This window comes from Capricornis sumatraensis, chromosome 10, assembly GCF_032405125.1.
Source record: "Capricornis sumatraensis isolate serow.1 chromosome 10, serow.2, whole genome shotgun sequence".
NCBI lineage: Eukaryota > Metazoa > Chordata > Mammalia > Artiodactyla > Bovidae > Capricornis > Capricornis sumatraensis.
Window position 1 is genome coordinate 105,855,858 of NC_091078.1, and position 51,787 is coordinate 105,907,644.

Consider the following 51,787-nt stretch of genomic DNA (forward strand, 5'->3'; position numbering starts at 1 on the left):
AAACATCAATTCTTCAGTGCTCAGCTTTCTTTATGGTCCAACTCTCACATCCATACATGATTACTGGAAAAACCATAGCTTTCACTAGATGGACCTTTGTTGGCAAAGCAATGTCTCTGCTTTTTAATAAACTGCCTAGGTTAGTTTCCAAGGAGCAAGCATTTTTTAATTTCATGGCTGCAGTCACCATCTGCGGTGATTTTGGAGCCAAGAAAATAAAGTCTCCGTTGGCCACCTACTAAGATGTGGGCTCCAGCTAGTCATGACTTGTGTGGGCCTCAGGTTCCTTGTCTGTGAAAGCGGGGGTAACCCAGGTAGCTCAGACAATCGGAAGCAGTTGTGGGGTTTCAACGGGTCAGTATAGGCCAAGCCCAGCACACTTTTTATCCGTCCTTCCTGACGAGCCTTCTGGCGCAGGACTCGGTAATTTGAGATCATCGGGGCGCCTCCCCCGGGCCCGCTGCTCCGCGGAACCCTCCAGGGTTCACACAGCGAGCTCTTAACTTGTTTTCTCGGTGAAGTCGAGACAGGTTCGACCTGTTTAAGAGCAGAAGCGGGCGTCGCTGAGCGGGGAGACATCCTGCGGAAGCCCGGCCCCCGCGGTCCCGGGGCGCCCAGGGGCGCCGGCGCTGGCGGCGGGGACGCACCTGCGCCCAGGTGGCTGGAGAGGACGCGCCGCCCGCTGCCCGCTTCCTGGGCGGCCACTGCCGCCTGGCGGCCGGTCGGCTCCAGTCCCCGCTCGCTCCAGCGTCTGAGCCGAGCCCTTCCCGGCCCGGTTGTCCGAGAACCCCCGGGGCTGCGCGTCTCCCCGCGGGGGCCCGGGGTTGGCCGCTGTACCGGCCGCCCCGCAGCGGACTTCGCCCCCCCCCGCAGCGGACTTCGCCCCCCCCGCAGCGGACTTCGCCCCCCCAGCAGCGGACTTCGCCCTCCCCGCGGAGTCACCCCCAGGCCGGGCCGGAGGCCACGTGCTCTCGGCGGGAGGCTCTGCAGCCGGCAGATGAAAGGGGACCCCGGAGCCGCCCCCTGCCCCCTTTCCTGGCGAGCTCGTGGCCCCGTGCAGATGCGCCACCGTGCCCTCCCTGGCTCTGTTTATTAAGGCCTCTAAGGCAGGGCTTCCCGGCCACCCTAGTGGTAAAGAACCCACCCGCCAAGGCAGGAGACATCAGAATCGTGGGTTTGACTGGGTCGGGAAGATCCCCTGGAGGAGGGAATGGCAACCCACTCCAGTATTCCTGCTTGGAGAATCCCATAGACAGAGGAGCCTGGCGGGCTGCAGTCCATTGCGTCGCAAAGAGTCAGACACGACTGAAGCGACTTAGCACACAGCACTTCATCAGTTCAGTTCAGTTCAGTCCAGTCAGTTGTGTCCCACTTTTTGCAACCCCATGGATTGCAGCACGCCAGGCCTCCCTGTCCATCACCAACTCCCGGAGTTTACTCAAACTCACGTCCATCGAGCCGGTGATGCCGTGCAGCCATCTCATCCTCTGTCGTCCCCTTCTCCTCCTGCCCCCAATCCCTCCCAGCATCAGGGTCTTTTCCAATGAGTCAGCTCTTCGCATGAGGTGGCCAAAGTATTGGAGTTTCAGCTTTAGCATCCGTTCTTCCAATGAACACCCAGGACTGATCTCTAGGATGAACTGGTTGGATCTCCTTGCAGTCCAAAGGACTCTCAAGAGTCTTCTCCAACACAGTTCAAAAGCATCAATTCTTCGGCGCTCAGCTTTCTTCACAGTCCAGCTCTCACATCCATACATGACCACAGGAAAAACCATAGCCTTGACTAGACGGACCTTTGTTGGCAAAGTGATGTCTCTGCTTTTTAATACGCTATCTCAGCACATCATACTTACATATAATATTTATATAGACATACATATAGTATTTGTATATATGCAACACTTTTATTATTTATATATATGCAATGATTTTATACATAAATGAGTTTTGACAACAGTATATGTCAAACTTCTAAGCATTCTTTCTAGTTCTCTGGTTTCCTGTTTTATTTATTCCCATCTTATTTAACAGCTTAAGATATGATGCATATGCCGTGCGATGTACCCATTTAAAGCAGACACTCACAGGCTTTCAGGACATTTACGGAGCTACGCATCCATCCACGGATCTGTTTGCTTGTGGCTGCGCTGGCTCATCCCTACTGGACGGCTTTTCTGCTCGTGTGCACAGGCTTCCTTTGCGGGGCTGTGCCTGTTGCCGACCAGGGGCTCCGTTGCTCTGTGGCCTGTGGGATCTTCCCGGATCGGGGATCAAACCCGCGTCCTCTGCACTGGCAGGCAGATTCTTAACCGTTGCGCCAGCAGGGAAGTCCCACCATCACCACGATTTTAGAACATTTTTATTCTCAAAAAAGATCCTCCAACCCTTAGCTCTCACTCCTCGAGCCTCCCTTTCTTCTCCCCTACTGCCCAGCCCGGGGCAACCACTAATCTGCTCTCTGTATCAATACCTTCTTGTCTCTATCATCTGATTCCTTGACTCTGACTTCAATTAATTAAGAGCTCACAAGGGATAGGAGATAATTAATCACGCTATTTCCTGCCCAAGGAGACAAATATGGAACAAAAAGATAGATATATGTTGAAGATAAAGGATAGAAAAGGGTATGTATATAGATACTGGCAAAAGAAAGTAGATTTGGCCACAGTCATCTTTGGATGAATAGAATTTAAGGACTGAAGAGTTAACAAGGACAAAGGAGGGTACTTTATAATAATATATATACACATATATATACTCCATTTGCAAAAGGTCAGTTTTCATTCCAATCCCTAAGAAAGGCAATGCCAAAGAATGCTCAAACTACCTCACAATTGCACTCATCTCACACGCTAGTAAAGTAATGCTCAAAATTCTCCAAGCCAGGCTTCAGCAATACGCGAACTGTGAACTCCCTGATGGTCAAGCTGGTTTTAGAAAAGGCAGAGGAACCAGAGATCAAATTGCCAACATCTGCTGGATCATGGAAAAAGCAAGAGAGTTCCAGAAAAACATCTATTTCTGCTTTCTTGACTATGCCAAAGCCTTTGACTGTGTGGATCACAATAAGCCATGGAAAATCTGAAAGAGATGGGAATACCAGACCACCTAACCTGCCTCTTGAGAAGTCTGTATGCAGGTCAGGAAGCAACAGTTAGAACTGGACATGGAACAACAGACTGGTTCCAAATAGGAAAAGGAGTAAGTCAAGGCTGGATATTGTCACCCTGCTTATTTAACTTATATGCAGAGTACATCATGAGAAACGCTGGACTGGAAGAAACACAAGCTGGAATCAAGATTGCTGGGAGAAATATCAATAACCTCAGATATGCAGATGACACCACCCTTATGGCAGAAAGTGAAGAGGAACTAAAAACCCTCTTGATGAAAGTGAAAGAGGAGAGCGAAAAAGTTGGCTTAAAGCTCAACATTCAGAAAACAAAGATCATGGCATCTGGTCCCATCACTTCAAGGGAAATAGATGGGGAAACAGTGGAAACAGTGTCAGACTTTATTTTTTTGGGCTCCAAAATCACCGCAGATGGTGACTGCAGCCATGAAATTAAAAGACACTTACTCCTTGGAAGAAAAGTTATGATCAACCTAGATAGTATATTCAAAAGCAGAGACATTACTTTGCCGACTAAGGTCCGTCTAGTCAAGGCTATGGTTTTTCCTGTGGTCATGTATGGATGTGAGACTTGGACTGTGAAGAAGGCTGAGCGCCGGAGAATTGATGCTTTTGAACTGTGGTGTTGGAGAAGACTCTTGAGAGTCCCTTGGACTGCAAGGAGATCCAACCAGTCCATTCTAGAGGAGATCAGCCCTGGGATTTCTTTGGAAGAAATGATGCTAAAGCTGAAACTCCAGTACTTTGGCCACCTCATGCGAAGAGTTGACTCATTGGAAAAGACTCTGATGCTGGGAGGGATTGGGGGCAGGAGGAAAAGGGGACGACAGAGGATGAGATGGCTGGATGGCATCACTGACACGATGGTCATGAGTCTGAGTGAACTCCGGAAGTTGGTGATGGACAGGGAGGCCTGGCGTGCTGCGATTCATGGGGTCGCAAAGAGTGGGACACGACTCAGTGACTGAACTGAACTGAATTGATATACTCATTAAGAAATTGTGAGTCATGAATTTTTCTGCACCTAACATCATATCCCTTAAATAGTTTTAGTTGTTAACATGCTCTTTATTGTAAGTAACAGAAACCACAACTTCAGCTGGCTTTCGTAGTAAAAGGAATTGAAGGGAACTGCGGTGCTGATTCTAGCAAGAGACGACCGGGAACAGAGTCTCACCAGCCTCCCCACATCCACGCGACTCTGGGAAGAGTCTGTGTCACCAGCCTCCCCACATCCACGAGACTCTGGGAAGAGTCTGTTCCTTCTCCGTTGTTAGTTATCTCGCCTGTTGGAGACAACACCCTCTCCTTTCTGGGGCTGCTGGGAGGAGTGAATAATGAGATGTCACACACGGTGCCGGTTGTGTGCTGACCGTCTACCAGGTGCCGTCCTAAGCACTTTGCGTGTATTTTTTGTTTAGTTGCTAAGTCGTGTCCAACTCTTTGGCGACCCCATGGACTGTAGCCCACCAAGCTCCTCTGTCCAAGGAATGTTCCGGGCAACAATACTGGACTGTTTCTTCTCCAGGGGATCTTCCCGACACAGGGATTGAACCTGCATCTCCTGCATTGGAGAAGGAAATGGCAACCCACTCCAATATTCTTGCCTGTAAAATCCCAAGGACAGAGAAGCCTGGCAGGCTACAGTCCACGGGGTCGCAGAGTCAGACACCACTGAGCGACTTCACTTCACTCTCCTGCATTGGCAGTTGGTGAATTCCCTGAGCCATCAGAGTACTGACTCACTTAAATTCACAACGGCCCTTTGAGGCAGGAGCTGACGTTAGTCTCCGCCTATGACTGTTGTCTCAGACTACCACCTAGGAAGGAATGGGGCTGAGATTCAGAGCTAAGCTGTCTGTGCTTTTCCGACCTTAATTGAAATACAGTTTCCTGAAAATGGTGTCACAGTTCTGAAAGGCCCACCAGTGAAGCTCTGATGGGTCAGCTAGTCGTCAGGCCAGGGGCAGAGGGAAACACAGGCTACCCTTATCCTTTCTGTCAGCGATTCGCCCTCTGGCCCAGGAGAAGCTGAGGCTGAGGACAGGAAGGGACACGGCAGCAAGCCCATCCCAGCCACAAGGTCTATCATAAAAAACCCTCACTGTGGAAGTCTTAAATCTTGAAAACCAAGGTTAGTGGGAAGCCTGGCGTGCTGCAGTCCACGGGGTCGCAAACAGTCGAACACGACTTAGCGACTGAACTGAAAGTTGGAGGCGTCCTCAGGGGCAAGGAGGTAACTCCCTCGGCACAAGGTATAGTAGGCCTAGGCTGAAGCCGTGGGCACCCTTCCTCCTTCTTAGCATCGTAGTTGTCAGCACAAAGCCAATTCCACAGCCAGGAGGGAGACACTTAGAAGGGAACTGCAAGGGGCAGTGAGCGAAGGGTCGGCAGGGGAGCGGCCCTGACCTTGGCCTGCCTGAGAGAGGACCTCAGGCGCCTGCCTCTCGTACCATCCCCCAGAGAAAGTTAGATTTGCTGGATGAGGAGGAACATCGAGGCTGAGTAAACAGAAAATGCACAGACCCTAAGGCAGGACTGTGTTTGGCACGCAAGGGGAAGGCAGTGGCTGAAGCACGGTGAGCCAGGTGTCAGGAGATGACCCCTGAGAGGGGCCAGGCACGCCTGCTGGTCTCGTGGATGAATGTCTCTATTCGGGTTTAACACGCTCACCCCACAGCCGCGGGGGCCTGTAAGTCGTGGTGAGCAAGTTAGCCCCAAATCCCTCCACCCATCCACCCAAATGGTGCATGTAGGATTCCCATTCTGGTACAGATGACTTCAGTTCAGTTCAGTGGCTCAGTTGTGTCCGACTCTTTGCGACCCCATGGACTGCAGGACGCCAGGCTTCCCTGTCCTTCACCAACTCTGGGAGTTTACTCAAACTCATGTCCATCGAGTGGGTGATGCCATCCAACCATCTCATCCTCTGTTGTCCCCTTCTCCTCCTGCCTTCAATCTTTCCCAGCATCAGGGTTTTTTTAAAATGAGTCAGCTCTTCACATCAGGTGGCCAAAGTATTGGAGTTTCAGCTTCAACATCAGTCCTTCCAATGAATATTCAGGACTGATTTCCTTTAGGATAGACTGGTTGGATCTTCTTGCCATCCAAGAGACTCTCAAGAGTCTTCTCCAACACCATAGTTCAAAAGCATCAATTCTTCAGCACTCAGCTTTCTTTATTGTCCAACTCTCATATCCATACATGCCTGCTGAAAAAACCATAACTTTGACTAGACAGACCTTTGTTGGCAAAGTCACGTCTCTGCTTTTTAGTATGCTGTCTAGATTTCTCATAGCTTTTCTTCCAAGGAGCAAGTGTCTTTTCATTTCATGGCTGCAGTCACCATCTGCAGTGATTTTGGAGCCCAAGAAACTCAGGGTCCCTGTATTAGAAATGCCTCCAATTAGCCTCCAATTAAAATAAATAAATTTATAGTAAAAAAAATAATAATGACAATCATTCAAAAAACATAAAATAAAAAAAGTACCAAAGATTTAAAATCTAAAAATAAATAAATAAATAAATGCCTCCAGAATTCCATGCAGTAGGGACTGAGGGGTAGCAGCCTAGGAAATTCATTTTAAAATGTCGTAGCTATATGAGGTATCTAACAGAAACCCAGTTGTTGCTGTTTAGTTGCTAAGTCGTGTTCGACTCTTTGTGATCTCATTGACTGCGGCATGCCAGGCTTCCCTGTCCTTCACTAACCCCCAGAGTTTGCTCAAACTCATGTCCGTTGAGTCAGTAATGTCATCCAACCATCTCATTCTCTGTTGTCCTCTTCTCCCGCCTTCAATCTTTCCCAGTATCAGGGTCTTTTCCAATGAGTCAGTTCTTTGCATCAGGTGGCCAAAGTATTGGAGTTTCAGCTTCAGCATCAGTCCTTCCAGTGAATATTCAGAGTTGATATCCTTTAGGACTGACTGGTTTGATCGATCTCCTTGCAGTCCAAGGGACTCTCAAGAGTCTACTCCAGCACCTCAATTGGAAAACACCAGTTCTTTAGTGCTCGACCTTCTTTATAGGCCAACTCTCACATTCATACATGACTACTGGAAAAACCATAGCTTTGACTATGGGCCTTCGTTGGCAAGGTGATGTCTCTGCTTTTTAATACGCTGTCTAGGTTTTGCTAGTAGTATTTTTATTTACTTTGTGGGATATAAGCGTTAAGAAAATAGCCATTTTTTGTAAAGATGGTTTTTATTTATCCACTCCTTCCAAAAGGTTGAGACATCCAACCTCACTGAAGACCGTGTCTCTAAAGGAGGCCTGAGGGGGCTGGTGGAATGGAAGTAGGAGTGGAAGTAAGCTCTTCCCGGGGGGCGCCCCTGGGGCCCATACGGAAACCCGGCGACCCCGCGGTGCGCGCACCACATCGAGCTAACGAGGCCTTGAAGCCTGACACCCGCCACCTTACGAAGACTGGGCGAGTCCAGCACCGCGGTGTATCAGTGGTTTACTTCGCAAGAGCCGAGGGTGGGGCGGGGCTGGGGCGGGGCGTATCCGGGATTGGGCGGAGCCGGGGACGGGGCGGAGCCGGGGCGGGGCAGAGCCGGGAGAGGGGCGAGCGGTCCGGCCTTCACTCCCACTCGGCGCCTCAGCTGGGTGTCTGGTTTCTGGGCAGGTCCTGCCGGTGCGGGAGCGACACCGCGGTCCTGGCGCAGCCGCCGCCGCCGCCGCCGCCCTCGCGGGCACAGACGCTTTCCCCGCCAGGGAGGGGCTCGTCCCCCAGCCGCCGACTGGGCAATGTCCGCGGCGCGGCCGGGCCGTCGTCGCCGCCCGGGCGCCGGGCCTGCCCGCCGGCTCTCGGGGCCAGCCGCTTGTCCCGCGCGGCCCGCGAGGAGCTGCGGCGCCGCCTGCTGGGCCTCATTGAGGGCCACCGCGTGGTCATCTTCAGCAAGACCTACTGCCCGCACAGCACGCGGGTAGGCGGCCAGGGCCCCGGGCCCCAACGGCGCCCCGCCCCAGCCTCGGTCCGGGCTCGTCCGATCCGCCCTCGGCTGGGCCGCGCGGTCCCGCCTGCGGCCTCCGACGGGCCGGCGGCCGAGCCGCGGTCCTGCGCCGGCCGAAAGCCTGCTGGACGTGGGCGCCTGAGGGGACAGGTCCCCCGGGTCCCGTCCTGGGGGACGACGGCGGCGGGCGGCGGGGCTGCTGCGGACCCCACCGCGTGCCCCGGGCCGGCCGGGCGGCCGTTTAGGCCGGACTGCACGCGGGGCACGCGCGGGAGCTGAGAGTCGAGCAGTGATGCTCTGGAGGACGAACCCGTGTGTAGGATGGGGCTTGGCGTCTTTGAAGGCTGCTTCCACGTCTGAGAGTTGAAGCAACGCATAGGGGAGGCACAAGCCTAAATTGTCGGGTTAGAGTCGTGAGATTAGGGTCTTCAGGCTGACTGTCAGGTGGACACTGATTTGCACGTTTTCCAGACGAGTGTGCGCGTCACACGTGCCCCTTGCATTTCTCTAGCAGACCACACTCCAGCAGGGGCCTCCTGGTTCATCCTCTCCACTCCAGGGCAACCACTGGCCAGAACCACTTGCTTTTCCTTAACAGTTTTGTTGCCAAACGTATGTATCCCTAAACAATACTTGGCTCCTTTTGCTTGTATTGGTACTTTGTGTAAGTGGAGTCATGGGTTTTTATATTCTGCGTGTTTTTCCCAGCAGTTATATTTTAGAGATTGCTGGATGTTAGTATCTGTAAGTGTGGTTTCTTAATTTTCATTGCTGTGTTGTTCCTGAGGGTGACTCATAAGCACAGTTATCAGGCTTGATGTTTCTAGTATTTTGCTGTCAAATGCAGTATAGCCATGCCTGTTCTTGCCACATCTCCCAGCGCACACATACAAGAGCTGCTTGAGAGGAGATGTCTTGAAGCTGAATTGCTAAGCCACAGAGAAGGCACAATTTTTTCCTTAGGTGACACCAAAATGTTTTCCACACGGTCCTACCGCTTGCCCTCTCTCTGGTGTATTACCAGTTCCCACTGCCCTACATACTTGCCAACAGTTGATACGTTTAATTCTTGCCATTCTGGTGTTTATGAGATGGTATTTCATTGTAGCCTTAGTTTTGCATTTTCTTGATGAACTTAACATCTTTACCTGTGTTAATGGGTCATTTGAGTTTCCTCTTCTGGGAAACATTCAGGCATTTTGCTTATTTCTCTATTAGGTTATTTTTTATACTAATTTTATAGACATTCTTTATACACTGTGGATTCTAGTCCTTCGGTTCTATGTATTGGAAAATCTCCCGGATTGGGTCTTTCTTTTTACTCTCTTTATGTGATGTTTGGTTTAACTGAGTGTGGAAGTTTAACATAGTGAATCTGTCACTTTCTCCTTTCTGGTTTGTGCCTTTTTTAAGAAGTCTTTCTACTCTGAGGTCATAAAGACATCCTCCTGTGTGGGCTGCTGGAAGTTTCTGGTGTGCTTTTCACACCCCTCTTCTCTGTCCCACCTGAACTTGAAGCCAAGGACGTGTGCGGATCCAGTTCCTTTTTCCCTTTATAACTTATCAGTCCCTCTTCTTTTTCAGAGAGTCCATTCTTTCCACTGTGCTTTGAATGCTCACCAATCACCTGTCTGATTCTCACATACGTGTTGGTTTATTTCCAACCTCTTGACTTCTTTCTCTGCTTATTGAAGTTGTTCTTTGAAGCTTATAAAAGAGCCAAGCCATCAGAACTGTGTGTGGCCACTGCTATGTTGCTGGGGCCTAGAACAGTGTGAGGCGGGTAAATGGGTTGAAAGAATAAACGGCTTTACATCATTCTGGCGAAACCTTTGCTGACACGGAGCACCTTAGGACAGATGGTTCTCTGTTCTGTGTGCTTCTAACAACATCGCCACCACTTGGAGTCCTGTTACATAACTGGACAGCTTTGCTTACTAGACCTTTTCTCAGTTCAGTTCAGTCTCTCAGTCGTGTCCTACTCTTCGCGACCCCAGGGACTGCAGCACGCCAGGCCTCCCTGTCCATCACCAACTCTGGGAGTTTGCTCAAACTCACATCCATTGAGTTGGTGATGCCATCCAGCCATCTCATCCTCCGTCGTCCCTTTCTCCTCCCACCTTCAATCAAAACTTTTTAAATGGAGCCCAAATCTGTCCGTCTGAAACATTTTGGCGGTGCCTGTCACTCCAGTGCACAGAATTAGGAATCTGGCTTCCAGTGAATTAGGAATCTGGCTTCCAGTGAATTAGGAATCTGGCTTCCAGTGAATTAGGAATCTGGCTTCCAGTGCATTAGGGATCTGGCTTCCAGTGAATTAGGGATCTGGCTTCCAGTGAATTAGGGATCTGGCTTCCAGTGAATTAGGGATCTGGCTTCCAGTGATTAGGGATCTGGCTTCCAGTGAATTAGGGATCTGGCTTCCAGTGAATTAGGGATCTGGCTTCCAGTGAATTAGGGATCTGGCTTCCAGTGATTAGGGATCTGGCTTCCAGTGAATTAGGGATCTGGCTTCCAGTGAATTAGGGATCTGGCTTCCAGTGAATTAGGGATCTGGCTTCCAGTGATTAGGGATCTGGCTTCCAGTGAATTAGGGATCTGGCTTCCAGTGAATTAGGGATCTGGCTTCCAGTGAATTAGGGATCTGGCTTCCAGTGATTAGGGATCTGGCTTCCAGTGCATTAGGAATCTGGCTTCCAGTGAATTAGGAATCTGGCTTCCAGTGCATTAGGGATCTGGCTTCCAGTGCATTAGGGATCTGGCTTCCAGTGAATTAGGGATCTGGCTTCCAGTGATTAGGGATCTGGCTTCCAGTGCATTAGGGATCTGGCTTCCAGTGCATTAGGGATCTGGCTTCCAGTGAATTAGGGATCTGGCTTCCAGTGATTAGGGATCTGGCTTCCAGTGAATTAGGGATCTGGCTTCCAGTGAATTAGGGATCTGGCTTCCAGTGAATTAGGGATCTGGCTTCCAGTGATTAGGGATCTGGCTTCCAGTGAATTAGGGATCTGGCTTCCAGTGAATTAGGGATCTGGCTTCCAGTGAATTAGGGATCTGGCTTCCAGTGATTAGGGATCTGGCTTCCAGTGAATTAGGGATCTGGCTTCCAGTGAATTAGGGATCTGGCTTCCAGTGCATTAGGGATCTGGCTTCCAGTGCATTAGGGATCTGGCTTCAGGTGCATTAGGGATCTGGCTTCCAGTTGGATGACAGATCTTCCGGTACTTTCCCTGAGCGCTTTTCTTTCCTGGCCAAGCTTTCTATGCATTATCTGTCTTTACACATGACCCCTCCCTAAACAGGTTGTGCGGTAATTTGACCATGCATCACCCAAACTGGGCACCGTATCCCACATCCCTACCTGTGGCCTTGCCTTTCAAGAACGCATGGCCTAAAGCAGCTGTAATCAGCCTGTTGTCACGTACTGAAAGACGCGTGTGTGTGAGGCAGGTGCTGTGGGAATGAGAGGTAAAACAGTTGCTTCTGTGGGGGTCAGAGGAATTGAAGATGTGATGTTCAAGCTGGTCCTGGAGAGAGAAGTTGGATGTAGGCAAGGTAGAGCATCAGTAGCTGAGGAATTCGTGTGAGCAAAGGCAGGAGGTGATGACATGAAAATACTGGGCTGAACGCAGGGTGTAGGAAGAGAACCAGGAGAGGGGTGTGGGAACGGGCTGGCCTTCAGCTTCTCAGTGGTACTGAGGTCTGAGCGTGTGCCGCTGAGTGTGGACCTGATGGCGTCAGGCTGGAGGAGAGTGATAGGGTCTGCCCTGGGACTGGAGTCCCACCTGGGAGGAGTGTGCTGAACTCGGAGGCAGCTGACCAGGCAGGAAGCTCCTGTGAGTCAGGCGACCTCATGGCCCAAACTAAAGAGTGAAAAACGTGTCCTGATTTTTTTTAATCCCTTCCCCAAATTATTTTTCAAGCCATGTTTTCCCTAATCCTCAATTCACACTTTTGTGGATTGAAAACATGCTTGCATTGGTTAGCTTTTTTTTCCCCGTAATAAAATATGCATAATATCGTTTACTGTTTTAACCATCTTAGGTTTCATGGCATTAAGACCGTTCCTGTTTTGTGCCGCCATCACCATCCTCCACCCACAGAGCTTTTTTCATCTTCCCCAACTGACACTCTGACCTCATTGAACAGTAACTCTCCATCCCCACCCCCAGCCGCTGGCAGCCGCCATCTGCTTTCTGCCCTGTGAGTCTGAAAGTATGTGTTGTTTTCTGATTGGCTTATTTCAGCCTGATGTCCTCAGAGTTCATCTATCTGTAGCATGGGTCAGGATTCCTTTCCTTTTTTTTAATTAATTAAATTTTTTTTGAAGGATGATTGCTTTACAGAATTCTGTTCTTTTCTGTCAAACCTCAACCTGAATCAGCCATAGGTCTACATACGTCCCTTCTCTTTTGAACCTGCCTCCCATCTCCCGCCCCATCCTACCCTCCAGGTTGATACAGAGCCCCTGTTTGAGTTCCCTGAGACATACAGCAAATTCCCATTGGCTATCTATTTTACACATGGTAATGTAAGTTGCCACGTTGCTCTTTCCATGCATCTCACCCTCTCCTCCCCTCTCCCCACGTCCATAAGTGTATTCTCCATGTCTGTTTCTCCACTGCTGTTCTGGAATAAATTCTTCAGGACCATTTTTCTGGATTTCGTATATATGCATTAGAACACGACATTTATCTTTCCCTTTCTGACGCACTTCACTCTGTATAATAGGTTCTAGGTGCATCCATCTCATTAGAACTGACTCAAACGCACTCCTCTCTGTGACTGAGTAATATTCCATCGTGTATCTGCACCACAACTTCTCTATCCATTCATCTGTCGACGGGCATCTAGGTGCCTCTGTGTTCTCGCTGCTGTGAATGGTGCAGCAATGAACAGCACTATTTTTCCATGCGTCTTTTTCAATTTTGGTTTCCTCAGGGTATATGCCTAGGAGTGGGACTGCTGGGTCATATGGTGGTTTTATTCCTAGTTTTTAAGGAATCTCCATACCATCTTCCACAGTGGTTTGCATTCCCACCAACGGTGCAAGAGCACGCCCTCTCCAGTGTCTATTGTTTGTAGACTTTTTGATGGCGGCCATTCTGGCTGGTGTGAGGTGACATCTCGCTATGGTTCTGATTTCCATTTCCCTAATAAGGAGCGATGGTAAGCGTCTTTCATGTGTTTGCTAGCCATCTGTATCTCTTTTTTGGAGAAATGTCTGCTGGGGCCTTTTTCCCGCTCTTCGGTTGGGCTGTTTGTTTTCCTGGCGTTGAGCCGTATGAGCTGCTTGTATGTCTTAGAAATCAACCCTCTGCCAGTCGCTTTACTTGCTGCTATTTTCTCCCATTTCTGAGGGGTGTCTTTTCACCTTACTTACAGTTTCCTTTGCTGAGCTAAAGCTTTTAAGTTTAATCAGGTCCCACTTGTTTCCTTTTGTTTTTATTTCCGTTGCTTCAGGAGGCGGGTCATAGAGGGTCTTGCTTTATGTCGTCGAGTGTTCTGCCCGTTTTCCTCCAAGAGTTTTATACTTTCTGGTCTTACATTTCGGTCTTTAATCCATTTTGAGTTTATCTTTGTGTATGGTGTTAGGAAGTGTTCTAATTGCACTCTTTTAATGTAGCTGTATAGTTTTCTCACCACTATTAAAGAGGCTGTCTTTGCCCCATTGTATATTCTTGCCTCCTTTGTCAAAAATCAGGTACCCATAGGTGCACGGGTTTACTTCTGGGCTCTCTATCTCGTTCCGTTGGTCTGTATTTCTGTTTATGTGCCAGTACCATTCTGTCTTGATGACTGTAGCTTTGTAGTATAGTCTGAAGTCAGGAAGCTTGCTTCCTCCAGCTCCAGTCTTCTTTTCAAAACTGCTTTGGCTATTAGCAGTCTTTTGTCTTTCCATAGGAATTATGAATTTTTTGGTTCTAGTTCTGTGAAAAATGTCATTGGTAATTTGATAGGGATCACATTGAATCTGTAGATTGCATTTGGTAGTAAAGTCGTTTTCCCAATATTGATTCTTCCTACCCAGGAACATGGAGTATCTCTCCATCTGCTCATGTCATCTTTGGTTTCCTTCAGTGGTGCCTTATAATTTTCTGTGTACAGTTCTTTGGTCTCCTTAGGTAAGTTTATTCCTGATATTGAATTCTTTTGGTTGCCACGGTGAATGGAATTGATTCCTTATTTTTCTCTTTCTGATTTTTCACTGTTAGTGTGTAGAAATGCAAGTGATTTCTGTGTATTGATTTTGTATCCTGTAACTTGGCTAAATTCACTGGTTCAGTTCAGTCATTCAGTCGTGTCCGACTCTTTGTGACCCCATGGAATGTAGCACGCCAGGCCTCCCTGTCCCTCAGTACCTTCCAGAGCTTGCTCAAACTCATGTCCAATGAATCACTGATGCCATCCAACTGTTTCATCCTTTGTCGTCCCCTTCTCCCGCCGTCAGTCTTTCCCACCAGCAGGGTCTCTTCAGATGCGTCAGTTCTTTGCATCAGGTGGCCAAAGTATTGGAGTTTCAGCTTCAACATCAGTCCTTCCAAAGAATATTCAGGACTGATTTCCTTTAGGATGGATTGGTTGGATCTCCTTGCAGTCCAAGGGACTCTCAAGAGTCTTCTCCATTATTTTGCTTCTTAGATATTTGGATTACTGTTTTTCATCAAGTCTCGGCTATTTGGGGGCATCTCTTCAAATATTATTCTCGTGCTTTATTTCCCCTGTCTCTTGCTGGTGTTCATGCCACGTGTGTGTTGTGCTTCGTGCTGGCCCGTTTTCCCCTAGGCTTCTGTCCCTCGTCTTTTCCCTCCACGGCGTGAGGCTGCACCCTCTCCACTCACGTCCTCAGCTCTGCGAGCCCTGCCAGCTTGAGTCTGCTGTTGAGACGCCATAGTGGAATCTTGACTGTGGGTATTGCACATTCCCGCAATTGCTTAATACCCAGTTGGTTCCTGTCTATAATTCCTGTCTTTTTATTAGTGTTCCCACTGGGTGAGACGTTGCCATCATGCTTCTCCGTACCTCCTGAAGCATAGTTTTCTCAAGCTCCTTGAACGCATTTACGCGGGTGACTGAGCCTCTTCGTCACACGGTCTGGGCCTCTCAGAGGTGGCTTCTCTTGCCTGCTTTCTTCTTGCGTGTGGACCCTCTGTCCTGTTTGTCTGTGTGTCTGGTCTCTTTTTTGTTGAAACTTGGGCGTTTCCGATAACGCGTTATAGCCACTCTAGACACTGCAGCCGTCCTTCTCTGTGGCCGGTTTCTGCTTGTGTGTCTCTTATGGATTATTTTCAGGAAGTCTGTTTCCACTCCTCAGAGGTGCGGCCTTGGGTCTGTGCAGCCACCCTGGGGTGACGGGTTCACCGGCTGTCTGTGTTACACTGTCTGACCCTCTCAGCATCGTGCCCGGGTGTTACGCTCCTCTGATTGCGGGTCGGATGCTCTGCTTTCCTGACGGTGCCCTGGGGTGTAAATTGTTCTGTGTTGTTGTTTGGTTGCTCTGACTCTGACCCACGGGCTGCAGCTCGCCAGGCTTCCCTGTCCTTCACCATCTCCCAGAGCTTGCTCAAACTCACGTTCGTTGAGTCAGTGATGCCGTCTGACCATCTCGTCCTCCGCGGTCCCCTTCTCCTCCTGCCCTCATCTTCCAGTGAGTCAGTTATTTATGCCAGGCAGCCGCCAGGTGGGGCCCTCTGCAGCGGTCGTCACTGAGCAGATTTGCAGTTTTTCCTTACCCTGGCAGGGCCGTTCTCCAGTGTCTCCTCCTGGCTCTCTGCTGACCGGTGGCTCACAGTTTAGCCTGCTGCCAGGAGGAGCCACCGGCATCCTCTGACTCGGCCGCCGCCGTCTCCACTGTCTCAGCTGTGCCTGAGTGTGAACCGCCCCACAGTCCGTGCCAGAGGGTCAGTTTCTTAGGGTGGAGCTCGGCGCTCTCTAAGCTTGCGGTTTCCCCCTTGCCCCGAGCGGCCTCGGAGACCTCGATCCGGAGCTGGGGTGCAGACCCGCTTCCCTTGGGACAGCCTGCTTTATGAGCAGCTCTGGTAGGGCGTAGCCTCTGGCCTCCTTGGCTTGCCTCTCCCAGCCCGGAGCCCTGCCCTGCAGGTGGGCTGGGCAGCGTGATCAGGGCCCTGCTGTTTTCGCCTGGCACAGACACTCTGATCTGTGATTGAGGTGGTGCAGGATGGGAGCTTTCCCTTGCTGCCGCACTCACCAGTAACACAGCCTCTGCCTCTCAGACCTGAGCGATAGGAATGGCAGCCTCGGGGCGGCTGGGACCCCGGAGAGCAGGGCGCCTCGTCTCCGCGGCCACAGCCACCTGCAGCGGCGCCCCTGTCACGCTCGGGGGCGGAAGACGGGTCCCTGAGGCTCCCCGCTCTTACTGACGTCTAGTGGATTCTCTTGAATACGCGTTGCCTCATTTGCTGTGTGCCCTCAACTTCCAGAGACTTCAGTGGCCCTTTTTAATCACCTTTCACCAGCTGTGGACATCTGCCAGGGGCAGACGGGCCAAGACCCTCGTGCCTCTGTCCTGGAGCCGGAGCCCCTCGGCTTCCCCTCGAGGGCTGAGGTCGCCGAAGGGCCAGAGTCCTGCTGACGGTGGGCTCTGATTGACCTCGGTGGCGGCAGTTGGAGAACTCCCAGGAGGTGACGGAGAACTTCCCCTGGAAGGCCTTGCCGGCTCAGGAGATCAGCTGAGGGGGATGGAAAGAGGAGCCCGCTCCATGCAGAGCGCTGTGGAGGCTTAGCGGCTAACCGGGTGGGTGGGGAGTAGGTGTGGGGCAGGAAGAGCCTGCAGGAGGGGCCCGACATGCTCCACAGTCACGGACAAGCTCCTGGGGACACCCACTGCTGGCCCCCTGTCCGCGTGGCGGGGCCCAGGGCTTTGCGTGCAGGCAGCTGGCGAACGGTGGCAGTGGGGGCGTCTGCCTCCCCGCCCGGCGGGCAGGGGGGTGTCCTGCTCACCGCTGCATGTTGCGTTTGGGGAACAGTGGATGAGCCATCCTAGGTGTGTAACAGGTAAATGGTTTAATGACTGTCAAGAGAAAACAGGGGAGAGGGCTTGTGGACACAGGAGGGTTGATGTGGGGCGCGCTCCGCGCGAGGCGTTCCAAGACCACGCAGCTGGAGAAATGCTGCTTATGTTGAGTTCCGAAACAGAGGTTTGAGTGAAAGGTACAGATTCAGAAGTGAGACAGCAGGTTGTAAAAGAAGCGAAGAGGCGGGTGGAGGTCGTCCTGGGAAGGCTCTCCGAGAGCAGGGAGAGAACGTGGCCTGGGGCGCGCATTCCTGAAGGGCATGTTTGAGCGTCCCCAGTGCTTTGCCCACACTCCATAGCTGCGTCTGGTCTGTGCGAGAGGAGAATGCAGGTGCATTTTCATTGCAGGTTAAAGAACTCTTTTCTTCTCTGGGAGTTGACTGTAACATCTTGGAACTTGATCAAGTTGGTGAGTAGAATGGCTCGTACCTGTTGTTTGCAATCACCGTCCACAAGACTGGCTTCTTTCCTTGCATTGCCTCATTCAGTTCAGTTTACTCGCGTGTCTGGGTTCAATGAGCTGATTTCACCTACCTCCAACCCCGCAGAAGATGAACCTGTATGTGGAGACACTTTGCGTGGATTTTTTGCATACATTGTCTGCATTTGAGGGGGGCTTGGAAGGCAGCCATGTCAGGCAGCGCTGGTGGTCCTCAGGCGTGTCCGCCCGCTGTCCGGCGGCCTAGAGGAGGCTGTACCAGGACGGGGCGGGTCTGCCCATCTCCGAGCACAGCCCCAGGGGGGCCGGCGCCAGTGTTCCCGCATTCCTGCTCCTGAGTCCCATGCGCTTCCCACGGGTGCGCTCGGACAACAGGAAGCCCAGTCTCTGCCTTCACGAGACTTCATCCCTCTCTTTAGCCAGGTTGATTTAATAAGTGAAATGCTCTTGAATCTTTGAGACTTTCCTGAAGAGTTTACCACATGGGGAGCCTGAAGGACCGAGGGCCCAGCTCAGTTTTTAGGAGTGGAGGGCATGTTTTGGACTGTGAGCATAAAGATTTTTTCAAATGTAATTGTTGGATATATTTTCTGTATTAGAGCACATATTATGTTTGTTCTTTAAAGACGATTCTTATCAGTCTCTACCTAGCCAGTGGATTATAGATCAGAATCTAATTTGAAAGTGTTCATTTTAAAAGCAGTCAGGAGTCTGCTCTTTATTCTGTAAGGCTTCCTCTGAACCCGAGTCGTCGCTTTGTGAAGTTGATAACGTGCACGTGGGCATCAGAGTGTCACAGCCCTTCAGCTCAGCTCGCAGAGCCTCGGAACCTTTGCAGGGTCTTACGTCTTTGATCTTTTATTGCTCAGATGAGGGGGCCAGTGTCCAGGAGGTTCTATCGGAGATGACCAACCAGAGGACTGTGCCCAGTATCTTTGTGAATAAAGTGCACGTGGGTGGTTGTGACCACACTTTCCAGGTAAATAGTACCGTGTGTTTCTGAAGGCTGTCTGTCCAAATTTGGTTTTTAAGAAAATATTTAAAAGAGGTGGAAATGGTTTTTACAAATCTGTTCATTTGTGTCTTTTGGAGCTTGTAAAATCGAAAGCTTCCCTGGTGGCTCACGTGATGAAGAATCTGCCTGCAATGTGGAAGATCCGAGTTTGATCCCTGGCTTGGGAAGATCCCCTGGAGGAGGAAATGGCAGCCCACTCCAGTGTTCTGTCCTGGGAAATCCCATGGACAGAGGAGCCTGGTGGGCTGCAGGGCACGGGGTCCCAAAGAGTTGGACACGACTGAGCGACGAGGCAGTATAGGGTGATTATCAGATAATCATGATTACGTTAGGAGGAATTAAGTTTTTACCCATTCAAGCTTTGAACGCTGAGAAGCAGAAAGTTTCGAGTGAGGTTGGAGGACAGAAGGGTGCGCTGCCCTGCTCTCTCCCTCCAGATGGGGACAGACGAGGCCTCCTTCCACCTCGAGGTTTAGGGAAATGAGATCAGCACTGGCAGTCCAGCCCAACACACGCAACTCTCCTGCCGAGGCCACTGGCCCTGTGAGCTTTGAGAAGCTCTGTTTGGTTGCTGCTGCTGCTGCTGCTGAGTCGCTCCAGTCGTGTCCGACTCTGCGCGACCCCACAGACGGCAGCCCACCAGGCTCCCCCGTCCCTGGGATTCTCCAGGCAAGAACACTGGAGTGGGTTGCCATTTCCTTCTCCGTTTGCTTCCCAGGATGCGGAAATGAACAGGAATCATTTGGTTACGTAGAGACAGATAACAATTGACCTCTAATAATGAGGACCTTAATGTAACTGTCTGTTCGCTTTCATTAGACCTCTGCTCTTAGACCCTCTACATGCGTGGGCATCAGTGGGGATGGATTGGATTCTTAGGTTTAGATTCAATTAAGATTACATTTTTGGGGCTTCACCAGTGGTACTTTGGATAAGAACCTGCCTGCCAATGCAGGGGACACAGGTTTGATCCCTGGTCCAGGAAGATCCCACATGCCGCAGAGCAACCAAGCCTGTGAGCTGCAACTACTGGGCCCCAGCACCCAGAGCCCGTGCTTCCCGACAGGAGAAGCCCCCTGAGATGCACGCGCACCGCAGCTGGAGCTGCCCTGGTCACTGCAGCTGGAAGGAGCCCACACAGCAGGGACCCGCGCAGAGACCCGCGCAGCCAAGGAGAAATGCAGTGGTTTATTAAAAGCTTCATACATTTTAAAAAGAAAGAATCACACTTTTGTGGGGAGAAAAGGCACATTAATATGGGATCAGCATCAGTTTCCAGTAACTGCCTGCTTCATCTGTCCTGGAAGCAGGTGCCATTGTTGTAGCCTCCGACACCTTCGGAGGCACTGGTCTTGGCAGTGCCCGCTGGGAAAGTGCATCACGGGGTGGGGGGGGCGGTGCTTCGGGCTGCAGAGATGCCAGTCTCCTCGGAGGCTGAAACCCCTGCCCTGGGCGGCAGCTCTGTGCGAGGTGGACCCCCTAAGAGCACCTGAGGGTAGGAGGCTGCCAGCCGGGGCCGTGCGCCTCGCCGGGCCTGTGGTCCTGCAGCACTCGTGAGGCACTCGCGGGATGAGCCGGCTCGGGGCCCAGCGTGATGACTGAGCAGCCGACGTCGCACAGACAGAACTGCTGTCCAGCCTCACGTGGAGCCTCCGGCCTTGTCCACGCTGCTTCTGGCCACAGGGAGGGCCACGTGGACGTCAGGTTGTGCCTCCGGGTGAGCCCTGACCTTTCTCGACGGACGGAGCAGAAGGCTCGCGTTGCACTTACGGAAAATCAGGAGAAAACCCACAGTGCATGCCCGCCGATGATGCGTGAGCGCTGTTTTCAGAGAAGACCAGCGCGGGTGGACGCAAGCAGAAGATGCCGCTCCTGGTCTTACGTCAGGCGCGTGTGCTCACCCTCACCAGCCATCCTCGGAGCCAAGTGCTGGTCGAAAGGAAGGTCGCTTCAAGCAGAAAAGCCGGCATCTGGGGAGAAGGGGACCCACGTCCCAGAACCAGCTTGCAGGATTCTGCTTGGCCATGAACGTTTTTAAAGGGAAAAGAGGGAATCAGTTCATTGCTAAGGTGGGAGGTCAGCTTCTCCGTCGTCTTCCACCGTGTGCAGACCTGCTGGTACCTCCAGCCCTACTTGGCACTCCCTCGTGCCCTCTCGGTCCACCTGCACACTTGCTGAGGGGAGAGTGTGCTCGAGAGTCACTCACTTTTTAACTATTCAGTTCTCCATGCTCGCTTACACCTTTTAACCCAGGAGGGGAGTCCGCCGCTTAGCTAGGCGTGTGTGCCTCCATTAGAGCAGAAGGCAGGGGCAGGTCAAGTGCCACCCGGCGAGCTCATCTTGATGCTAAGGCCTGAGGAGAACAGAGGTGAGCCGGCGGGAAGGGCCCAGAGAGCTGCTCGTGGAGAGAGCTTGTCTGACGTAGGATGAGGCCCGACCTCCCTGCCATCTGACATGTGCCTCGCGCTTGGGTGATGACCAGTGCGTTTATCTGCTGTGGCCTCGGTCTGACTAGTTGGGCCCAACCGAGCACCCTCCAGAGAAGGTCACAGCCCGCTTACCTCCGCTGCAGCTTGCCCGTCCCTGAGGTTTTCTAGAAGCCGTGTGTGCTGAGTCAGCTCGGTTGTGCCGTGTTCTGTCCTTTGATTCCCCCCAGGCACATCAGAGTGGTTTATTACAGCAGCTCCTCCAGCAGGACCCGGCGTACGACTACGACCTCATCGTCATCGGCGGGGGCTCTGGGGGCCTCTCGTGCGCTCAGGTGAGAAGCAGCAGCCCCCGTGGATGGTCCTCCCGGCGGTGGCCCTAAGCCTCCCTTCCGCCATCGATGCTTAGGCCGTTCCAGTCTGCACTGCTGTCGCGGCACGGCTGGGCTAACAGAGAGGAGAGACTGTGTCGTCACACACAGACACGGTCTCATCCTTCAGGGCAAGGTCGGGGAAATGACGAGGTCTCCGTGTGTCTTGTTCGCAGGAAGCCGCCGTCCTGGGGAGGAAGGTCATGGTGCTGGACTTCGTGGTCCCATCCCCCCGCGGCACGGCCTGGGGTGAGCGGCAATCCTGCTGTCTCGGGGGGCTTGCTCTCTGTGGTTCTCATCGGTCTGCCTCGGCCCTCACCACAGCCCCAGAGGGTAACCCGCCTGCCTCGGGCTGAGGACACCGTCCCCGGTCCGGTGTTAGTAAGAGACAGCAGAAAGATAACACGAAAGTGATTGAGGAGGGTTTTGCACGGGGAAATTCCAGGCCCCGAGTGTCCCACCGTGTCTGCCAGGATAACTTTGCACCCGCCCGGGGGTGTTCCACAGGGTCGTGGTATCAGAGCAGGGCGCACCCCATCATGCTTGCCTAGGTTGGCCGTGACGCTTTCCTGTGTCTCTGTGTCGATTTTATAACTGACACCCTGGCTGCAGGAAGGTCAGCCGAGTATACTTATCCTCCTCCCTTGCCGCCTCCCCGTCCCGGGCACAGCCCTGCCTCCTGGTACCAGGGGGACACGCTCTCGGAGGACACCGATGTGAGTGTCTGTCTCACCCCGTGTTGGTGAGAGTCCAGGCAGCTGGTGGCTGGTGGTACCAGCCCAGAGGAGTCAGGGTTGCCCAGGGAAAGGCTGGAGGCTGGCCCTGCCTGGCCTCAGGGCAGCGTGTGCCCAGTTAGTCTGACCCAGTTCTGACCACCTTGTGGTTGGGACTCAGGTGGAAGTCTTGGATTCTGTACCCAGGGAACTGTGCAAATGCGCGTCGGAATTTGCTCATTCCTGGGCCTCCAGCAGGGACCCTCGGTCACCGTGACGCAGACCGTTCTGTGTGACGGTGCGGCTGCTGCCCCGCAGTCGTCAAGCCTGTTGTTTCTACGTCTTCAGAGCACCCACTCTGCCTGTGTGCAAGCCACGTGAATGCACACGCGTGCACACACAGCATCACAGCTGCGGCTCTCTCGCTCAGGTCTCGGTGGCACGTGTGTGAATGTTGGCTGTATCCCGAAGAAGCTGATGCACCAGGCCGCGCTGCTGGGCCAGGCGCTGACCGACTCCAGGAAGTTCGGCTGGGAGTACAGTCAGCAAGGTGGGTGATGCATGAAACCGTCCAGACTAGGAGGGAAGAGGAAGAATAGGTTTCTTAGAAATGCTTGCCTTTCTGTTTCTGTAGTTGACTTTTACGTTAGTTTAATAAGCACTCGTTAGGAGCTCACATGTGCCAGCTGGAGCCAGGACTCAGGACGGTCAGTGCAGACCTGCTGTCAGGGGCCTTAGGGCTGGGGAAGGGCTGTTGCAGCTCCGGCCGTCCCAGACGCATAGCCGCATAGCCGAGTGTGTGGGAGCTTTCAGGGCAGGAGCTGGAGCTTGAGGCTAAGGAGAGGCTGACTGGGGTGGAGCGCCGCGGGCAGGCTGGATGGAGCAGGGTGGAGTGATGTTCACGTTGGCCTGGAGGTGGTCTGGGGGCCTCTGAGCACGCGTGAGAAGGCGGAGGAGTGTGGCAGGCCTGGAACACACAGAGCAGTGAGTGGGGGCGTGAGAGCAATGAGGCTGGAAAGCTGTTGAGGAAGAGTGTGCGGGGCCTCTGTACCAGCAGCAGTCGCTCACAGGAGGAGGAATGATGGAAACCGCAGCAAGCGTGACGCAGGGACTTGGGAGACACCCCACTGGGGGTGTGCAAAACACGCAAGGAGGTGTGCGCGCGCGACAAGCCAGGCTCTGGTTTCCGAGGGAACGTCTGCTTATCGGGGAGACATTATCTCAGAGTTATTCGTAAAGTTTATTGAAAGTCCAAGGAAAATGTCAGAATGCTTTTTCCTCTTTGGAACTGGACGGATTATTCTCACGTTCATATTGAGAAGTGAACGTGTGAGGCTAGCTGTGCCGCCTTTGGGGGACCAGGGGACCGACTCTCCATCAGAATTGAAGACGCCGCTGCTGCTCGCCACACGACCGAGCGGATGGGTGGCGCAGCAGAGCAGGCCCTCCGTGGGCCTGCCACGTCAGGGCCCGGGGGGCCTTCTAGGTGCCGGCCTCCGTGCTCCTGCTCCTGACTGCAGGTCGGGGGAGGGTCCCCAGGAGCCGTGTTCAGCCCGCTTCTAGGGGTGCTGACATGCAGGCCTGCTGTGGACCTTCTGAGAGTGTCTTTTACACAAACCAGAAGCAGAGGTCCCCGGGGCCATGAGACGCACGGTTCTCGGAGGCCTGGGAGCCTGGCCTGTCTGGAGAGAGGGGCCGACAGAGGACGTGAGCCTGGCGGAGAGCTATTCAGGGGTGGTCATAACCCCAGGGTCAGGGGCGTGGGGTCGGGGAACATAGTCATCAGACTGACCGTCTGGACCACACGGTCTTAGACCTGTGGTCCTGTTGCTGAGGTTGTAGGAAGCGTGACGTGACGTCTGGGCCATAATCGCTGATGCCGCCCAAGTCCCCACGTGCAGTGACCTCTGTCCTCCCCTGTGCTCGGGAGTCCCTCAGCCTGGTGGGCGGGTCCCTGAGCACGCTGGAGGGTCAGGGTCCAAATGGGACCGAGGGTGAACCCCCAGTCAGCTGGGTTTGTGTTTGGGAGTCTCACCCAGCTTGGCAGGACCCTGGACCAGTGTTTCCCTGGGGAGCATCAGCAGATGGGGTGGATGCAGGAAGTGAGCCCCACCTGGCAGGCCCAGGAGTAAGGAGTAAGGAGGAGCCTTGATTCCACCAGCCTCGCCCTGGCTTCAGCAGGAAGTGGGTGAGCTCTCAGCTGAGCTCTGGTGCTCAATGTCACGGCCCTGCCTGCGGGGGACCCGTGTCCCACCTGTAGATCCGGGGGCCGGCCGTGGGAGGGCAGTTTCCCACCCTGCTCCATGGATTTTCGTCACGTTCAGAACTCTGCTTACTACCTGTTTGTAATATGAAAGAAGCTGTGTGCATTAGTTGCTCAGTCGTGTCTGACTCTTTGCAACCCCGTGGACTGTAGCCTGCCAGGCTCCTCTGTCTATGGGATTCTCCAGGCAAGAACACTGGAGTGGGCTGCCATTTCCATCTCCAGGCGATCTTCCCGACCCAGGGATCGAACCCGGGTCTCCTGCACTGCAGGTGGGTGCTCTCCTTCCTGAGCCACCAGGGAAGCCGTGGGGGCTGGAACTGCCGTAAGACGACTGCTTGTTAATAATCTTCTGTTCACGCCTGGGTCCTTAAAGCGATGGACGCGCGTGCCGTGTGTGACTCCACGGTGGCCGCGCAGCCCCTCACTCCCGCCTGCCCCGGTCTCTCCCCCAGTGAGGCACAGCTGGGCCACCATGACGGAGGCCATCCAGAGCCACGTCGGCTCGCTGAGCTGGGGCCGCCGGCTGGCCCTGCGGGAGAACGCAGTGACCTACGTCAACTCCTACGGGGAGTTTGTTGAGCACCACAAAGTCAAGGTCAGTCGGGCCTTTGGCCCCGTCGGTTGCCCCCTTACTTGTGCCTGCGCCCGCGTGAACCGGGGCTCCGTGGCCTGTGTTGAGGGCTGCGACCAGTGTGTGAGCGTCCTGGTGTCCGTTCAGTCTGGTACTGAAGGGAAAGTGAAGTTTGCTTTGCTTTTTTCAAGGCCACCAATGAAAGAGGACAGGAGGCGCTTTACACTGCTGCGAAGTTTGTCATCGCGACAGGAGAGAGGCCGCGCTACTTGGGGATCCCGGGAGACAGAGAGCACTGTATCACCAGGTGGGGACGACCGGGCCGGCTGCCCGTATGTTGCGTCACGTTTGCGTCTCCAGAGTATTCCTCCCTGCCTCCTTTCACAAGAGGTTTGCATTGACGACAAGCGGAAGGGCACGCAAGGCAGAGCTGAGAGCACAGACGCACACAGTGTGTCTCCAGGCCTCCAGGCGGGAGAGTGAGTCTGGGCCTTGGTCCACGCTTGCTGGAGCCCAGAGCAAAGCAGCAAACGCTGCTTCAGGGTTTCGTGTCTGTGTGATAGTGATGGGCCGGGTGACCAGGAGAACTCGCTGTCCCGATGCTGGGATCTAACGGAGTTCCCAGTGGACAGTTGTCAAGAGGACCTGTGGCCTCAGTGTATGAAGTAGGCTGACGACTTGCACACGTCCTCGACCAGATGCACTTTAAGAAACGCGGTCTTCACTGTGTGGCTGTTCAGGTGAACACCCAGCACAGGCTTTGCCCGTGGCCCACTGTGATTCCCACTGGCTGGCGTCCTCCTCCGAGGTGGACACACCTGCGATCCCCGAGGGCCACTCCCCCCAGCGCCGTTTGCTCTGGCCCCTGGCACCGTCCCACGTGGAGCCCCTTCTCTCTGCAGCGACGACCTGTTCTCGCTGCCCTACTGCCCGGGCACGACCCTGGTGGTGGGCGCGTCCTACGTGGCGCTGGAGTGTGCGGGCTTCCTGGCCGGCCTGGGCCTGGAGGTCACGGTCATGGTGCGCTCGGTGCTCCTGCGGGGCTTCGACCAGGAGATGGCCGAGAAGGTGGGCGCCTCCATGCAGCAGCTCGGCGTGCGCTTCCTGCGCAAGTTCGTGCCCGTGGAGGTGAGTCCCGGCTCCGGACCACTTCGGCCATCACCCTGCCGGTCCAGCTCCACAAGCTTCCCATCTGTTTGATTTTTTAAGAAGTCCTGAGGCGTTCGGGATGTCAGTTCCTGGACCAGAGATCAAACCTGTGCCCCCTGCCGCGGGGGTGTCGAGTCCTAACCTCTGGACCACCATCTCCAGGAGGGAGAGGCTCCTCCTGGGGCTGCTCACGTTACCCTTGTTCACACTGCTCCCCAGGGACCCTGAGGATGGGGTGCCCCCAGGCCTCAGCGCCCAGCTGTGCCCCTCCCATCCCCTGCCTGCCCCCCCTCTGCCCACAAGTCACGCCTCAGTGCTGACGGCTCTCCTAGCGTCTGCCTCACTCCACACCCGTTCATACAGCTGCCTGCTGGGCGTCTCTGCGTGAATGCCTCTCAACATCTTAAATGCAACAGGACAAAATAAAGCTCCTGACTTCCCGCCCGGTGTCCTCCCGCTGCCGTCCTGGCCTGTCTGCCTCCTTGGGAGGTGGTCGCCCGGTGCACACGGACCCCCGGCGGCTCCCTGTCCACTCTTCCCGCTCACCCAGGGCCTTGTCTGTCCCTTGACCACCCTCGGGCTGGTCCGCCGTCCTCCGCCCCTGCTCCGTGCAGATGGAGCGCACCCTCCTGTACACACGCCCTGCGCCCCGCCCCCCGCGCTGTGCCACCTGCGGAGAGAATCTCTGCACTGTCCATCCCTGCCAGGTCCAGCAGCTGGAGAAGGGCCTGCCCGGGAGGCTGAAGGTCGTGGCTAAATCCACGGAAGGGACAGAGACAATGGAGGGCGTTTACAACACGGTGAGCGTCTGCCGGGCGAGCAGGGGGTGGATGGACACGCCAGTGAATTGGCGCAAATGAAACACATGGGGAGATGATACCAGGGTTGACTTTTTGACTCTCTGTGAGACTCTAGTACAGATGGAACGTGTTGATATTTGATGGGTTTTGGTGGCACACGAAGAATACGGTGCTGAAATACATGGGTGTGTGTAACCGCAGGGAACAAAATCTGGAAGCAGGTGTGGATGGAAGTCGCTCAGTCACGCCCGACTGTTTGCGACCCTGTGGACGGTACAGTCCAGGGATTGTTCAGGCCAGAACACTGGAGTGGTTAGCCGCTCCCTTCTCCGGGGGATCTTCCCAGCCCAGGGATCAAACCAGGTCTCCTGCCTTGCAGACGGATTCTTAACCAAACTACATGGGAAGCCTGGAAGCAGGTGTGCCTGCCTGCTTTTAGCGCTCACTTTCTGGGGAGTTAGATGTCTTACACATTTCTGCATTTGACTATTTTTGCAATAAGCATTGATTATATTTTATAATCAAAAGCAACAAAAACAAGCTATGTCAAATCTCCAAACAGTGTGAGTAGTCCGTGGACCCTTGGGTGGCAGTCATTATAACTTAAACTCATGCAAGTCAGACACCAGCATTTCTTGTGTAAACTGTAGTTTATCACTAGCCTGGATCAAACTCTTCATGTATGTTTCATATACTGTGACCGTGATTCTTTTCAGCTAAAAGTGAATGATGTTGGGAGGATGACCGGAGCCAAAGACAGGTGTAGGGAAAGCAAACGTAAGAGCCAGCCCCTGTCGGGGTTTTGATCAGGGCTGTGATGCGTGTGTAACCAGCTGGAAGCACTCGATTCAGCCGCACCCAGGCTTCCGGTTCATGATACGTCTGCCCTTTGACCTAGGCCGTCTGTAATAGCCCCCAGCAAAGTTAGCACATTTCTCTGTAGACATCAAGAGCATCTTCTGTGAGATTTATTCCTAGGCATTCACGTATTTCTGTATAGTTACAAATGGTGTTTCTGGAAAAGTGCCATTGTCTCTCTCAGTCTGTTGCTGATAGAAAGGCTGCTCGATGGCGTGAGTGTGCGGTGGTGTGATCCGATCCAGCACTCAGTAATCTTGCTGAGCCCGTTTGATCGCGTGTCCTTAACGGTTTGTGCTCTTCTTCGTTATGCGTGTGTAGCAAGGCCTTGCTTCCTTCCGCTGACTCCTCCTTTTCTGCGGGCGCAGCCAGGACCCCGCCCCACCCCCGCCCCCCGCCACCGCCCCGAGGCTCTGGGGTCGGGAGGGGAGTTTTCAGTGTTTCCTGGCTGAAGAGTAAGGTTTTCCATAGGGGTTTGGTAAATATTCTTAATCACGGCGGATATTCTTAATCACGGCGGATATTAATCACGGCGGATATTCTTAATCACGATGGATATTCTTAATCATGGCGGATATTAATCACGGCGGATATTCTTAATCACGGCAGATATCCTTAATCATGGCGGATATTCTTAATCACAGCGGATATTCTTAATCACGGCGGATATTAATCACGGCGGATATTCTTAATCACGACGGATATTCTTCATCACGGCGGATATTCTTAATCACGGCGGATATTAATCATGGCGGATATTCTTAATCACGATGGATATTCTTAATCACGACGGATATTCTTCATCACGGCGGATATTCTTAATCATGGTGGATATTAATCACGGCGGATATTCTTAATCACGGCAGATATTCTTAATCACGGCGGATATTCTTAATCACGGCGGATATTCTTAATCACGGCGGATATTCTTAATCATGGCAGATATTAATCACGGCAGATGTTCTTAATCACGGTGGATATTAATCATGGCAGATATTCTTAATCATGGCGGATATTCTTAATCACGGCGGATATTCTTAATCACGGCGGATATTCTTAATCATGGTGGATATTAATCATGGCAGATATTCTTAATCACGGCGGATATTCTTAATCATGGCAGATATTCTTAATCATGGCGGATATTCTTAATCATGGCGGATATTCTTAATCACGGCGGATATTAATCATGGCGGATATTCTTAATCATGGCGGATATTCTTAATCACGGCGGATATTAATCGGCGGATATTCTTAATCATGGCGGATATTCTTAATCATGGTGGAGAAACCATCTTCTGTTTCTGTTTGCTAAGTCGTTTTTGTTGCTGTTATTTTGGTTTTTGGTTGTTAAAGGTCAGAAGCAGGAATGCAGCTGTGAGAATGCTCCTTTGTGGCTGTTAATGATTATTTTTTTTCTTTAATCTGTCAGTGTGTTGCCTTATGTTGGTTTACAGCCAGCTTTGTATTACTGGTGTAAATCCAACTGGATAATGAATGGTTCTTTTTATATATTTTTAGATTTGGCTATTTAAAATTTTTGTATCTCTATTCATGAATTATATTGGCTTATAATTTTCATTTCACATATTGAACTTCCCAGATTTTGATATCAAAGTCTTCTAGCTCATGAAAGAAGTCTGGAATATGTTCCTTCTTCTTCTATTCTCTAGAAGCGTTTATGCACTACTAGAATTGTTGCTTTTATTCAGTCGCTAAATTGTGTCTGACTCTTTGGGACCCCAGGGACTGCAGCTTGCCAGGCTTCCCTGTCCATCACCAACTCCTGGAGCTTGCTCAAACTCACGTCCATTGAATCAGTGTTGCCATCCAGCCATCTCATCCTCTGTCATCCCCTTCCCCTCCTGCCTTCAATCTTTCCAGGCATCAAGGTCTTTTCCAAAGAGTCAGTTCTTTGCATCAGGTGTCCAAAGTGTTGGAGTTTCAGCTTCAGCATCAATCCTTCCAGTGAATATTCAGGGTTAATTTCCTTTAGGATGGACTGGTTGGATCTTCTTGCAGTCCAAGGGACTCTCAAGAGTCTTCTCCAACACCACAGTTCAAAAGCATCAGTTCTCCGGTGCTCAGCCTTCTTGATGGCCTAGCTTTCCCATCTGTACATGGCGCACAGCTTTGACTACACAAACCTTTGTTGGCAACGTGATGTCTCAGCTTTTTAATGTGCTGTCTAGGTTGGTCATAGCTTTCCTTCCAAGGAGCAAGCATCTTTCAATTTCATGGCTGCAGTCACCATCTGCAGTGATTTTGGAGCTCAAGAAAACAAAACCTGTCACTGTTTTCAGTGTTTCCCCATCTATTTGCTATGAAGTGATGGGACCGGATGCCATGATCTTAGTTTTTTGAATGTTGAGCTTTAAGCCAACTTTTTCACTCTCCTCTTTCACTTTCACCAAGAGGCTCTTTAGTTCTTCTTAACTTTCTGCCATAAGAGTGGTGTCATCTGCATATCTGAGGTTATTGATATTTCTCCTGGCAATCTTGATTCCAGCTTGTGCTTCATCCAGTCCAGCGTTTCTCATGATGTACTCTGCATAGAAGTTGCATAGCGGAGTGACAATATACAGCATTGCATGTTTGATAGAGTGGGCCTAGAATGTTCAGTGAAGATATGTTCAATTTTGTTTAACAGTCAAAGGGCTGTTTCTTTCTGCCAGCTTTTCCTGTTGGGTCATGGCTGATCTGCAGCTGTGCCGTCCACACCCCTCGGGGTCCGGCTGTGTGGTGTGTGCTGGTGGCTGCTTCTTATACACCTGTTCGTCTCCAGATTCTCTTTCGAATCACAGGTTATTACAAGGTACTGAATAGTTTCCTGTGCTGTGCAGTAGGCCCTTGTTAACTCTCTGTTTATATATAGTCCCGTGTATCTGCTAACCCCAAGCTTCTAGGTTATGCCTTCCTCCCTTTCCCCTCTGGTAACCTTAAGTCTGTTTTCTGTGTCTGGCAGTCTGCTTCCGCTTTTTGAAGAAGTTCCTCTGTATCATTTCTTTAAGGTTCTCCATGTGAGCGACACCAGGCGACATTTGCCTCGGTCTGATTCACTTCACTTGGTGTGATAATCTCTGTGTCCGTCCGTGCTGCTCCAGTGGCGCGATGTCTTTTTATGGCTGCGTAGTATCCCACTGTATGTGTTCACCACATCTTTAGCCATTCGTCTGTCCATGGACACTTAGGGGACTTCCTCCACATAAATTTAAAACCAGCTTTCCAATTTTGAAGAAGCCTGCTGGGATTTTGACTGAGACTGTATTGCTTATGTAGATGGGTTTGGTAAAACTGACGCCTTAAATCAGCAGCACTGATTTTTCCTGTACACGAACCTCTGTGTTTTTCCGTTTATTATGCTTGCAAGTTCTTTAGTTTCTCTCAGCAACATTTTATCAGTTTTCTCTGGAGGCCTTTCAGGATTCTGTTAAATGTATCTCTAAGTGCTTCATATTTCTAACCTCCTGCAGATGATAGTTTAAATTTGTAAATGTTGTACATAGAAATACAGATGGCTTTTCTGTATTGACCTTCTCAGGGTTTGTTCTGCATGAAACAGTGGTTTTGTTTTTTCTTCCCAGTCTGTGTGCATTTCATTTCCTTTCATTTTCCTTTCCTCCACGTGGTACTGAATGGAGACTGTGAGGGTCTCCCGTCTCGGGCGAGTGAGGCGGCCTCTCTCCGCTGCGAGCGTGTACACCCTCAGGGTTCTGCAGACCCTTCTGTCAGGCTGGGGACGCATGCTTCTAGTCCTAGAGCACCGAGGATTTTATTGAAATCCTCAAGGGTGCTTAGTTTTGTCAAATGCTGTCCCAGCTTCTGTTGGGATTAGTTTCTGTTCAAATGATGAATTCCATTGATTGGTTTCTGTATGTTAAACCAGATTTGTATTTTGTGACAACAACTACTTGGTCACGATCAATTATCCTTTATTTATGCTGCCCTATTTTATTTGCTGGCCTCCGTTAAACATCTGGCGTCTGCGTTCGTGGGGAGTGCTGGCTTCCGATTTTCTATGGTTTTAGGTTACTGATGCTTCGCCGCACTGGGTCTCCGTTGCAGTGTGCGGGCTTTCTCTAGTCGCAGCGAGTGGGGGCTGTCTTCCTCGCCGTGTGTGGGCTTCTCACTGCAGCGGCCTTTCTTGTTGCTGCGCGTGGGCTCTGGAGCATCCAGACTCAGTAGCTGTGGCCCAGGGGTTTAGTTGTCCCTCAGCACGCAGGCTTTTCCCAGACCAGGAATCGAACCCATGTCCCCCGCGTTGGCAGGTGGATTCTTAACCACTGGGCCACCAGGGGTGTCCTCTTGAGCTTTCTCTCTTTTTACTGCCCTTGTCTGACCTTGTGTCAGATGTTTACGCCTCTCAAGCAGGCCTTGGGGTGCTGTCCCTCTTTCTCGTCCTGGAGGCTTTGTGTGTCGCCGGTGTTTTTCTTAAGTGTCGGATACGCTTTACTAACAAGATCACCTGGCTCTAGAGGTAACTCATGGAGACGTTTACACACCGTGGATTTGGTCTCGGTGAGCGTGACGCTGTCAGTCTGCTTGAGCTGCCATGGCATCGGGGGTCCATCACATGGGGCCGCAGGGAGAGCGTGACCACCTGCGCCCCGAGGAGAGAGGCCTCAGGGGAGATGGACCCGCGGACTCGCGGTCTCAGGAGTCTGACCTCCAGAACTGAGAGGAACCTCACCCGGGGTACTTTGTTATGTTCTGAACTAGGACCGCTCTTCCCTGGTAGAAAAGCCCGCCTCCCACTGCAGGAGACAAGGGTTCAGTCCCCTGGAGAAGGGCGTGGCTCCCCGTTCTTTCCAGTATTCTTGCCTGGAGAATTCCATAGAGGAGTCTGGCGGGCTACAAGGTCATGCGGTCACACAGAGTCGGACAAGACTTCTTGACTGACCAATGGCCTTGTTGTACCTTAACCAACTCTGTAATGGCCCATCTCCAAATACAGTCGCATTCCGAGGTCCTGGGGGTCAGTGCCTCAGCGTGAATTAGGGGAGGGGGCATGGTGTGGCCTGTGCCGTGGGGTCACGGAGTCCTGTGGGTGCGGGTTGGGTGCAGTCTGTCTTTGCAGGCATCTGTTCCGTCCAAACTGTCAAGTTCACTGGCATAGGCTGGAGATGACATCCTGCTGCTCTCCTGTCAGCGTCTGAAGGATTCCTTGTGGCGCTCTTGTCCCGCTCCTGGCGTTGACGGCCTGTGTCTCTGCCGTGTCTCTCTGAGCAGGTTTTGCTAGCGATTGGCCGTGACTCCTGCACGAAGACGTTGGGGCTGGAGAAGATCGGTGTGAACATCAGTGAGAAGTGAGTGCCCTGGTGTTAGCGCCCAGCCCTGCTCAAAGCTCGGTGTTTCCGCAGATCGCCCCTGGGAAATTCTGGTTTAATTACTGACGTGCTCTGAATTTATTTTGTAATAAGTAATCTGTCAGCTCTGTATTATCAGTTATTTCATTAATCAGTTGATAACTCTTAATGTTTTCCTTAAATATTTCATGCATTAAGCAGTTACTTGTAAAAAATAATTGTGGAAATGTATGCATCTACTTTCTGTTTAGAAGAATTTGTCTGTCCTTGATCAGGCAAAGAGGAAAGTTCCAAAGCAGTATGTTCAACTCTTGGAGAAGGCAATGGCAACCCACTCCAGTACTCTTGCCTGGAAAATCCCATGGGCGGAGGAGCCTGGTGGGCTGCAGTCCGTGGGGTCGCAAAGAGTCGGACACGACTGAGTGACTTCACTTTCACTTTTCACTTTCACGCATTGGAGAAGGAAATGACAACCCACTCCAGTGATCTTGCCTGGAGAATCCCAGGGACGGGGGAGCCTGGTGGGCTGCCATCTGTGGGGTCGCACAGAGTCGGACACGACTGAAGCGACTCAGCAGCAGCAGCAGCAGCAGCAGTGTGTTCCGCTCTGGCACTGTTCTCAGCGCTCAGAAGGCAGGCAGTGGCTTGTCCGAGATGTGGCTCCAGGGACACTTGGTGGAAGAGCGTCTGCTTCAGCAGTGCAGTCAGTTGTAATATTTTTTCTTCCCCGAACACAACAGGACGGGCAAGATCCCAGTAAACGGCGAGGAGCAGACCAGTGTGCCCTATGTCTACGCTGTCGGGGACGTCCTGGAGGGCAAGCCGCAGCTCACCCCGGTCGCCATGCGGGCGGGCAAGCTGCTGGCGCGAAGGCTTTTTGGGGGCCGATCAGAGAAGGTAAGTTTCTCACTGCTGTCTTTGGGACAACGTCTGAGTCACAGTCACGATGAGAGGAAACTCAGTGTGTGCACTGCGTGCTCGCTTTGCTGGGAAGGCGCCCCCGTGTCGTGTGCAGTTCCCTACCGTTTGCTGATGGTTTTGAGTCAATGCTTTATGAGCGTCTTACGTGCAGAGTGTTGTCCTGGGTGACACGGGGGCACCCAGGTGGGGCCATCTTGTCTTCTTACCGGAGGGGTCAGGGTACGTGTCCTGGGTGGGTTGCTGCTCCAGCACCGGGGGCAGGGCCACGCAGCTCGGGATCAGATGGGCTCAGCGTGTGGCCGTCTCCCCTGGGCAGGCCAGCCTGTGGCCCTGCCCGATGTGGCGGAAGGGCCTCCTGCTCATCCTCGCAGGGGTGTGGTCCTGTGCGTGGCTGGGGGTCCCGGTCTCACTGAAGCGGCCAGAGTCGGGGCTCCCCGTCGGCTTTGTGACTCGGTTCCCCGAACCGTGGTGGCTGGTGGTCACCTGCACTGGGCTGTGCTTGTCTGTCTTCTGTTTATAAATGTACGTCGTGCAGATTTTCACTGTAAAAAACAGGACAAAACGAGACACGAGCATTCTGTCTTGCAGTGTGACTACGTCAACGTCCCCACCGTGGTGTTCACGCCCTTGGAGTACGGCTGCTGTGGGTACTCAGAGGAGAAGGCTGGTGAGGTGTGCCAGGCGGAGAATCTGGATGTAAGCTGTGCGGCCGGTGCATTCTCAGACCTTGCCCCTAAGCCACGGCTTCCCCCGTCGGGCACTTCTTATTCTGTACTTCTGCAAGTTCCTATAATGGCTGCATTGTCAGAAATTATATTCCTGCTTTGGGAAAGTTGGAAAGTAAATCATGTAAGCCCTGCCTCTAGCAGAGTGTGACCGTCGCACAGCTGGGAAGAAGGACGCCGACTGTGCACACAGGGATCTGCGCAGGCAGCATCTGCGGCGGGAGGCCTCTAGGGGAGTGCGCCGTATCCCGGGTGGCGGGCACCAGGGGCTGCGGTTCACGGCAGCTCCTCCTCTCCTGCTGGGGTTCACGTGTGCGTGTGTGTGTGCGCGCACATGTGTACGTCTATGTGTACATGTGTATGCGTGTGTGTACGTGCGTGTGTGTGCATGTGCGTGCACATGTGTACGTCCAGGTGTACATGTGTGTGCACACGCGTATGTGTACGTGCGTGTGCATGCATGTGTGTACGTCCAGGTGTACATGTGTGCGTGTGTGCATGTGTGCACACGCGCACACGTGTATGTCCATGTGTACGTGTGTGTGTGCATGCCCATGTGTGCACACGTGTGCATGTGTCTGTGCGTGTGTGTACGTGCACGTGTACATGTGTGCGTGAGTGCATGTACGTGTGTGTGCGTGTGTGTGCATGCATGTGTGTCTGTGCGTGTGCGTGCATGTGTCCGTGCGTGTGCGTGCACCTGTGTATGTCCAGGTGTGCATGTGTGCATGTGTGTGCGTGTGCACGTGCGTATATGTACGTGTGTGTGCGTGTGCATCCACGTATGTACGTGCATGTGCGTGTGTGTACGTGCATGTGTACGTGCGCGTGTGCACACACACTCTCGCAGGTCACACTTATGTTCCTGCAGAAACAGACGCCCGTGGCAGCCACATGCACGTGGCCTCCGCCCACTGCAAGCTCACTGCCCGCCCCGGCCTTTGGAGGAGCCGACTCTCCCAGTGTTTGTCAGTCGCACATCGTGGGGACGTTTGCTGGCCTGAGCTGGCTCTGTCCACCTTCCCCACGTGGCGCGGCGGGGCCAGGCTCAAGAAGTAGTTCTGGGAGCCCTCGCCCTGTCTGCAGGCTCGGGAGGGGCGGTTCCAGGGCTGCGGGGCTGCGGGGTTGTGGGCCAGACTGACGCCCCCAGAGCTGCTCTCTGCTCCGCTCCACCCTTGCCCGTCTGGTCACGCCGCCTCACGGTGTGTTCTCACTGTGATGTGGTGGGTGGTCCGAGTAGCTTTCTCCTGCCCTTCTCCCCACGTGGGAGGGTTGGGGGGATGAAGGGGGTCAGAGGGTTAGGACCACCGCGTTTTCGGGGGCTGTTGTTTAGGTGGTGTTTTCAGTGAGACGTTTCCATTTCAGAGGACATAATTTGATCGGTGTTTATAATTAACTCCTGGGAATAATGAACCACCTGTGTGAGTGGTGAGGTTTCACTCGGGTCTCTGACAAGTGGCGGTAGCCATCGTGGAGTTGACATTTAGTTACAAAGGCACGTGAGAGGGAGGGTGCAGGAGGTTGCGGCCCAGACAGAGGGCTGTGTCTATAGGAGGAGCCCCCGTCTCGGGGTCGCTCTCGGGCCTCTCCTAAGGCCCCCTGCACATCAGCGCACCTAGTCTAGGCTTTCACTTCTGCATTTTGCAGGACTGAAAATTTGATCTATTAGTATTTTTGATATTCCTATTATAAAGAGACTTGAGGAAACCTCACATAAATCCACATATTGTATCTTTTCAAGTGAGGAAATTAAGGAGAAAAGGTGAGGGTAGCCGCAGTTCAGTTCAGTTCAGTTCAGTCGCTCAGTTGTGTCTGACTCTTTGCGACCCCATGAATCACAGCACACCAGGCCTCCCTGTCCATCACCAACTCCCGGAGTTCACTCAGACTCACTTCCATCAAGTCCGTGATGCCATCCAGCCATCTCATCCTCTGTCGTCCCCTTCTCCTCCTGCCCCCATCCCTCCCAGCATCAGAGTCTTTTCCAATGAGTCAACTCTTCGCATGAGGTGGCCAGAGTACTGGAGCTTCAGCTTCAGCATCAGTCCTTCCAAAGAAACCCCAGGGTTGATCTCCTTCAGAATGGACTGGTTGGATCTCCTTGCAGTCCAAGGGACTCTCAAGAGTCTTCTCCAACACCACAGTTCAAAAGCATCAATTCTCCAGCGCTCAGCCTTCTTCACAGTCCAACTCTCACATCCATACATGACCACAGGAAAAACCATAGCCTTGACTAGGCAGACCTTAGTCGGCAAAGTAACGTCTCTGCTTTTGAATATGCTATCTAGGTTGGTAATAACTTTTCTTCCAAGGAGTAAGTGTCTTTTAAGTTTATGGCTGCAATCACCGTCTGCAGTGATTTTGGAGCCCAAAAAAATAAAGTCTGACACTGTTTCCACTGTTTCCCCATCTATTTCCCATGAAGTGATGGGACCGGATGCCATGATCTTTGTTTTCTGAATGTTGAGCTTTAAGCCAACTTTTTCACTCTTCTCTTTCACTTTCATCAAGAGGCTTTTTAGTTCCTCTTCACTTTCTGCCATAAGGGTGGTGTCATCTGCATATCTGAGGTTATTGATATTTCTCCCTGCAATCTTGATTCCAGCTTGTGTTTCTTCCAGCCCAGCGTTTCTCATGATGTACTCTGCATATAAGTTAAATAAGCAGGGTGACAATATACAGCCTTGACATACTCCTTTTCCTATTTGGAACCAGTCTGTCGTTCCATGTCCAGTTCTAACTGTTGCTTCCTGACCTGCATACAGATTTCTCAAGAGGCAGGTTAGGTGGTCTGGTATTCCCATCTCTTTCAGTAAGACGAGATAAGAAAATGGAATTCATTCACAAAACTCATGCCATGAAGTCCTCTGGACTTTGATCTGTGATAAGAACTTGTATGTATAATATCAAAGAACTCTTACAACAATAAAAACCAAACAACCTGGCTTTTAAAAGAGCAAAGGGTATTTCCCCAAAGAGCGTGCACAGGTGACCAACAGACACGTGGGAAGAGTCTCGGCGTCACTGTCACCAGGGAACCACAGCGCAAGCTCCGTGAGAGGCCGTGGGCTGATTTGTGAAAGTTTTCACCGTTTCTGTGGGTCCTGTGTTCACTCTCCTGATGGTGTCCTTTGAAGCACAAACCTCTTTCCCTTTGGTGCAGCCCCCCCCCCGCCCCCGCCGCCGTGTGCCTTGTTTTCTTCTGTTGCCACGTGCACTTTGATGGACTTCTGACAAATCATTGTCTGACCCACAGTCATGATGATTGACGCCTGTGTTTTCTTCCTAGAGTGTTGGGGCTTTCAGCTCTGACGTGTGGGCCTCTGATCCATTCTGAGAACTTTCTGTACACGTGTGAGGTCGGGGTCCAGCCTCATCCCCCCACACGTGAGAGCCCATTTCTCCTTGAAGAGCTTCCTCCTAGTGAGGAAACACGGGCACTGATGTAGCTTACAGATTTCAGTGTAATTGGGAGGGTGGATAGGAGGGCAGAGAGCAGGGAAGAGAGAGTGAAGCCTTCTGAACAGGAGGGCAGGCCAGGAAGGAGAGCCCGCCCAGGAGCAGGCAACCGCAGCAAAAGTGTGCTATTTAGAAGCGTGCAGGCTGATGACAACCAGGAGGAAAGGCACTTGTGTCTGATTGAAAAGGGCACTGGGCGGCAGAGGCGGCCGGTCACAGACCAGAGCTTTTAAATTTGCACTTCTTGTACATAAGTTGATTTAACAGTTAAAACTCTTTACAAAGGCAATAATAGGGAGATCATTTTGGGGGGTGGGCTGTGCCACTGAGCTTGTTAGATCTTCATTCCCCAACCAGGGATTGAACTCGCGGCCCCACACACAGAAAGCACAGAGTCCTAACGACTGGACCCCTCGGGAACTCCGAAGGGAGGGTCTGGACAGGAGGGCACTGGGCAGAGGAGGCCGCCAGCCCTGTTGGACGGTAGTGTGTCCTGAGGGCACGGGCACTAAAACTGTGCTGAGCGGCACACGGGCGACAGAAAGACCCGCAGGACAGAAGCTGAAGCCCAGACTGATGCAGGTGCTTAGGAGAATTGTGATAAAGGCGGTGTTTTAAATTTATGGCAAAAGATGTTCATTAAGGGTGTTGGAGTAAGTGGACAGCATTTAGGAAAAATGTGAAGTTGGGTCCACACTTCACGCCCACTTTGAACCAGGAGGATCAAATACTTAAATGAAACAGAATCTTCCAAGTGCTGGGAGGAAAAGCAGAGCTAACACGTTGGTGTGACGAGCCAACTCACTGGAAAAGACCCTGATGCTGGGAAAGATTGAGGGCAAGAGAAGGGGACGACAGAGGATGAGATGGCTGGATGGCATCACCGACTCCATGGACGTGAGTTTGAGCATGCTCCGGGAAATAGTGAAGGACCGGGGAGCCTGGCGTGCTGCAGCCTCTGGGGTCGCAGAGAGTCAGACACGACTGAGCGACTGAAGAGACAATGCACGTGAGGAAGGGGGTGGAGGGGCACAGGGGAGGGTTCCGCGCGGGACTCGGGGCGCGTCGGAGCCAGGGCTTTCTGCTTCAGAAGTCCTGTCTATCCTCTCAGGAGTTGGCGCCATCTCTTTTCTTAACGTTCGGGGCATGCTTTAGGGAGGATCCCTCGGGGTGAGGAAGCATCTGCCTCATGCTCCTCACAGCCGGAGATTAGAAAGCTCGCGATAAGACGTGCAGCAGAGCTCATTTCCGTCAGACGCGGAAGCTGGGGTCACGCGCGTTTCAGTTTCTGAGAGCTGGCGGACAAACTGCCATCTCTGTGTGATCAAGGAGCCCTGCAGGTGTCTCCGTGGACGCTGACCTCTGCCTCTCTTGCAGGTCTACCACACTCTGTTCTGGCCTCTCGAGTGGACAGTGGCCTGCAGAGACAGCAACACTTGCTACGAGAAGATAATCTGCAATAAACTGGACAACGTACGTCATGTGGTTGGAAGCGGGCATGCTTTGATTTTAAAATTTCGCTTTTAGTCTCGTATCTGGGTTTTTATAATCTCCTTAAAGATAGCTCTCGAGGCTAGGCAGAAGTCCTTCAGACTGCCGCCCAAGTGCTGTGCTTGCAGAGGACGGACACAGGCCTCCCTTTCTCTGTGTGATCGTGTCTCTCAGGGGTGCCCTGACTGGCAGTGTGGAGCCTCAGGCTCTGCTGCAGTCTGGGCCGTCAACGACACAGCATAGGCGCGTCCGTCTGCATCTGGAGACACAGGCGTGCTTTGAAGACAGTACGGGGCTTGGTTCCAGACCTGGCAATACCTCGTGCAGGCCCCGGTTTTGTTTGGTTTCCCTGCGTGTGTGAGGTCACATTTACACCAGACTACAGTCTTTATCAGTCACATTCTGTCTAAAAAATTCAACATACAACCTTAATTTAAAAATACTCTATGCTTAAGCGCTCTAACCATCAGCTGTGCCCTCAGCAGATTGTACCCTTCTTGCTGGTGGAGGCTCTGGCCTCAGTGCTGGGGCTGCCGACTGATCAGGGCGGAGGTGGCTGAAGGCTGGGGTGGCTGCCGCTGTTCCTCAAAGCAAGATGTCCAGGGCGCTGGCTGCTTGGAAGGGCCCTTCTGTCATGAGTGGTCCCCAGAGCAGGCAGTGCTGCCTGAAAGCGCCTCGCGCACAGTGGCACTGCCACCCTGCCGTCCTTTATCCACCAAGCGTGAGTCGTGTCCCGAGTCCTGGTTGTCATCGTGGCTGCGGTCACGGCCTCTCGCAGGAGTGGCTCCATCTCGGGAACCGCTGTTGGTGCTTGTCCGTTGGGAGCAGCTCCTCCTGCGATTGGTTCATCCTCAGGTGGCGGCAGCTCAGCCCCGTCTTCAGGACCCACTTCTGAGCCCCGTCCTCCTGTGGCTTCTACCATGTCCCCCGTCCTTCCTCTAGGAAGTCCCGGGGCCCTCACTGTCATCCACAGAGGCTGGAGTCAGGTTCTTCCAAACGCCTCTCGGGTTTCTGTTCTGACCTCATCCCACGAGCCGCGACGCTCTTATGGCATCTGGGACTGGACTCCTCTCCAGAGGCCTTCGGTCCACGCTGCCCGGACCCGCCAGAGGACTCACTGTCTGTGTGGCAGCTGCAGCCTGGCAGAATGGATTTGTCCAATAATGAGACTTGGAAGTCAAGATTGCTTCTTGGCTGCTGGACAACAGAGGGTGTTGTGTTAGCTGATGTGAGAGCAACATCCGTCACGTTGTACGTCTCCAGCAGAGCTCTGGGGTGGTCAGGGGCATGTCATTTGGAAAGGGCACTCTTATTTGGAAAGGAATCTTTTCTTCTGAGCAGTCAGTCTCAACAGTAGGCTTAAAATATTCCGTAAACCATGTTGTAAGCAGATGCCATCCAGGCTTTGTTGAGTACAAAGCAGAGTCGATTCAGCTTAATTCTTGAAGGCCCTGGGGTTTGGGGGATGGCAGGTCAGCACCAGGTCCACTGTGTCAGCGCCCAACATGAGAGCAGCCTGTCCTTTGAGGCTGTGAAGCCAGGCTCTGACTTCTCTCTCGCTGTGAAAGGACTGCGTGCGCGCGCAGCCGCTTCAGTCGCGTCCGACTCTTTGTGACCCCATAGACTGCAGCCCACCAGGCTCCTCTGTCCATGGGACTCTCCAGGCCAGACAGCTGGAGGGGGTTGCCATGCCCGCCTCCAGGGCCTCTTCCCCACCAGGGATGGAACCCGGGTCTCACGTCTCTGGCATTGGCAGGCAGGCTCTTTACCGCTAGCGCCACCTGGAAGCCCATGAACGCCCCAGATGCATCCTTCCATCCACACGGAAAACCGCTAAGTGCTGGAGCTTCTGGGGAGGTCAGGTCTTCTGGGTAAAGGGCTACAGCCTCTGCGTGGGCGCTTGCTGCTGCCCCGGCCCTGCCGTGCTGCCTCTGTGAAACGATTCCTTCCTGAGTCTCTGTGAGCCTGCTCCGCCAGTTCCCGCCGCCCTGCAGCCTCGCCGCTGCTCCTTCACGGAACCAGAGGGGATCACGGCTGTGCTCCGGAGGCTTTGATCAGAGGGCGTGGCGGCTGGTGTGGTCTACCCAGACGCCAGAGCTGCCTCCCCCAACGCCAGCAGGCAGGCTGCTTCTCTCCCCTCGCTCCTCTGCTCACTGGGGCAGCGCTCTCTGTTTCCTTGGAGAGCTGTCCCTCCGCATCCTCAGCCTGGCTGACTGTCTGGCTCAGGAGGCCCAGCTCTTGGCCTGTCCTGGCTCTCCACCCAGCCTCCCCATTTCCAGCTTCTGATGTCAAGGAGAGGCGTGCGCCTCTTCCATTGAATGTTCAGAGACCGTTGAGATTATTGGCCTAATTTCAGTGTGTTCCTGTCCCAGGGCAGAGGGAGGCGGAGGAGGGGGAGACTGGCTGGGGGCTGGAGCCAGTCGGTGGGGCTGTGAGCGAAGGTCCCGTATCACATGGACCTGGTTCGCGGTACCCAGAAGAGTCACAGGAGTGAGGTTGCAATCCCTGATCATGGGTACAATGATAAGGAAGAAGCTTGAAATGGTGTGAGGCTTACCAGAGTGTGGCGCAGAGCTACCAGGTGACCGGTTGCTGCTGGAAAGACGCTGCCAGGAGACGTGCTCCACACAGGGCTGGCACAGACCTTCCGTCGGCAAGGAGCAGGGCTGTGGTGTGTGACACAGTGTGTCTGCCCGTAGGTGGGCCGCGTCGCAGGCAGTTAGGAGATGCCTCCATGCACTGAAAGCCTGGTTAGAATTACTCAAATTCTAATGGAGGCGCTCACAGCAGCGGGTGAGAGGGCCCCCTGTGGAGCACGAGGGAAGCCTGAGAGCCCCTCACTGCTCCGTGGGGACAGCAGGGCCTCTCGAGGCCGGTGAGGAGTGTGCGAGGCTGTGCCAGCCCGGGGCGCCTCCCTCCTCAGAGTCTGAGATTCTTTCTGGGGAGGTCGGATGTGAAGTTGCCGGTGATGTGCCCTCATGCAGCCCTCCGAGGGTCCCTCCTGTGGGGGCCGGAGATTCTGGGCATCACCCACGGCCCCCAGGGAGTGCCAGTCACTGTGGGGTGTCCTTCCACAGGCCTGCTGTGGGGTCCAGCAGTGTGGGGCACAGGCCTCTCCTGGTCCACTGTTGGTCCTGAAGCTCTAGATGCGGGGAGAGAGAGGAGAGCTGTGGACGGGGAGGCTGAGTGCTGGATACCCGGGGTGCCCGGGATGAATTCACTGCCCCCGGTGTGTGAGCGTGGGGGGCAAGGGGAGAGGGCCCCCCCTCAGTGTCTGTGCCCCAGCCCGGGAGTGGGGCCCCTGCTCAGAGGGCACGCACCCCAGCGTGGCCGTTAGACCCGACTCGCCGGACTGTCATCCAGCTCTCTCGGGGTCACTGGAAGTGTCCACCGTGCTGGGAACCCCTCTGGGCAGTGGGTGACACACGTCCTGATGGGTCGGGGCTCACGGTGCCTCGGGGCGTGCGCCCAGGCCTCTCCCCACAGAGTCTCAAGGACACGGGTTCCTGGTGGTGCTCTGGGCTCAGGGCGGCGTTAGAGGCACTTTTCTAGGGGAGATGCTGTAAGTTTCAACTGTGAACTTGGGATGACGAGGCTCCTACTCAGGGCGTTAACCTACTGGCTTCCTTTCGGAAGGATCGGGTGATAGGATTTCACGTCCTCGGACCGAACGCCGGGGAGATCACTCAGGGGTTTGCCGCCGCCATGAAGTGTGGGCTCACGAAGCAGCTGCTGGACGCCACCATCGGGATCCACCCCACGTGTGGAGAGGTGCGCCCGCCGGGGCTCCCGGGATGGGGACGGGCCCCATGTGCTCTCGAGGGCGGCGTCAGCGCTGCGTCGGACGCGCCCGAAAACTGGCGTCCGCACAGCTGCGTGTGAGTCGCTGTCTTCCCTCCGCTGGGCAGGTGTTCACCACCTTGGAGACCACCAAGGCGTCGGGACTGGACGTCACGCAGAAGGGCTGCTGAGGCTAGGCCCCGCCGCCCCGTCCCGTCCCGCCCCGCGACGGTGAGGCGGCGTGTGCGGCTCAGCCCGCGCTGCCCGGGGACAGGAGGCGGGGCGGCGCGGGGGCCCACTCCCCGGCTGGGCTGTCGGGAGGGCAGACTCGCTGCCTCCTTGACGTCTTCGCTCAGAGCCGCCAGGTGAGCCAAGACTGACCTCTGCCCGCCAGCTCCTCCGCGAGGCCTCTTTCGACTGACTCATCCAGGCTGGCGCCCGCGCTTGCTGCGGTTTGAGCCCCTCCCTGTTGCTTCCACGGAAACAGTCTCTGTTATGAAACTGACTCCAGTGGGCGTGCTCAGCGTGGTGATCTTCAGGGTAATATTAAAATGTTCTCAGTACTGTATTATGTGAAATCCAATTTAAAGTTATTTAAAGCAGTTCTGTTCACAGTCTGTTCACTCACAGCCTGGTTCAGCAAATGACCAGGTAATGTTAGGGCCTTTCCTTGGGGTGTTCACACCTGTCGGCATCTAAAACGGCTGGAGGCGGGCAGCCTTCCCTGGGGCGGAGCCTGTTTCCTCCCAAGCAGACCTCCCAGCCCCAAGTCCAGGGTTCCAGACGGTGGTGCGGTCCTGGGCTGGCCTCCTCCCTCTGGCCCACTGGTCCTTTGGTCAGAACTTATTTTTAAAAGAAACTTTAGGTCAGTAAGCAGGTCGGGGTCACCGTCTGTGGACGGGGTGTTTGCTGCCCTCCCCGGAGGCGGCAGGGGGCGGGGTGCCCAGCTTGCCAGCCTCAGGGTCCAGTTACTGAGGAGCCACGAGCCGGCGAGGCGGGGGAGTGGTCGCCGTGGGGGCAGCCCGGCGGCCCGCCCGAGGCGCTGTTGGCTCCTGCTCGTGGGCAGCCGGCAGTCGGGCAGGGGGTGGCACGGGCGGAGTGGCTTCTCTCACTCACTGGCTTTCTGTTAACGGCTGCGTTAGCGTCTTGGCCAGGTAACACTGCTGTCTGTGTTGTCTCGGCCTTGGCATCTAGTCACCATCTCTTCTCCTTCAGGTAGATTTTCTCCTAGGATTGCACCGTGTAACCAGCTGAGATCTGTGTCTGGAATGCCAGAATGGCTCACCACGCAGAATCCAGTCAGCGTAGTAACCCTCGTCGGCAGAATGAAGGGAAGAGAGTCACATGATGGTATCAGTTGATGCTGAAAGAGCATTTGACTAAATTCAACACACTGTCCTGATTGGAAAGTGCTCAACGAACTAGGGATAGAAGGAAACTACCTCTACGTAACAAAAGCCGCATGTGGAGGCCCCACAGTGATCAGCTAACAGGACAAGGCCGTCCCCTTCTGCCACTTCCGCTCAACAGAATCCTTATTGAAAGTTCTATGCAGAGCAATTAGGCAAGAAAAAGAAGTAAAATCATCTCCACTCACAGATGATGGGGTTGTAGCTATAGAAAATACTGAAGAGGCCTCACGCCCACAGAAGCTGCTGGACCTGGTGAATGAGCTCAGCAGGTTGCGGGATGTGAAATCGACTCCAGGAAGTCCGGCGAAAGTCTGCACACCACCTGTGATCCATGTCGAAATGAAGAAAGCGATTCCACTTATAGTAGCCCCCAGAAGAAGAAGGTTCATAGGGGCTGAATTAACCAAGGAGATGGAACCGCTGTACAGTGAAGACTGCAACCTGTTGAGAAAAGCAGACAAATAAGTGGAAAGACAGCCTGTGCTCATGGATTAGGAACCTTAATACTGTTAAAACGTCAGCTGTGCCTGAAGCAACCTACGCATTCACGTTCTGTCAAAAACTCAGCAGTGACTTTTGCAGAAATGAAAGAACCCGTCCTGAAATTCCCGTAGAACCTGAAGGGGATTCTGAACGTTCAGAACAACCTTGAAAAAGCACAGAGTTAGAGATCACACACTTGCTGTTTCAGGGTTTACTGCAGATCCTCAGCTGTGAGAACGGCGTGTCCCAGCACAGAGTGGGGCACGCGGAGAACAGCGAAGTCAGGCCTCATGTGTCAGGTCAGGGGACGGTGGAAACACCGCTGAGACCCTTTCATAGGAAAGCGTCCACTTTCTCCCGCTGGCGCTGGGAAACCACGCCAAAGGGCAACGTCAGATCTCTGCTCACATCGGGTACAGACGTCAGCTGAAAGTGGGCCAGAGACCTGAACATAGCAGCAGAAGCCGCAGAACTCAAGAAAACCCAGGGCGGAGGCTCCGCGACACCGGGCTGGCAGAGACTCTCCCGTGTGACAGGGGCACAGGAAGCGAAGTAAAGGGCGGACTGGACCTCAGGGGGTTAGGGCCTGGGGCGGTCAAGGGCGCCAGGGCACTGTGCAGAGTGAAGGCAGAGCCCAGAGGAGAGGGGAGATGTCCGGGCCTCATATCTGAGAAGAGATATGCTCCAGAACGCAATATCTGGAATATATTGAGAGACTTCCAAACCCAGGAACATAGAAACAAACACCCAGGTTGAAAATGGGCAAAGGACTTCAGCAGACATGCACCACGGAAGGTGCGCAGATGGCCGGCACGTCACCAGAGGCGCGGAGATGGAAGCTCCCTGAGCCGCCGCCCCACGCCCACCAGGGTCGCTGTTCAGCTGCTCAGCCGCGTCTGACTCTTCGTGGCCCGTGGACCACAGCACACCAGGCTTCCCTGGCCTTCACTGTCTCCCAGAGTTCCCTCACACGCATGCCCATCCAGTCGGTGATGCCGTCCAGCCATCGCATCCTCTGTCGCCCCCTTCTCCTCCCGCCTTCAGTCTTTCCCAGCATCAGGGTCTTTTCCAGTGAGTCAGTTCTTCGCATCAGGTGGCCAAAGTACTGGAGCTTCAGCTTCAGCATCAGTCCTTCCAGTGAATGTTCGGGGTTTGTTTCCTTTAGGATGGACTGGTTTGGAGCTGAACCATACACTTTAAAATGGTGAAGATGGCTGCTTCTTTATGTATTTTATCACAATTTTTAAACTGCATTTAATTGTGTCTCAGTTATGCCTTAATAAAGTTGATCTAAAAAAACAAACCAACAGCTTTAAAAAAAAGCCCAGGGCCAGATGGTGTAATTCTGTGAAACATAAAGAAGTATTAACAGCAGTTTCCCTCAGAATCTTCCAGAAAGCTGAAGAAGAGAGACCACTTCCTCAGCCATTCTGGGCAGCACCATCACCGGCTCCCAAGGCCGGATGGAGACGAAACCAGCAGACCCCAGGCCAGCGCCCCGGTGACCGCAGGTGCCAGGCCCTCGGCAGGATGGTCGCACCCAGCCAGAGCCAGCAGCTCTCTGAAGGACTGCGTGGGAGGCGAGTTTATTCCCAGGGTGCGAGGGAGTCTCACAGCAAGGAACTCAGTCGATGAGACACAGCACGTCAATAGATGACAGGCAGGGACCACGTGACCGTCTCAGTTGGTGCAGAAAAAGCGTCTGGCAAAATCCCAGGCGATAAAGCCCCATGTGAAACCCCACAGATCACGCTGTCCTCAGTATTGAGACGAGACCGAAAGGTTTTTTCCTCTAAGATCAGGAACAAGATAAAGATGCCTGCTTTGCCTGCTGTCCATTCAACTCGCCCTGGCGTTCTAGAGAGAGTGCTCAGACAGGAAGAGGAGCGAAAGGCGTCGCACCGGAAAGGAGGAGGCAGACCTGGGTCTGTGCACCGACGACACGAGGCCGGCTTTGGCGGCCCCCTCGCTGCGTCTTCTCTGTCTGGGGGCCTGTCTGGTCGTGGGCGTTTTAGAATAAATGTTCAGTTGATCGTAGCCCATCAGAGCCTCCTAGCCCAAGGCCCGAGGCCCTCTTTGCTGTGCGCGCTCTGCCCGGGACGTGTCTCTCAGTTCCTGCTGACGTCCCAGCGGCCCGCAGCCCCGTCCAAGGCCAGGCGTCACGCACCTGGACTGCAGACCCAGACGTGTGCCTGCCCACGTTGGGGCAGGGCCCCGCAGAAGGGCAGAGCCGCTGACCGGGACGGGACTCGTGCCCTCGGTGCACACAGCGTGTGGCTTTCGCCTGTGTCCCTCGGGCCCGCCCCGTTAGCCACCGCCTCCCTCCAGGGACCACGTCTCTCCTTTCGTGAGCTCTGCTGGCTGCTGGGTCCACCCCGGGGCTCCCGGTCCACTCGCCGCCTCCTCCGCCCGGATGCCTGGTGCTTCCACGCCCGCCTGGTCGCAGCTGTCCTCACTGAGCACCCGGAGCAGCTGCGGCGCCCCGGCCTGCTATCCCAGCGGAGGCCTCCTCTCAGCGCTGCTGTTAGACTGTCAGGCTGCCGCGGAGGGGACGAGGCAGAAGCAGCCAGGAGCATGGAGCCCCACCTGCCCACAGGCCTGCCGTCACCTGGGCCAGAGCCCCGGGCCCCTGGGCACTGTGACCTCACCAGTGTGACAGGGCCCCTGGGAGTCCCTCCCGCCCAGCCACACACGGGGCTCTCCAGGAGGGTCGCGAGTGCCGGGCCCCGGCAGGGCAGGTGGGGGTCTCACCTGGTGCCCCTCACAGCCGCAACCCCGGGCAGGCGGTCCTCGGCCCTCCCTGGTGGATGCTGTCCTGCCTGCGCTCCTCAGGACGGGCCCAGCCCCCCGGAACCTCCAGATGCTCGGCCCTGCACAGCCGTGGCCCTCCAAGCCCAAGTGAGCTGCCTGGGGGCCCCGCTGCAGGCCTCCTTCCCCGTCTTGCTCGCTCTGCCCCTCGGTTCGTTTCCAACTTCAGTGACCACGGGCTTGGCCCTGTGCACACCTCTGGACCCCAGCAGGCTGCTGCCCTCAGCCCACTGCTGCGGGGCTGACTCTTCACTACTGACCCAGCGACGGGATGCCTCCCAGCCCCACCTGGAGGGGCTGCCCTGCCTCAGGGCAGGAAGTGCTGAGGGAAGGGGGTCCCCACCTCACGGCAGGGATGGCAAAGGGGCGGGGGGACCGGGAAGAGCGGTCCCCACGGGGCTCCCTTCGGGCCTCATCCGGCATCGCGCCCCCAGCAAGCCCCTGGACAGGAGCCCCACGTCGGGGCTGCCCTGAGAACCTCCGGGTCAAGGCCAAGGACGTGAGGGCAGAGGCAGGCCCTGCCATCTGCACCGTCCGCTCCCCTCCCACCCCGGTCCTCATGCTGAGCTGGGGTCCCGGCCCGGTCGATCCCCAGCCCGGTGGGGTCTCCGTGGGGCAGCAGACCCCAGAGCTGCACCCTTATGCCCGCCCTCCTCAGCCCGGCCACTCCTGGGCCGCAGCCAGGGCTCAGGTCAAGGTCAGCCAGGGAAGGAGCTTCTCTTTACTATTTGTCCGCATCGCTTGGCACCTGGCCTCTTAGTTCCCAGCCAGGGATGGAGCCTGTGCCCCCTGCATTCAGGCAGTGGCGCCTTAGCCACCGGACACCAGGGAGGCCCCAAAGAAGGAGCTCTATTTCCGCCAGGTGGGTCGTTCGCTGCCCGCAGGCCTCGCGTGTGCTCTGCTCCCACGCGTGTGGCTGTGGGTGCCCCCACGCAGGGTCCTCGGAGACGGGGTGCCCACCAGCCCCGCTCCACACAGCCCCTCCCCGGCCCCTCCCCGGCCAGGGGTCCCCGACTGTGCCCTCGGGCGAGGCTGCGGGCCTGGCCCCGCGTCCTGGGCCCAGAGCCTGGTGGCGCGTGGCAGCCAGGACCGTGCCCAGCGTTCGCCTCGCCGGGCCCATCACACAGGGCGGCCGCGAGTGCCTGGGCCCGGGGCCTGCTCACCCCCACCTTTCTGGCTGCAGGGGGCCCAGCCCTCACATCAGCATCCCCCCGGGCCGGGTCACTGCTGGGCGCTCTGACCCACACGCGACAGCATCTTGGCTGGGATGGGGGTGGCAGCCTGGACCCACGAGGCCCCCTGCCTGTGGAAGTGGGCTCCCTGCAGTACACAGGCCCAGGCCCATGACCGAGAGGGTCCCCAGGCGACCCGGGTGGGGTGTGGGGGCCCCTGTCTGCCCCCTCCAGGCCCTGGGTTCCCGCGGCAGGGCCATATCGTCTGCGATCACTGCTGGGGTGCCCTCTGTCGCCCAGCTGCCCCAGGACTGTGGGAGCCGTGTGGCCTGGACGCCACCTCTTCCCCCACACGCTGCGGGGTGGGAGGGCAGAGATGCAGGCAGGGCAGTTCCCCCAGAGCCTCGGTCTCCTCACCTGGAGAGGGCAGGGGTGGCCTGTCTGCCATCAGGTGGGGAAGTAAAGCAGGGCCCGCAGAGCGGCACAGACACCCCACCGGCCCACCCCGTCCTGGGCCTGGGCCCCCTGCCTGCTCCCTGCGTCCCGGCCTGGCACCCCGGGAGGGGCTGAAAGCCTTGCCCTTGTACCAGCCCAGGTCCCTCGCCCGAGGCCTGCCCTGGTGCAGAGGGCTGCCCCGTCCCCAGGGGACCAAGGCTCCTGGGGACCAAGCCCCCACCCGGGAAAGAAGTGCTTGTTTCTCCGAGGCTTCTCTCCGGATTTCAGGAGATCCGACAGCAAAGTGTGGTCACAGGAACACAGCTGCTGCGACTCAAACTCAGAGCAGCAGGGGGCAGCGCCCGACCCCCCAGAGGGTGGACGGGCGACGATGCAGGCCAGAGGGCCCTGGGAGCTGCGTGCGTGCGTGTGCGTGCGTGCGTGCGTGCGTGCGTGTGCGTGCGTGTGTGTGTGCGTGTGCGTGCGTGTGTGTGTGTGCGTGCGTGCATGTGCTCAGACAAGTGCTGGGGGCCTTCGTGGCCTTCGCCCTCAGGGCCTGTGGCTCAGTGGCTTCCACGCTGGGGATGGGGGGATAGGCCCCCACTGCTGTGAGACGCCGTGTTTGGGAGCCGCTCCCTTGGCTCCGCGGGGCTTGGGGTGAGAAGGTGGGAAAGAGGCCTGCCGTGCTCGTCCCCTGGGCCCCCAGGCCCTCCAGGGGCAGCGCGGTGGGGAGCAGGCCTCACAGCTGTCCCGGCCGCCTCATCCCTGAGTCGCCAGTGGGGCCGCTTCAAGGGCGCCAGCTCCCGGGGAACCTGTCGCCCGCTGCGGTTGGTCCCGCCCATGTCTTCACAGCCCCCCGCCTGGAACCAGGGCCCCCCACACCAGGAGGTGTCGCAGGCGGCTGGCCTCAGCTCGCAAAGGGCAGGCGGACAGTGATGTGGCTGCATGAGCGCTGCCACTGGGGCGAGGGGCACACGAGCCCGCGGTCAGGCCTCATGCCCAGTCCTCCTTCCCAAGGCGGGTCGTCCTTACTCTTGTCTTATCCTGTGAAAGAGAACTACCCGTGACTGTGGGGCAGGGAAAATGGCCCAGCTGCTCGAAAGCTGTGGGCAGAGCTCTTTAAAACTGAACCAGCGGGCTTCCGGCAGCCCGGCGACTGCACTCCCAGCGCGTGCAACAGAGAAATAGGGACACGTGTTTGTGCAGAAACCTGTGCGTGAACATCCACGGCAGCTTTATTCATGAGGACCCAGCCTGGGGGCTCCCGGGCCCCGGGGGAGACGGTTAGTCCAGGCCAGCCCCAGGCAGCAGCTCCTGCAGACCCGGCCCGGAGATGGCACGGGGCGGCCCGCCTCCTGAGGGTGCCGGCTGCGCCTTTCTGCCTGTGCAGCCCTGTGCAGCCACGGCCCTACATGGCCCGGAGAGCCGAGGTGGCCCCGGGCGGGCCGCACGGGGTGGATGCTGCTGCGGGGCAGCACCTGGCACCTGCAGGGCCAGTCAGCCGAGGGCCCCTCTGACTGTGGGGGCCACTCAGAGCTGCTAATGGTGTAGAGCTGCACACACGCACACACACACGTACACACACATTGTAGGGGCGGCTCACAGATGGGCATGGTGTAGAGCTGTACACACGTGTCCACACACACACATGCACACACGTGCACACATGTGCACACAGATTATGGGGGGCGACAGAGCTACTAATGGTGTAGAGCTGCACACGCACATACATGTACACACACGTGCACACACATTGTATGGGTGGCTCAGACGGGCATGGTGTAGAGCTGTACACGTGCATGCACACACGTGCACACACACGTGCACACAGATTATGGGGGGCGACAGAGCTGCTAATGTTGTAGAGCTGCACACACGCACACACACATGTACACACACGTGTACACACACATTTTAGGGGCGGCTCACAGACGGGCATTGTGTAGAGCTGTACACACGCACATGCACACACACGTGCACACACACGTGCACACAGATTATGGGGGGCGACAGAGCTGCTAATGTAGAGCTGCACACACGCACACACATGTACACACACGTG

The 51,787-nt window shown here is 54.7% G+C and overlaps 1 protein-coding gene across 1 annotated transcript; it reads left to right on the forward strand.

The window, feature by feature from the left end:
- The first annotated feature begins 7,425 nt into the window (after positions 1-7,425).
- Positions 7,426-43,606, forward strand: TXNRD3 (thioredoxin reductase 3). The gene is made up of 16 exons (XM_068983141.1): positions 7,426-8,064; positions 17,474-17,534; positions 18,434-18,543; positions 21,236-21,340; positions 21,553-21,625; positions 22,520-22,639; positions 24,808-24,950; positions 25,118-25,233; positions 25,829-26,054; positions 26,783-26,875; positions 32,963-33,039; positions 33,780-33,936; positions 34,549-34,656; positions 39,522-39,617; positions 43,272-43,406; positions 43,544-43,606. The coding sequence occupies exons 1-16, from the start codon at positions 7,426-7,428 to the stop codon at positions 43,604-43,606; spliced, it is 2,322 nt and encodes a 773-aa protein (XP_068839242.1).
- The last annotated feature ends 8,181 nt before the right edge of the window (positions 43,607-51,787 follow it).

Excerpts from the sequence above, each read along its gene's own strand:
- TXNRD3 (XM_068983141.1), top strand. The coding sequence starts at position 7,426 with ATGGAAGTAGGAGTGGAAGTAAGCTCTTCCCGGGGGGCGCCCCTGGGG. Across the intron at positions 21,341-21,552 it reads GGGGCCTCTCGTGCGCTCAG|GAAGCCGCCGTCCTGGGGAG; the intron begins GTGAGAAGCAGC and ends TCTTGTTCGCAG. Across the intron at positions 26,876-32,962 it reads TGGAGGGCGTTTACAACACG|GTTTTGCTAGCGATTGGCCG; the intron begins GTGAGCGTCTGC and ends CTCTCTGAGCAG.